The sequence below is a fragment of the Nelumbo lutea genome, chromosome 3 (assembly GCF_056320005.1).
Source record: "Nelumbo lutea isolate HS-2025 chromosome 3, American lotus-T2T, whole genome shotgun sequence".
In the NCBI taxonomy this organism is placed as follows: domain Eukaryota; kingdom Viridiplantae; phylum Streptophyta; class Magnoliopsida; order Proteales; family Nelumbonaceae; genus Nelumbo; species Nelumbo lutea.
In genome coordinates, this window is record NC_142686.1 from 19,100,049 (window position 1) to 19,172,137 (window position 72,089).

Below are 72,089 nucleotides of genomic sequence, written 5' to 3' on the forward strand. Positions count from 1 at the left end.
TTAATCAAAAGAAAATAAAAAATAATTGCTTCAATAAAAATAGATAAATAGATAAAATAGAAAATACAATTTTTGCCTCCAATAAGACATAAGAAACCACTCAAGTTGGCTCTCTTTGGTCATTTTTTTTTGTGTGTGTGTATGAAGCAAGGTTTTAAATATCGATACAGGCCGATACGCCAGGCGTATTGGTGCTTTTTTATGTTTTATTTATTTTTTCAAAACCGATTTAGAGGGGTCGGTTTAAGTCCTAGGTACCCTCTGAACCATTGCTTGACCCGATACAGCCCATGCAAAGGTGTATTGAGAAGGCCCGTAACGATACATATCGACCAATAATGATATTTTGAACCTTGGTATGAAGTAGGGATGGCAATTTTCTCCATTTCCCTGATCCTCGTGAGGATCCACCTCGAATGGTGCAGGAATGGGGATGATTTTCCCCCTACGGGGATGGGGATGGGGAAATTATCATCCCCATTAGCTGGGACGGGGAGAGCACTCCCCGCCTCGTGGGATCCCCACTAATATATATGTATATATGTATGCATACGTTATATATGTATACATGTACATATATATCTATAAATTAATATTTTTAAAAATATGGTTGAATATATTTGAATATTTGTCAGTTTTAATTATTTTATGTTAATTTTTTAAATGAAATAAAAAACTAAAACAAAATGGTTAACATTATAAGAAATCATGAGGTATAGGGATCCCCGTGGGGATGGGGATGGGGATAACCTTGTACCCATTAACAGGGGTGGGGACAGGGACGGGGATCGGGACTTTTGCAGGGACGGGGAGGGGGAAAGGCTCTCCTTCCTGCCCCGCCCCATTGCCATTCCTAATATGAAAAAGAGTTAGGAGTGTTTTTGGAATAAACAAACATGGGCCTGTGTTTAAGAGAACATTTTCCACTCAGTTTAGGTGATAATATTACTATTTTTAGATGGCAAAATAAAGTAACAAACACCACGATTAAGTAAATACTAAATAGGTTGCAGAATATAGAAAATAATGTATTTTAGTAAAATAAAAATTGTAGATTGGTTTAAATAAATTTATAAAACTATAGGGTGTTCTAGTAAATGATGTTTGATTAGTGTGACTGAAATACCTCTGGCCAATGTTTTAGAACCGATGTGGAACCAGAACCGTTAGCCGCTGATTTCTAGGTGGTTTGATCATATGGTCTGAATTGATTGACACATTGGAATATAAAATTATTAAAAAGAGTTAAAATAAAAATAGCCAAAATCTGTTTTCGAGTCAAGCGGATCCACGGATTGAATGCCTGTATCAGCAGGTCACTGACTAAATCAACGGTTTTGGCAAAAGAATGATTCAGGGATGAAAGTCATGAAACGACCGGTTGCTTGATTGATTTCTAAGTCAAACATTTCGACCATGCAGAGCAAGGATGATTCCAAAACCATCCTTCTAGCAAAGTAGCAATGCTCTCTCTCTGTCTCTACCCAAACAAAAAGTTCTACAGAATAGGAAAACACATTGATTTCTTTTGCTTTTGTATGCCAAAATCGAAAGGCTAAACTAAGTTTTATAATTAACAAGTTACAAACAGCCAACTGCTTGCTCTTGACTGTCCTTTTAAAGCACCAGTACCTAACATTGATATGGGCGTCCTGGTCAACAGTTTGTTACTTAATTAGGGCCCTTTAATTGTCCTGTAGGTAAGCTAGTGCCGTTTTTTTTTCATTTGTAAAATATTCATTTTAAGGGTATTTTGGTCATATTATAAAATACATGTCGGAGGACTTGAAACAGTACACTGTATGATGGGTAGAGCAATGATTTTGTGAATATATCGATCAAAAGCCGGAGTCCGGATCTCCAGTCCACGAGAAGTATGCCCACGTTAATCACAACCATACATGGAGAACAGGGCTGGGGAGAGATGTTCCCAATTCACCCGCGTCCTAAAGCTAGGCTCCCTGAAGGTATAAACGTTTGGGGAAGTTTCAGATATTGTGAATAAATGGAAGGTTTTAGATAATTTCCCTTATTTTACCAATCCACTTTAGTGGGTCAACTTTAATCCAATCGGAGTTGTTGAACCTCAAACCTAATCCAACCCTATAACATCAGTTGGGGCTGTGCTTCTGTTGACCTAATTTTATTTCTTTTCATTCATAAAAGTGGTACTATTACCTTTAGACTTAAAATTAACTAATCATGGTCAACAAGATTTAACATTAATATATGTATAAGGACAAAGTTCTTGTACACTAGGAGTGGTGATGGTACACTAAAAAACTTTGGAATTGTTGGTATATATATATATATATATATATATATACATGGTCCGGGTCAAGTTTGACTTTGCCTCTTTTAATAAAAAATGTGCTGGTCTGAATATTGGGCCTAGATCTTGAACTCGAACCTGCACCTTATATAAAGCACGGAGCCCGATTTATACATAAAATATTTTATTTTCAGTATATTTTTATAAACTAATATTATATTAATTTAGTAATAATTTAATAAATTAATAAACTAATTTGTATTTTTTAATAGTAAATTAATATTTATTAATAATTTAATAAACAAATATGTATTATATATAACATAAATGCTTTTTATTATATGTAATACTATCAGGCTAGTTTTATTTGAGAAAGACCAACCCGACCCAAAAAATGACTGAACCTGATATTTAAAGACCAAGCCCAAACCCACATACTTAAAGTTTTGTCCAAGCCCGAAAAATAATGAATTGGGCCAGGCCAGGCTATTGGGCTACCCGACCCATAAACAGGTCTACATGTACGTAGGTTTCTGATTGGATTTGATTGACAAAATTTCAACCTTAACCTGATCTTCAACCAAACCTAACCACCCTATGGACCAACCCAGTTAAAAATTCTTTGGGAGATTTTGAGTCCAACTTATCATCTTCATCATTATCTATTATACGGCCTTGGCTACACCAATCTTGTTTCACGATGAACCTAATCATCATCGTTGTTGGTTTAGTGAAGGAGAATTCCTTGTTGGCCTCTTTTTCTGTTGGTCCAGTAAGTAGCGCTTGATAGTCCTAGGTTAAGTGCTTGTGTCTGTTTGAGTCAATCAGTCCTAGCTAGTCTGTGTTGTTGTTGTTGTTGTTGTTGTGTTATGTTGTTTTGTTGGAATCTTGTGGTTTTTTCTCTTTGTTTTTGTGGTTCAATTTGACGGATTTTTTTTAATCTTTTAACCCTTTCCCTCCATAAAAAGAGAAAAAAAAAATATTTAAGCCTTATCAGAATTGTATATATTGGATTGGTTACATGAATTCTATTTCACCATAAATGCAGATGGTCATCATCTAAGACTTGTCTGAATTATATGTACGGGGCGGGCGGCATGAATACTGTTTCACTAAGAACATAAACATAATTCATCATTATCATCATCATCTAAGTTTTATCCCAATCGTATAGATTCAGTTACATGAACCTGTTTCACCATGATGTAGGTTCAAAATTAAAAAAAAAAAAATCTTTTGTTTTCTTAATGCATTATTTCATCTAACCCTAGTCAAAATGAACGTGCCACCAAAGATTTGAACTCTATGACTACAGGGATGACATTTATCCCTCATGTTAAAAACCCTGCTTGATGCTGAGAAAAAAAAAACTATGACAAAACCACAAAAGCTGATGGCATATGGTCATTTATCAGCCTACCTCCAGGTTAGGTGAGATGCAAACAAAATTACATAAGCTATATTAATTTCTCACAAACCTTTTAATAAATTAAAAATAACTATATAAGCTACAATTTTTTTGTTTCCCTAAATATACTTTAGGTGAAGAGTTGACCACATAAAAATTTTACTAACCATTAAATCAAAACAGGGGAGGCCCAAAACCCAACAACAAAACATATAACCTTACCCTCTCATCCCAACCTACCGACATAAGCTACATTAATTTATAATTTATTCAAATTTATAATCCCTGATTAAGCCCAATATTTAAATAATTCTGTGTGTCAACATCATCACCTTAATTAACTTTATCAGATGGTTGCTGGAAGTGGGCACGGCCTGAGTGGTCCACGGTACTCTGTAGGTTCTAAAAATGTGGGCCTAGAACAAGAATAGGACTAAGCTTCGCTTTATTTCATGGTACCTTCTTACGTCTTTGTGGCCCAACCCCACTACAGAGATATTACTTTCGTTCCGTTAAATCCTCTTTTTTTTTTTACCAAGAAAAACAAATTAACGGATCACTGTGCCAAGATTTTTATTCCACTATTTTAAACCTTGCAATGCAATTACTATGTCAACACCAACCAAGCTATAATTTGACCTATATTTTCTTTATAGAAGGGTCTAAAAACAAAAATAGAAAATATATATATATATATATATAAAGGATTATATTATCAACTCTCAATTCTCAAGGCCTGAATTCTTATCGGATTTAGCAAATTTTGGTTTCCTTTCGATGCTGAAATGTTTATATTTGAAGCTGAAACTCGGAAGTGAGAAAGGTCGCACTTCCACCCGTTGGTTAGGACTTAGGACATAGGATGGGTGGGGATAGGCTTTGGAATGGGCACAAACGCTCCAATCGCGGTTCTTAAAGCGGGGAGGGAATAGAAAATGAAACCGCCCTATAGATAAACAAGATACTAGATAAGACAGTATTGATTTGGTACGGTTTCTGGGCCTTTTTCAATTTATTTTTTAATGGTCATGGGCCTGCTTAACCATCGACCCACCATTGTCTAGCTTTTCAGGACGACGAGTAACGTGACGAAGGAAGGACTCAAGGACCTATTTTTTTATTTTCTTGTTTTGTCGGGTGGATGGTCACTGTAGTCAGACTTTAGAACGCTGGAACAACGTCATGGTACAACCATGCAACATTTATGAATAAACAAAATGAAACTTCGCTTAGATTGAAACCTGGAATGGGTCATGGGTGACCCTATGAAATTGACAATGAAAAATAAAAAGATGTCCTCTCTCTCTCTCTCTCTCTCTCTCTCCAGTGTCTGATTGCTTGGCGTGTGTAGATTGGTTCTGTACCAGAGTTACATGGGCCCATTTCGGCTTGTGGACAGCCTAAAGCTTAGCTCTAGTCTCTAGGATCGAATAGGATTAGGCCTGCCAGCTCCTGCCCAAATCTAAGAGTAGAAACTGACTTGATTCGAGCCCAACCTGAGATGTCCCTTCCTACCTGCCTTTGATATGATTATGATATAACACGTCAATATTCCAGGTCGAGCTGGGTTTTAATTCATCCTTCCTTGGAAAGAATAAAAAAGTAGAGAAATTGAGCTCGATCAGACAGATTATTCCATAGAAAATTTGTTTTATATCTTTTATCAAAGCTAAAAAGGAAAGGGGGGAGGGGATTTTTCCAGAAAAATGAGAGAAAACAGTGCTGGAGACAAAGGACATTAGTGTCACTGTTGAAGGAGGTATGGCACAGGGAAATGGATCATATACCCTGCTATTTGACATGGGCAAAGGTACAGAGCGAAGACTGTTTGATCCATTGGTTGGACCCCTCCAAATAGAAAGTTGTATGCACCTTAGGACATTGGCTAGCAGTTGAACATCAACTCACCCTAGTTTTATTCTTCCAAGACTTGTGACCTAATTCATTGTATATTATCATGCCTTCAAGTGGGTAACGTGACTACAGAATTGGTTCTATTATTACACTTTGCTATTTGATTGAGATCAAATAAATAAGAAATTCACATCTTTTGTGACCGCCCAATTAAGAACTGACAAGCAAGCTAGTGGCCCAATTGAAAAACAGATCATTTGTGTTTTCAATTTAAAAGTAAATTAGATAATTACCACTCCAAATATTCTGTTTGGCACTAATCTATATGGTAAATTCAAGTTAGATTTTTTTATTTGATTGAATAGATTAAATTATTTTTATTTATAAATATTTGTGTTTTAGTCTCAAGAGTATAAATACAAATGTGTACAATGCAAATACAAAGTTTATAATACAATACAATATTTTGCACTTTACACATTTGTGTTCATATTCTTTCCACACTCAGCCTTAATAAAATTCAATGAGAAAGGTTGGTCATTATTAATATGGGTAATGGTCTATATATCATTTGAAGTGATTAATTTCCAAGAATCGAAACTCCTGCCTTTTTTTTTTGGAATAACAGGTGTCAATGGTTCAAATTATTTTAAATTTTCATTACTTATTATAAGATATTAATTTATAACACATGTCCAAGTAAAAGGTAAAGATATAAGTTGATGTGTATAATTAAATTTAACTTTTTATTTTCTAAATCAAAATCAAGGCAATTATTCACTTTATAATAAAAATTTGGGTGAATTGCTAAAACCTTCCCTGAAGTTTGATAATTACAATCGCCTCCTCTGAACTTTCTAACATAGTTGCAAGTAGATACCCTCTATTTGAATCTTCTAATAAGAGGTATGAAAATGTCCAAAATACCCATATAAATATTTTTGACTGAAATGTTTATATTTCAAATTCTCTTTATATCAATTGCTACCCCAAAACCTTCCAATCTCTTTTCCAAAATTGATTTATTTTCCATTTTTTCTTCATCATATCAACCACTCAAAGGTAAAACTGCAATTTTAAACTCTCTTTTTTTGTTGTTCATAAAGTTTAATTGTTTTTTTTTCCAAGTAAAAACAACCTCAATAGTAAGTGTATGGGTGTTTTGGACATTTTCATACATCTTGTTAGAAGATTTTAATCAAGGGGGTCTACTTGCAACCAAGTCAGAAAGTTCAAGCCTTCAAGCAATGTGATTGCAATTACCAAACTTCAGGGGAATTTTCAGCAATTTACCCTTAAAACTTTTATTTGATAATTTGAAAGTGTAGAAAATCACTTTCTAACTTGATGTTTCATCTTAAAAAGATAAATAATCACTTGTTTAAATCAAAAGCCATACACACAGACACACACATATATACATAAGAAAGGGTTTCTTTACAAGAAGATGTTTGAATAGAAAATTTTTTGTTAGGGTTTGGCTTAACTTAGAAAACAAACCTCAATGATTGAAAAATATATTAACGTGGCAAAGTTTGAGCATGCATGGTAGGTTGCCATCTTTTCAGAAATTGACTTATGGGAGATTGAAAGCAATGCCATCATCTCACAACTACTAATCATAAGCATATTTCAGAAAACATTTCTCTACAACCATTTATCTATTACCAAACATGGTAAAATTGCTTTTTTTTTTCTAAGACAGTGGTCATTTCCCTTGCAGCTGAAGGAGTAGTCCTGCCACTCTTGTGGTTTGCATTGTTTCTCGCTTTCATTTCCACCTACAATTAGTGAAATTTAATAAATTAATTGAAAAAGGAAAAAAACCATAATATTATCCTAAAATTATCTCCATTCCAAATGGAGTCAGGATCTTATACAAAAAATTTATGAGATTTTATTGATGGAGGACCTCGCCATTTTTTATACATTTGTCAATTAATTCCCTAGTGAGTAGGCTACAGTGTTTCTTCTTTCTTGGAAAAGACAAAAAATAAATAATATTTTAGCTGGGGTACTTTTTATATCTGATATGTTCAGTTTATCAAAAATGGGATGTACCCTAATCACCTCCTATTTGTAGGTATTGCTGTTCTTGTTTTTTTTGTTTTTTTTTTTCTTATTTTGTTTTTAAGAAGACACAAAATTTATGAGATTTTATTGATGGAGGACCTGGCCTATTTCATCCGTGGACCTTGGCTTCATTAGAGAACTTAAATTTACAAAGGCATTTGGAGAAGAGGTAGAGTAGTAACACAGCATCTATCAAAAAAAAAAAAAAATAGTGACACAGTTTGATCAGCCTGATTTGGGTATCTATTATATGTTAATCTATGAAATATAATTATAGGTCAATCCAATCTGATTGGAAAAACCTATTCTAGGTTAGTCAAATATCAAAGGTGGGCCGGACATCCGGTGACTCTGATGTAGAGGAGAGATGATGACCACATGTGTACAGAACATAAAAAATTCGTCATGACTTTTCAGCATTTATCTTAAACTCATTATAATTTTTAAAACGTCCAAAAATCCCATGTGAGTGAGAGTTTTGTTTTCTAAAACGTAACTCATCGTCCTTTAGAGCACCGCTAATACTGATTGAAAGAAGTTTATATATAATTGCCCTTAAATGGCGAGTCAAGTCAACCTTGTTAAAAATATTCATCTACGCACATCTGTAAACAGTTTGTAAATTTTCTATCGAGTGACGGTAATTTCTTCTTCTTCTTATTCCCTCGGACGACTCCACCTGGTTTTTTCCGTTCTTCTGTTGCATCCAGCCCTCAAGTTTTCATCCATACATGAACTTGTGGGCTTGTAGCCCCGTAAATCAAATTGGGGAATTGATACCCAATCGGCCAATTCAAAGTGTCAAACTCAAATTTCTAGTGCCTGCTTGCCAATCGAAAGAAAATAATGAAAATGCAAACTTGCAGACTGCAGTTGGAGAGTTCCGTGAAACCCTAGACCTCTCAATGTCCCTCCTCTGCTCCATCTTCTTCTTTTTGACTCTAGCTCTGGGGTTTCCAAGTGTGACTCATCACTCGTTTTGCATGGGCGGTTGTATCCCAGAAAGAATTCTCGCTGGTGCTTTGAGTTTGAACTTTGATGTTCTCCGGAATCTTGTCCAATTAATGCTTCAGGCGACCTCCGCTTCTCGATACATCCACACAATATTGATACATATTCCAAGGAATTCATCTGGTTCAATCCATCAATCTTCAGACTTCTAGGCTCTTCCTCTATGCGTTGAATGCTTCTGTATCTTATTGGGATGCCTACCAGTCCTTAGGTAATGATTGTATTCCTAATTTGGACATCCGCCGCTCTCAGTAATCAAGCCGAGCGTTGTGGAAACGTTGAAAGAGGAAAACAGTAAAACAAGAGAAGAGTTAGAACGTTTACGGAAGGAATGTCATCAAAAAATGCGTCTAACTAGAAACTAAGAAACATAATGGACAAAAGTATGCAGTAGATGACCTTGATGGCAATCCTGATGCATGCTAATCTATCGCTTGAAGGCACCAAACCGGGAAGTCAGGAACCACCTTGTTTAAAGCGAAATGTATCTGCACATTCCATATTCCAATTCATCTACGTACGGATGGGCAGCTGGAAACGTTAAAAATGGGTAAAATTGTAATTTAATGACATCCGTTAATCTATCTAAGGCCAAATTTGGAATTACCAACATGGTGGTTTTTGTATGGTGCACGTACGAAAGACGCAAGACGCAAGATTCAGACGAGGAAATCATGTCTCATCTTTGGCCATTTTTTCTGATATAGGAAATCCATTTTATCGAGCAAGGCGTTGAGTAATTATGCCAGCTTAGCATAAGGTTATTATGGCGGAACATGAAATTGAGTTGCTGGTACTTAACCATGCGTCTTTCCCAAACACCACATCCCATGCAATGGCGAATCTATGTGGAAGCTAGCATTGGTAGGGCAATTGCTCCCACTCAGATTTGAAATTAGAGTCTGTTTGGTTTATAATCAAAATTGGAATCAGAATTGAAAGCTTTTGGAATCTGAATAGTTTGTTTTCATAGTCTAGTTGGTTCTGGCAGAATCAGGAATGTAATTTCATTCCCAAGTGAGGGGTAGGGAATGGCCATTCCCTCAAATGGAGGAATGCCATTCCAGAACGAATGAGAATGAGATTTTGATTCCAATTCCAATTCTAAACCCCTTATTCTCGCAAACTAAACAGGGCCGTAATTTTTTTTTTTTTTTTTTTTTTTTTACAGTTGCCCTAACTCAAATAAAATAGTAGGGCCTCAATTCTAAACCCCTTAAATATAAACCTCATTTGATATGTAAGAATGGGGGTTCGGAATTAGAATTAGAATGGACTATTATGATTCCAGCTGTTTGATTGGACAGAATTGAAATCCCATTCCTATTCCTGGTGGAATGGCATTTTCTGCCCCTCCCTTGCGAATAAAATCTCGTTCCTGCCGATTTCAATTCCCACTCCTATTCTTATCTGAATCAAACAGACTATAGAAATAAACCATTCTCATTTCAATTCCTAAAAATTTTTATTCTGATTTCAGTTCCAATTACAAAACAAACGGGCCCTGAGATTTTTTTTTTTCATAATTTTAAAAGGCCTAAAAAGTAGGCCTCAGATGTGCCCAATAATAAAGGTCTGGGATCCGCCACTGACCACACGCTCTTCTGTTTCCCGTTATTTACGGTTGTCATTTTTGTGCATAGCATGATTATCATGCGTTATGTTCCATTCACATGATCACCTAAGTATAGAAAGACATTCACACCACATTCTAATTCGCATTTCATTCACGCATTATGTTTTTTTGACAAAGTGGGTTTATAAGTTTGTCTCATAAATCCCAATTTTAATTGATTTTATTGTTAAATCAAAATATTGAGTTTCTAGCAAGGCGGGATATGTGTTCTGCATTATTGTTCCTTCCTTTTGATATCCTCCCTCCACCTGAGATCTTTAGAAAAACTCTATCCAAAACAGAATGTCTATACTATTCCAAGTGTAATTTATAGTGAAATTTCTATTTTAAAAGTGACACACCTTGAAAATTCCTATTCTTTCAGAAAAAAAAAAAAAACTCTTTTTAATATGGAGGGAACACTCTCGTACTGTGGATATAAAGGCCCCCACGTCGCCAATATTTGAGAGAATCTCAAACTTAATATATGGGAAAATTGAGAAGGAGCTTTTCTTCTTCTTTTTTTTTTTTTAAAAAAAAAGAGCAATAGTAGAATCTAATTCTACTATGAGATTTTTTTCTTTTAATTTCTTACAGGGTTGAGGATTTCTAGCATTCCAATTGTGAGTGGCGTAGGAGCTATCCGGCCTTAACTTAGCACGGTCCAAAAGAAAAAGAAAACAAGGATCAAGGATGTTATGGGGTTATAGGATTAAAAAAAAATCAATAGATGGAGTGCTGCAGGTCACAGTCTGTGAGCTAATTAAAAAATGACTTAAAAAACCCTCTACCAAGTCATCTTCTGTGAAAGAGAACCAACATGAAATGAATAGCCAGGCCCTTTTCTTTTATTCATTCATTCAATCAGTACAACCCTGGGCCCATAATTATTTATTATATATTTTTTGAATTTTTTGTTACGGTATAATTAAAGAAGAGCTATATATTCACACACTACATATGAAGGAAGACAACAGCTGCCATATTTAGATAAGTTTTGATTTTCTTTGTCATGCCCAATTTAGCCCATCAGAAACAATCAAGGCCTCTTTTGTACCCACACTTTTCGCTCAATTAGGTGGTTGGCCCACGACCCATGTGAAGCACAGATGGAAAATGGGTAAAGAGAGTCCCAAGTGTGAGGGGTGCTTCAGTCGTCTTGGGCCAAACTTGTCTAATCAAGGTAAAAATTAATGGCCGTATGGTGTGAATGGACGTTTGTTTGATCTTTATGTGCTCACCGAGGAGGACAAGCTGGTAGTGGGGGTGATGACTGATGATCAGTCATGTACCGGTAACCGGCAGGTGGGGGTACGATTGCATGGTTTTTTTTTTTTAATTATTTAACTGGTTTTTCAGACATTATTGATCCCATTTAAGACCTTTTGTATCCAAAATGAGGAACCAATGCTCAGATGAATTGGATTCAAACGCAATTTCCTTTTTTCTTTTATGGGCAATATGCCAGGCGGGTCCCTTGGACCATTAGCCCATGGGAGCCCCACCTATAAGTAGGGGGTATCCAATGTGGCGCGCTTATGGGATCATCACTTTTTCTTTATTTTGTTTGTTGAACTTTTTTCCCATACTCCCCAATAACATATATTTGATGATGATGCAAAATTTATGGTGCATCGTCTGCACCATAAAGCAGCAAATGTGAAACAGTGATAAATGGTACGGCACAACTAATTTCATTAAAATTAATTGTTAAAGTTTTGATGGTAAGAATATTTTGTAAAATATTAATCAATGAAAAATAAGTAAATTATATGATGTGGATAGTTGAAATTTTGATTTAACATACAATAAATATTAATAGAAGTATTGTAATTAGATTTATATCATAAAAGTAAAAATTAATATTTTGAAAGATAATTTTACCTCGAGTGTTTAAATGGTGTATATATTGTTAGAAAAAGTAAGCTTTTTTTTTTCAAGTTAATGGGTTAAAAGAGTTAAGTGCATAACAAAAAAAGGACTTAGATGAAAATAATAAGAAATACTATAAGTACCCATAATTTAATGATAAATATAGCTTTGGTTCCCTTTCTTATCAAATATTATATTATTCGTATAATTGACCTCAAAGTTAGCTCTGGTTCCTTCATTTTTCAATAGATGATTTGGTTAGGGGTGGATTGGAGTCGAGCCGAGTCGAGTCAAATAGTATAAGTCTTGACTTTGGCTCAAGACTATTCTATAAGGCTCGAGCTCAGTTTGATCCAAAACTTTGAGTTTGAGTTCAGTCGAGTAAAAAATGTATAGGCTTGAGCTCGGTTCGTCTCGAGTTCAATTTTGAGAAAACATATTTTATAAAAATAAAATTTATATATAATTTTTTTATTTTATATTTAAAAAATTAAGAATTATAATAATTAATAATTATAATATTTTTATTATATATATTATTTTGTGTAATTCTATTATATCTATATATATATTCGAGTCGGCTCGCGAGCCTCACAAGCTGAGTTCTAGTAGGCTCGAGCTTGGCTCGTTTAATAATCGAACCATTGAACTGTGTTCGAACTCGAGCTCGAGCAGCTCATAAAAAGCTTGACTCATTGCCACCCCTAGATTTGACAAATTGTACTTTTCGTTAAAAAAATTAAAATATATGTAGTTTCCTCTCCACACTGGATCAAAGGCACGCGTAACCAGTTAACAACTACATAAGAAATTAAGAATCTTATAAAAATAAAATAAAATAAACAAACTGAATAAAATAGTTACTCAAAATATTTTCTTGATTACAAAATAGGCCAGCCTATGGGACCACGTTGAGTCACAGAATTGCAACTAGATATTTAAATAAATAATATTTGTGGATAACAATAAAAATGAATTAATTAAGATAACTTTGCTCGATATTATATATTATACCATAAATAAAATGAATTAAATCTTTAGCAAATTATAATATTATTGAAAAGACACATAATAGTTTAAATCTATACATTAATTGTTCTATTTGGATAGTACAGATGGATAAATGGACTCATTCAGTTCATATTAATTGGGTCATATTCGAATTCCTATTTGAATTTGGACAAAAGAGTACTGATTTTTTTGCACCCAATCGGAATTTTGGAATTCTTTCTTTATTTTATTTTATTATTATTATTATTATTTTTGTGGTAGTTACTAATGCATGTGGATACAATTACAATGTGAGTATTCTTTTGAATAGTTGCAGATTCTCCTTCTCTTTTGAATGGCAATAACTCTTTAGTTAATGGTTGGTCGTTAGAAAGCATTTTATCCCCAGACAGGTGGTTACCCAATCTCCATCAAGAGTTGTTTTCAGGGACCAGTGATGATCAGATAGGACTACTCCCATGGGAAAAGCCATGTGAGTCACTCGAGCTCACCACTCATTCGGTTCGAAACCTGAGAAGATAAACAGTTGTCTTTTATTGTAGAATTTTCAGTCCATTCAGTGATAAACAGGAAGCACTCACATGGGTCTTCTCCATGGAATCGCTCTCTTTTGATTTAAGACTACTGTTTCTTCGTGTCCATCATTCATTGGTTCTGTAGCTCAGGCAATGATGAAATTTTTTTTTAACCAATAAGTCACAAACACGATAGCTCAAGAATTCAGATACATAGTAAATTTTCCACGCCTTTATAGTGGAGGAAGTGTTTGGATCACTATGATTATTTATTTTATTTATTTATTTTTTGAGTGTATCGTGTATCTCGTACTAGAAATTCTATTCGAAGGAAAACGACTCTCACATGGGCTTCTGCTTCTCTCCCAGGCAAGAATCTCAAGAGATAACCACATTTCTAGCAATAAAAAAACTAGACAATTTCAAGCAGCCTATGGCATAACCGATTCCTTCTCTTTCTTTGGCGATGTTTGGTTACATCAGAAACATATGGGTTTAAAAATCACCACACCAAATAGGGTCATCCAACACCACGGCACAAGGCAAATGCAAAACTGGTGATACATATGCATAAATAAATTTTAGTAAGGCTGAATTTGGATGCAGTGTAAATTTATTTGTATTAGTACAAATGTATGTAAACAATGTAGATTCTTGTTTAATTTTGTTTTCGATTTTATTTTATTCTGGTTCATCTCTTAATTTACTTCATTTGTATTGTAATTAAACAAAATAAGCTAAAATTTAAAACAAAAGTATGTTAGAATTTACACTCAAATCATTTGCACTAGCTCAATTTAAAAAGATTATAAATATAAATATGGAAAATACAAATTCATACAAGATACAATATTTTGTACTATACGTATTTATACTTGTACTCCCACAAATTTTATTTCTTTCATTTATTTATTTATTTTTTATACTAACAAGTGTGAAAATGCGGGTTCAAGCTTGAGCGACATTTTTACAAATACCAAAGGTTAAGTCCGTATCCGGTATACCTTTCATGACTCTGTATGCTTGGGAGCAGCATTGAGTAATGGTATTAGTTATTTATTAAAGTAGGGCTCTGCAAAATGTTTTTTGTTTGTTTATGTCTAACGGTCACTCTAATCGCCTGATATATTTGGATTCTGTAAATAAGATATTGTCACATATCTAATCATCTGTTCATGTATATGATAGTTGAAAATAATTTCTTTTCATCCAACCATGACATACATTTAACTTGTACACCTGTGAATGTACAATATGCTGTTTGGGACCAAGAGCTTCAGCTGGCGTGGGAGGTGAGAGAGAGAGATTTGACACTGTTCACAAATGTGAGTTATTTACCTTTTTTTTGTGATTTTTAGGGAAGTGGGTTGGGTCTATCCAAACTGAGTGAATTGATTATAACGGTTTTTGTTCTATGATTTTGTCTCAATAATAAATTGAGTCGATTTGGATTATTGCCTGTTTTGAACCGATTTGCGTATTTAGACCCAAAATCAATTATTTTATTCAATATATATATATATATATATATATAATATTTTCTTAATTTTCTTATAATTTTAATGTACTTCAAGCTTGAAATGGTAAATTTGATTGAAAAAAAGGCTAAATTTGGCATTCTTTATTATTTTAAGGACTTATCTCCTTTTTGTAGTTAAAAACTCAGTATTCATAGGGGCATTTTAGGAACAATAATAATATAAATCCTTAAAATAAGGAACGCCAAATGCAGCATTTAGGCTATATTTGGTTTGAAGGAAAAGGTAGGGAAAGGAAGGGAAAGACAGTAAAACCAATGCAATATCTGTAAAGGTCTCCCTACCTTTCCCTTCCTTACCCTACATTTTCCTTCAAACTAAACATAGCTTTTGTGATTTGATGTTACATTTTATAAAACATACTTACAATATTTAAATGAAGATTCACGTTTAGGTTGTATTTAGTACAATTGATATTCTATCTAAAAACATTTTGTGTTGATTAATACAAAATGACATAAACCATCCATTGTGTTTGGCACAAATGTGTTTCACAATCGTTCCATTTCACATATTTCCATTCAAATTTCATTGCACCCCTCCTCCTCCTCCTAGTATCAAGACTAATCACTGCAGCATTAATATTGGTTTTCCAAAATCCTACTTGCCAAAATGTGATTAAATTTAAAGAGCATTGTGAAGAGAGTGGCAATCTGAAATGGAACACTGGGTGAAGCAAGTCAGTGCCAACAACCGTCATTATTTGAAGCTGTTTATAGTTGAAACATGCATCCCTTTAAAAACATGCATGTGTGAATAGGCTTTCTTCTATGCTCCGGGGTGGGGTGAAGTCTAATCATTAATTTTAGCTAAAGTGATTCTCATGTGTGATGTGACACCACATATCTCTCACCCGTAGTGCCAAACACAACCTTAGTAAGCATCAATTCATCTTTCCTATTTTTATTTTTTACTTATAATTTGAGCCAAAGTCCAGTTGAAATGGCGTGATACGATCTATAGGAGCTTTTAAGGATAAACTTTTCAAAACTCTGCAAGAGATTTGGATTTGGAATATGCCACACCGAATAGTAGCACTAGCACCCATCAGTCTTGTGGGTAACTGAAAACCCCTTTTTTGGTTTTGAAAGGAAATTTAATATTGGTTTTCAAAACAAGACAAATTTCTTTTTTTTTTTTCTGAGTGAAATGGAAACACATTTTCAGTTTATCTTGAGAAAATACACACCCAAAAATGGGTTATCATTTTCATCTTCCTTGCTGATGGAGTTCAGCATCTGTCAGGGGCAAGTCGCACCATTCGAGTAGCCCCTTGCAACCTTGTATTGTGAATATCTCCCATGAAATAAATTACACAAAGTACATAGATATTCTCAATGCAAAGCTGTAAAGGCTGTTGGAATGGGCTTTGCCCTGACTGAAGCCGGACTCTTGTTAATGATGTTACAATTCATTTGAATAAGAAAAAGAAAGAACACCCTCTTAGTAACTATGACAGTGTTTGGAACGGATTTTTTCTTAAAAAATGGTACCACATTAGTGCCACGTTTGAAATCTGTTTTTTCAGACCACATCTGTTGTTTTGTTTCACATTTTCTGAAAAACATTTTCTCCGACCATGCCTTAGAAATCAGAAAATGTAGCCTAAAAAACACCCTTTTTAGTGTTTTCTCATTTTTTTTAATGTTGCTAGCAACAACTTGCTGATGCTGTGTTGAAAAAAAAAAAAAAACTGTGACAGAAACCAGCAATGGTGTAGAAAAAGTGTTTCTTTTTTCCTTTTTTATTTCAGAAAATGGCATACCAATATAGCATCGCTTTCTTAAAAACACCTCTTAAAAAACGGCATTGATTCCAAACATGGCCTCTAAGTGACCTCCAGTAACACACTAAACCATAATACCATCTTAAAATGGAGTATTGGCCATATATACGGGGAACTTTTTTGTGAGGGTGGAGTATGAAACCCATACAAAAGCTTCAAACCATGCCTTGATCATTATTTCTTTGGATATTAATTATTATAGAGGTTGCCATTTTATTTGTTTTTATTAAATAGTTAAATACCTTTAACACTAATAGTCTTAATATCATCAATGTCCTTTTGCCCTAGCAATCCTATGGCATCTATATCAAAGTGGATTTGTTAACTCCCTTCAACATAAGTGATATTGCTATATCCTTAACTACCAAATTCTGTAAGGATTCTACTAGGGTTTTTGGAAAGTTGGGAAAGCTCACTTCACAATAAACCTATTCAAGGATCTCACCTAACAGGTTAAGCTTTCAAGTTGGATAGTTTAGAACGTATTTGACCAAGTGGTTTAAAGTTTGATTCTGGCCATCCCTATTATAATTAATTAAATTTCAACAGAAAGTATAGATGGGCCTATCCCCTTTTGCACAAACAGTTTAATGTTATTGAGAGTGATTAGCAAAGCCACCTCCTCTCTTTCCCTGTGCCAAAGAATCTGAAACCGACCAAGCCATGCATGGTCCAAACCGGTTCATGGCTTTGGACTTTCATTCTCTCATAAAGTAGCCATAATGATGAAGTCTTTTAAGTTTTAACCATGACCCACTATTATCATCATCATTTTACCAAGGACAAGCAATTCTTACTGGTGGATGAGTACAATGCTTACACCCATGAGGTCATGGCTGATGAGTGTATGTTGTGTAGTGAGGGTAGATAGTAATAGTAGTAGGAGTAGTCGATCCTAAAAAGCAAAGCAAAAGAAGGGAAAGTTTAAAAAACGGAGAAGAGAAGCAAAATAAAAGTGGAAAACAAAAAAAGGATATTTTGGCAAAACTGAAAATCAGTGCAACTCCGGTTCCAAGCTGATCATGATTCTGCACAAGTAGAAACGCTGGCGCCTGGCGGAAACCTGCCAGAGTTTCCAGTTTCCACCACTCCCGCGGGATTTTTAATGCTGGATTTATAAAGAAAGTAAGGCGCCGTCAACGGAACAAACAAAAAAATAATGGAACCCCCCCTCCTTCCCTCCCTGCTCCCTCCCTCCTTCCAAGCTCCAGCTCTTAGCGAGCTATACCCTCTGCCCGTACAACTCGTACGGACTGTCTAAAGTCTGGTTCCCAAACGAGACAATAACGACTGTGCAGTAGTCGATCCAATCGCAACTCGACAACGCATCCATGAAATACCACCCTGGTTTTTCCATACCGCCCCATCCCACCCGCTTTCCTCCCTCCCCCCGGTTTTCCACTTCTCTATATATTCATCCTTGCACACAAACAAAGCTTTTGCCTCATCACACTTCCATACAATTAAACCAAACCTGTGCTGCCGAGGCTCTCACTCAGAGAGAGAGAGAGTGGGAAAGAGAGGGCGAGGGAAAAAATGGAAATTTTCGTATTCTGTTAAAATCTATATGTAGCTACCTAAGCTCTTCTCTCTCTCTCTCTCTCTCTCTTTCTCTCTCTCTTTCTACTTTTTTCTGCTTATCGTTTGCTTCAAATCTAAGAATTTCCGTTCTAGTTTTATCTCCTTCTTCTTTGTTACTTGAGATTCCTGGAAAAGAAGAAGGAAAAGTAGAAATGGGGAGAGGTAGGGTTCAGCTGAAGCGGATCGAGAACAAGATCAATCGCCAGGTGACTTTCTCCAAGCGGAGGAACGGATTGCTCAAGAAAGCTCACGAGATCTCAGTTCTCTGCGATGCTGAGGTCGCTGTGATCGTCTTCTCCACCAAGGGAAAGCTCTTCGAGTACGCCACTGATTCCGGGTACCGTATTTTGCTTGTCTCCTAAACTTTCTAGGTTTTCTCTTTTTTCTGCTGCGTCTCTATGGTCTGATTCTTCATTATCACGTTGTTCATGCTTCGCATTTCCCAAAAAACGATTGCCTCTTTGCTCTCTTGCCGATTCGTGAAAATCGATTCGTAAACCTAGATATACTCGAAGATACAACTTCTAAATCAGAAGAACAGGAAGAAAAAAAGATAAAGATGATGAAACTTAGCTTGTCTGAATTTATACACATCAATTCCAGTATGTTCTCAAGAATATATTTTTTCTCGAGAAACCTGCATAAAAAGAATCCAAGCCAACAATATTTATATGCATAATTTAATTTATTTCTACATTTTTTTTTTGTATTTTTAAACCATAGCGGACTTTGTATGGGTTGTGCTTTGTTGTATTGCAATATATTTCCTGTCCTTCGTACCGGAAAAAAATTCATGCAAAAAAAGCCGTTTATCTGTTTGTCTCTTTTTATTATTTTTTTCGACCGGAATCTCGGATTCCGATCAAACCGGAGACTGGTATCGATGATGCTGGTGAATGTTGAACATCGATCTCTCCACTCATTGAGCCTTGAACTCGTGCGAGTTTGCAGCTCCTTGCTAACTTCATTGATGTCTATTATCCTAACCTAGTTCTAGACTCGTAGGTGCAACTTTCTGGCTTTAAAATGTAGAGAATATAGAAAGGGAAAATTTGCTTTCCGAGTTTCCTCTCGTAGTCAGATTGCTAGAAAACGAAAAATACTAGAAAGAATCAAAGAAATTATTAACAAAATAAAAGGTAGGTAAAAACTTAAAAGAGAGAGAAGGGTGACTGGGTGAGAAGAAGGTGCGCAGGTTAAGCGAGGAAGGCATGGTGTGCACGTTAGAAGTGCATACGTGTTGATTTGCTGTGCATTCTCGTCTCGAGATGCAGTGATGATTCTCTGAGCCCGTTTTCATTTAAGTCATGAGCGCCCATCAGTCATGGGCGCAAAATTGCAGACTACTGAAAACTATTCAACTTTCTCAAATTCTGATCCAAACAAGCTGGGGGTATTCAATGAGAGCGTGCTCATTGTGTACAATCCCTTGAGGTTGCCACGTTATGGTACGGAGGGATTCTTTTAACATTGTTACATACTACTTTTTTTTTTTCTTTTTTTCTTTTTTTTTTTTTTTCTGGCAGGTAGAGTCATTTCTCGCTGAGATGGACCGATAGAAGACATATAAGCTGAGTTTGAGGGGACTAGACTGGCTCATCCATAGGAAAAATACTGAAATGGTTCATAATCTACTTTATGGCTTATTATATTCTTTATCAAATAATAAGACTAAACATATAATTTTAATCAGTCATATTTTAAATAAGACTCAGAGTGAAAGACGAGGTTATGTGCGCTTGAATCTCATATATGTATAAGATCCGTTTAGCTTTAGCATTTGAAACTTATCAAGAACTCTCGTAGTTTGGTGGGTGCTCTTTCTTCTGACCATACATTGTTGTAGGCTTGTAGCTTCTTTTGGAAGTATAGATCTTTGGCAAGCTTACGAGCTTTGTTTTTACATGTTGGTTGAACTAGTGTTTTATGTTTTCTCATTTGGTGAACTGATTGTCTCGTTTGGTGAGACGAAATTGAACGTATGTGGGTGTTGTAGGTCTGATTCTACACCATTGTCCCAGATTGGTAGTCTGTTGTTTTACATGACTGTTTGTTTTGATTTGCATGAACGACTACTTTCGAGATAAGTAAAGCTCTTGTTGTGAAGCTTAATCTTTAAGAGATTTAGGATGAAACGTATGGATAAATGTTATTCACGTTCTTATTAGTTATTATGGATAAGAAGATACAGACACTGCTTGAACAGAGAAACCTAAAAAAAGGAATACAGTAATCAGTATTAATAGATGCATGCGTAGGAATTGTAGAAACCTCACCTTGCCACCTTCGGAAGGTGATGAATTGCAATCAACTGTGGGAAAGTCGTCCAACAGTCTCGAGTTTGACTTCAGCAACTATAGTAAGTAAAGTGAACATTGTGTTCGACCAGACAATGAGTGAGGTTACATGTCTTGCTGTCTCGGTCTTACCTAATATGTCTAGAACTCTGCCCAAAATAATATACTGGGGATGGGATGAGTCAGGCACCAACCAACTGATATCCAAATTTTTAAGGTCAGCTTAAACTTCGACAAGTTACAAAAAGAATCTTCCATGCTAATCAAAAGGGAAACTAAATCTTTTTCTAATTATTAGTTCTCGTGCTGGTTCTTTCCAAGAACTTAATGACATCTGTTCTAAGTCTAATGTAGGGAATTACTTGTACCGTTTTTCTTTATTTTTAAAGTTTTGACCACTGGTCCTAAAGCTATCGCAAGCCCCTTTTTGTGACACTTCAAATTTTTATCAGTTCAGTTTAAGAAGAAAACAAGATGTTCCTTTTTGTATTTCTCTAGATTCATGTTGTTAGAAATCCAAATGGATAAATGATTAAAAATCGTAATGATAATTTAAAAGACATTTCCACGTGAAAAATTAGTTTGAGATCCAAAATGGCCTATTGATGGGCCAGATTTTGAGTTCCAAAATCCTAGCCACATCGCAAGAATAAAATCCTCTTTTATTATTCTTCTCTCGTGTTTTCTTATTCTTTTAATTTTTCTACCAAAGAATATTGGCTGTTATTTGTGGGAAGTACGTACTAATAAAAGGTGGGGATACAGGGTTATAATGAGGACTGGGAGTTGAGTAGGTGGCAAACGCAAAGGTCCCCTAATTAGTAGACAAATCAGATTGAGCATTTCAAGCCCCAACATTGCAGAAAATGGCAGACATTGTAGAGATAACCCCTAGATTCAACTAGTAATCTAAAGGTATGTTTAAAGACTAAGTTAGAAAAAAAAAGTGGCCAGTGATAAAGTTAATTTTGATAATGATGTAAGTTTGGCTTTCCTGTGGACAACATTTTCATAGTTTGTCTTGTACAGCTTTGTCGTATCCAAGTTTAAACTCAAACGATGTGACAGATCAAGAAAAAAATTAAAGAAGATGTGGAATAAGAAATAGAAGAGAGAAATATAATTTTTAGGGGATTTGAATGTTTGAAATGCAATAGGGGAGCAATCTTTACATTCAAATATCTACAATTAGTTCCTGATGTTCACTTTAATTTGATAGAATAGTATCAATAGTTCAAGATAAATTGACAATGTAATTCACTGATTAGCATAATAAAGTTAATTCCTAGTGTAGAACCAAAGTTTGAAAGAAAGGTTCAAGATAATCAGACAGTATCAATAGCTTTTTATTTTTAATTTTTTAGTTTTTTTTTTTTTTTTTTAAATCTGATTCAGAAGGGTTGGTTTAAGGCCCATTCACCCCCTGAACTGGTTGAGACCCTGAAACACCCCTGTAGGGGCGTATCAGGAAGCCCCCGATATGATATGTATCGGCTGATATGGCCTGATATGTATAAAAAATTTAAACCTTCGTTGAAAGCACTGTTTATTGAACATTGTTAATGTCTTGAAATCTGTCCAAGGGATTTATAGCTCTACCCCTAGATTTCACTCAAGTTCAAACTCAGCCCATCTCCTCAAAACTTGCACAAGTGTAAGAGATTATGTTAAAATTATTTTCAAAATCAAAATTTCATCTTGTTAACCCAATTTGTTGCCCTTTTTGAAATTTCTATCTAATACGAATTTTGTACTTGGGAGTTTATCCCAAAGTAGGTCTACAAAATTGACATCAATGTTGAGTATTAAGAAAGGTGAAGATATAGATAGGACCGCAATACATGCCATTCCACCCATGTCCACTGTATTGGCCAATATCCAGGGGTGTCAACTGGAATGGATTTGATCCAATCTGATCCAGTCCAATGCAAGTCCATTACAAATGGATCAGGTCCTATCCAATCTAACTGATATTTTGAACCATTTTGGACCGGTCCAATTCAATGTTTGGACCATCCAATCTGTTCAAATTTATTTTAATTTAGATTAGTTCTATTCCAAAACTTGGTCCATTGACATCTATATTTTTATCTTCTATAAATGGACCAGATATTGGTTCAATCCAACCCAATCCAATATAAATTCATGATGGATGGAACAGGTCCAATTTAATCCAATAAATACTTTGGACCATTAAGTCTGGACTAGTCCATTTCAATATTTCTTGTTCGTCTGTCCAAATTGATGCTGGTCTGGATGGGGTCCAATCTAAAACCAGTCCATTGAGACCCCAACCGATATTAGCACTGTATCAGCTAATGCATAACCTAGTAACTCTCTAAGGCACTCTTTTTGTTAAAGTTGCCATTCTTTTTTTTTTTTTTCTTAAGAATTTCTCTCACCCACTTTAAAGATGCATTATTTTCTAATTCTAGATAAAAGATTCATCAACTCTCTACTTTTGTATTGACTATTTAATGTTAAAAAATTATATATTACAATGCCAAAATTAGGGACTAAACCGAAGTCACCCACACCACAAGCATGAACTTAACCAATAGGACACACTGCAACAAATTGTTAAAATTACATGAGCTTCAACCTTTAGCCCAACTTATGAAATTTAAAATTAATATTTTAGGTATTAATGAAAAATATATTGCTTTTTCAAGGTATATGCACACGCATATTTTAATTCTTTTTGTATTCTCCAGCATTTAATGAATCACAAGTGTATCCCACTTGCTCACACTTGCCTTATTTATAACCATAGTGCCTCAGATTTAGTGTTATTGACTCAGTTGTGAGACTTGCACCAGTTTCCTACCATAGTCGTGCATATCTTAATCATTTGCCCACATCCATTTCCTAAGTGTGTTATGATACATATCCTAAAATTGAATGGAAGCTTATACCTAATTAGCGGGAGACTAGAGCAATGCCCATAACCCCTAGGTGTATTGAGCTAAATATAGAAACCAGCACAAAACTAGAAACTTAAACCTTGCATCATGCTCAGCGAGATGCTTGGCTATCTCTACTGTTAGATGGTAGATAATTTCCTGATCTAAAAAATTTGGTGGATCTTATTATTTGTCTCTTCAAGAAGCTCTCTAATTAAGGTTAAAATTCGGCCCCCACAAGATAGTTTCCCACAATGCCCCATAGCACATTCCTATCGTGTGTTAGGAATATCTCCTAATGATACCTCATCATTTTTTATACTATCATTCAAAGATGTTTTCAATACAAGGCCAAGACATGCAGTGGAACGTTGTGGGAAACTATCTTGTGGGGGCTGATTTGAACTACTATAATTATTAACTCCTAATTAATAATATTCCAACGAGGTTCAGTGATCCCACTGACGGTGTTGGCTTCAACAGTGAAATCATTCTATAGTAACTGCCGTTGACGTATTAAGTTGAAGTTTCTCTAGTATTCAGACCATCCAAACGAGCTCTTAATTCTTCAGTTGTGTTGGTATCTGGTCAGTAACTGTCACTCAACTCCGCTAACAGGTTACCTCTCCAGTCTCCAGTCCCCAAGTCACATTATTCAACCATTATTTTTATCACATGAAGAAAATCAGGCAAATCAATTCGTATTATATAGAAATAGGCTTGTACGTAGTTTCTAGCTTGCCTTGTGTTACCACCCAACCTACTTAACGGGCCTCTACCAGAAACGAGAACCTACTCCATTATCATCATTACACTCGTTGTTAGGCATGCTCAATAGATTTGTATCTCAAATTCTCAATATACGAATTAGAGTTTACCTGTGAAGAACTTGAGGTCCCTATGGTAATTGACTTAGTATTATAATTGGTTTTCGCTAGATATTTAGGCTTTAGCTTTTCTATCAACTTGCAACGCTTTCGAGAAACAGTAGATAAATGTTCCTAGTTATTTGAATCCTTGGAGTCCATCTTTTAGTCTAATACACCAAGGCAGCCAAATATTTTTGTTTATCATAGATATCTTCTCTAATGGAGAGCCTCCAATGTTTAATATATCATAACATCTTTGCAACTTAAATAAATGAAGTGTTAATAGGTAAATTTAAGTCTTTAATACAATGTTTGATATCATAACATTGTCAGCATTAGCTTCCTGAATACTCTTTACTGGTGTGTTGTCCTTCATGGATGGCCTATTCTCATGTTCTTCACCACGGTTTTGGCACTCATGCTCATACCATAAATTGTAGTGGAGTTAGCATCATAGGGTTTTATTTTCTGAAAATTTCAAGAACACTAAAAAATGGAAAACATCTCAAGAAGTCGAGTGATATTAATGCCCTTGGATCAGTATCGTACAATTAATTACTAGTATTTTTTTTTTTTTTACAATTTCTGCATTATGTAAAGTTCAACCAACTTTGACTTCAAACATGATAGTGAGTAAACATAAAACAAGTACCTTTCATCTCGTTCATTTACTTTTTAACAAAAAAAAAAAAAAAACTCGTTCATTAACGAAAATAGACTTGAAAAGTGGAAGAATTGATATCACCAGCAATGTACTAAATTTTCTTAGAAAGTGATAAGAACCCGATAACCCTCTTCTTACAGTTACCCCGAGGAAAATAGAAAGAAATAAACTACGTCCATGAAATAAACTAACATAAAGTAAAAGTTCTAAAACAAATATATAACGTGATAAGAACATGATATAGAACATTATCAATCATTAGAGTCTTTATATTAGTTAAATGGATGTTAAAAAGCGAAATTATTAAAAATAGCAAGATGAAGTGTTATATTAACACAAGAAAAAAAAATGCAAGCTGAAAATAGGAAAAAAAAGAAAGAAAAATTAGGCATCATTCTATGAAGGATTGCATATCCTTCTTAAGAAACATGTATAACCAAAATTTCTAAAATCAATGTCAACTTGTTGCTCCTCGGATGTTGGAGAGCAATGCAAATTGGTGATGTTGCACTCGTTTCATTATTGTGCAAAGACCCACAAATCTCAAATTAATGAAAATAGGTTTAAAGGGCGAATTCATTGCTTGTGTCCAACTATGTATAGCATATAGAATAATTTTGTAACACAAGATGTAATAAAAACTAAAATTATCCAATTCAACAGATTGAATTTGACTAGCATTAGCTTTCCCAAATATATATATATATGGTTGTTTCATGTATTACCCAGACAAACCATCGTGTGAAAGGCAACTTCAAAATCTATTTGATACAAGATTTTGATGGGGCATGTTATGCCCAGGTGCAAAAAGACCGATGCATAACCTTACATAACCAGCTGGGTCTTTTACAAGTTTTCTTCACTGAAACCTCTGGCTTGTTCCTTTATATTCATTGGAAAATAGGATGTTTTATCGTACAACCACTGGAAGCAAACCAAAAAAAGTTCTAAGCATCTTTTAAGAAAAAGGAACAGATTGACCTAGTAGAGAAGGTAAGGTGAATGCACCTCACGTGCTTCCTTCTTTGTATCCACCCCTTAATTCCTCTGTAATTTGTAACATGTGATACAAAAAGAAAAATGAACTATTCATAATTACCAACCTTTTCGAAGGTATATTTTAGTGTATGAAGACTGACCATCTCAGCTACATCACCCATCACTCTCATCCAAATAGATGAGACAAATCCTGGAGGTTTAAACAGGAGTCCAAAAAAGCACAAAAAAAAAGTACAAAACGAGAAACTGATACACCTTATATGAATCGACTCATATGAATCAAATACAGCAAACTCCTTTGCTGTGGAAAGTTTGTAAAATGAGTACCTTAAGAAAAAGTAATAATAAGAGTACTAAAAGAAGATTGATTTGTCAACATCAAAATAGGAAGTTGAGGTGACTCATTAATAGGGCATGTTTTGCATCAAATGTAAGTGGAAGGGATTGCTTGGGATCAACCTACACAAAAGAATTTCCAAGGGGTGAAAAAAGAAGTATCATTGTCTAGATGAGTAAACATCTCATCATTAACGTACAAACTATACTCAGAAAAGCAGATTGATTCCAAGAAAAATAAATATTCTGTATTTAAGGATTCTTCAAGGAAAAGGTATATTCAACAACTTTTTAACCTATTTTATAGAGATGATTTATCACATAATTATGATGTCACTAACTTCTTGAGGCAATCAAAAGAAAAAGGGGGTAGTGATGTGAAAAGACACTTAGTACTTAGTTTGTTGGGTGGTGTGGGAAGACAGAATATTCTTGGTGAAGGGCAAAACGTTAGAGGAAGTGATTGATAGCATAAAAATAGAGGTAGCTTTTTGGGTAAATACCTTAGACATCTTCAATTCCTTTTCAAGACTTAGGTTGGAATGGGAACTCCCAACTGGTAATAGAGTAAGATTAAATTTCATAGGGAGCTCCCTCCAAAACCCGAGAATAGATGGAATAAGAGGGGTTTTCAGTGATTCAAGCAAGAGTATTGTGACAATATTTTCAAGGACAATTGGTTGGGGAAACTCCTTGAAGGCTGAACTGTTGGTTCTATTGCAAGTTCACAGGCTAGCTAAACAGCTGGGATTCAAAATGATTGAGGCAGAAGGAGACTCATAGGTAGTTATGCATTGGAAAAATCCAATAAGCATATTCCTTGGGAATTGGGATCTGTTTCTCGTAGAACTTTCCGCACCCCAATCTCACAGCCACATTCCACTGTATTGAGAATATTTCTCATGAATAATAACATATAAGTTTGATATACTTTCCTGTTACATGCTGTGAGTTGTGAGGAGCACTCTATGAGGAATAGATTCAGATTCCCCGAATCTCACAGCTAACTGACTCCTAACCAAACAAGGGGTTATGAGGCAGTGGTTGCTTTGGGTATCCTTGTAACTTGGGCTTGTAAGAGGGGTGTGACACTTTGGTCTATCAAGTTGTATTAATCACTCATTTTCCAAGTTAATTTAATAAATCTTACCTTTGCTAATTAAAATTTATAACTATGGTGTCTCTAAATTAGGTTATCTTCCCTATCAAACCAAGACTTGTGAATTTTATACCTCTTGAGTGAGTTATAGTTGTTTTATTGATAGGGTGTCAACATGTGAGAATATTCAAGTCTTTGTATTTTTATCTCCATCAGAGCTTCTTTTTTTAATCTCATTACAACTTTATTAAACTTATCAGAACTAAAATAACTCAAATGCATATCCTGAAAAGAATACTCATAGAAGTTTTAAAGGTTAAAATCCATATTCAAGCGTTTCTATGAGTTGCATGTATAAATAGCCAAAAGGTGTTCTAGGAGAGTCGGGATCAAGTAGGCACAGTATTGTAAGCAGGCTCAAATCTTTTTGATACTTGCCCCGTGAAATACCCTCAATCTAACCTTGAAAACGATTAAAGATAACTTTAACAGTTGACAAAATATTATTTATAAAAAAAAAAAAACAGTTGTCAAAATATTTATAAAGTATTAACTGAATAGTCTCTTTCTCTCGTGCACATGTCCATTTGAATGTATTATTATACTCCAGATATATACTAGGAACATACAATGTTAGGCACATCACGACACATGTTTCTCATTTTTCTCTTTCTTTTCAGAGCTAAATCTTGCTTCATGATTTTGATCTTCTCCATAAAATCTCACATCAGTTTTTCACACATGCTATATTGCAAGAAATAGTCGCGCATTCTTGTATTTTAGTAATTGTGAATGAGATGGGGGGAGGGCACAAAACTCTTATGTTGCCGTCCCACTGGCTAGTAACTCCATATTTGCATTGCAGTAAAAAAAGAAAAGTCTGCTTCAAGAAAAGTTTGGTATGATTCTGAACTATAACACCTTTTGTTTAGAACCATGAATCGGACACCACCTTAGTTTTACCTGTTTCTCTTAGCTTCTTCAGTTTGCAGTTAATAGTTCGTTATTTAGGCATTAGTCTTCCATGTAAATATTACCTAGCTTTCTCTACCAAAGAACAAGGCGCAAGTCTATACTCTTAGATCAACTAGAACCCATTCCCCCAATACATATTTCACTCGGCAGAGAAGATACAACAAAATCCACATTACTGATTAATTAAATATGAATCCCATTCTATCAGTACTCTGACCCTCATGAGACATCATGGTCACCTTTCCTCTCAAGGAAAAGAAGAAAGAAAGTCATTCTAAGAGCATTTTCTTTGCATATAGTTCCCTCCACTCTCAAACAATGAGCATCTAGGATTTTATTATTTGATATTTCTATTAATTTTGAAACATCCATCGGCTAAACATCAAATAAAAGACCCAAAAGAAATGCTTTATACATTATATTGTATGGCCTTATGGGTCCGAATTCTTTTAGATAAGGTAGGGTGTTAATTTGTTATTTACAAATAGAATATCCATTAACCGATGCAGTTCAATACGATGCCCCAAAAAAGAACCAATTCATTTAAAAAAAAGACAAATGGGCTCACATTTAAACTCACTAATGGGCTTTCAATGGCCATTCAAATTCATTTAGATAGTAATGTTGTTATCGGTTCAAGATGAACCCCGAAAAAGCACCAATTGGTTTTAAAAGAAGACAAGTGGACCCAGATTTAAACTCACTAATGGGTTTTTAACTGCAAACTAATTAAAAAACCTTTATAGTACATTATTGGATTTTGAAGGTTAATTTTATTAAATGCTACACCAATTAGTTTTACATTAAATGCTCTAATGATTGTTTTTGTTTGCCATAAAAGCCGGGTAATCACTAACTAAATTGAGAATCCTAGAGATTTTTTTTTGGTTAACCAATGACCTGTTGACTGGGTCAAATGGTTTACAGTTTGACCGGTTAGGACACCAAATCAACTCAATCAACATCTTTTATTTTATTGGGAATTTTGGACTGCAATCCCCCTCAGAAATCCGATTTGAAGCCCCTTCCTAGTCTACTAGTAGCCCCGCCTAGTGGATTTGGCATCAAAGGATTCAGTCCACCCCTAGAGTGGAGCTCTAGATTTCTGGGGGTGGACTGAACTGTATTTTATTTATTTATTATTATTTTTTTTACAAAAAAAAAAAAAAAACAAATCATGCTGGGAACTCAACAGACCCAGATTCCTGGGCTGGTGACAGGTTGGCTCTTTCAAGCAGTTCAGCAATGTGACGAAAACCTTGGTTTTTAGATGTTCAATGTAGATAAAGCACAGCATGTATAGCATGATTGAATCAGGAGGATTCCCATTCCCTGGACAATGTTTACAAAGGAGATTTCAAACTGTTAGGATTGATTTGTTTCACTAGAGGGGGATTGCAAAGGAAGATTGAGCTAAGCAGATGATATGAAGATGATGATTAGCACGTTGTAGATGACAGAACCAAGTGTTTTTCTTTCATCCTTTGATAAGAATGAGAAACCCAAGGCTGGGTAACCACATAGACAATTATAAATATGCCCTATCAAATAAATGTATACATTGGGCGAAGGCCACGAAGCATCCCTAGAAGATCCCTATAGTTACTACTAGCCAAGTAAAACAGGCATGGAGAACCAAGATTGACATCCCTTTCGTTTTCCCGCTAAAAACTAATGTAGATGTTCTCAGTCTCTTGTATGTACTCTTTTCAAGTAGTCCTGGATTTCTTAGTTTGGCTATTTAGCTATCTTTACCTTCACTCCAAGCTGTAGGCATGGATGTCTGGAGTACAGCCATTGTGCCAGGCATAGCTTGCAAATAACTTACCAGTCTTCTCCAATTCCTCCCATGGATATGTATTCTTGTTGCTTCAGCATAAACAACTCCTTACGCTGTTGTCCTGGATACACCAATGGCTCCTGAGGAGACCTACAAACTTCTAACAGGGTACCAGTCAGTGGCTGTATATTTGGTCGAATTGGAACCAGGTATTTAACAAAATTTGGATTTAGATTTAGTAATTATTTTGAAGGATATTCTTGGATTTTGATCAACACTCGAGAAGGGAGAGACTAATCATGAATAGGGAAGAACACAATTCTGGGTTTTACATAGCTGATATGATCAGAAATTTTGGTGAAAAAGAAAAAGCAGATTGCAAAGTAATGGTTCCTTCACTTCCTGAGAATGCATTAAGTTCAAGAATCACTTGTGAGAAGTGTCCAGCACAATAACTACAATTATCACAAATTCATATAGCTTAGAAGTGTGGGAAGGCAGAGAAACAACAAGAAAAGATGTGGAAAATAGCATTACCTTTGAGTTGAAGAGTATCGAGAATCGATGGAATTCATCAATAGGAATCCCAAAGTATAGTCATTACACAATGCTGCAGCAGCTGAGTTGTTATATAAACAAAGCTTGTGAAAAGGGGGCAAAAATAATGAAGAATAGTTCAAAATATAGTTTTTTTTGCAATGAACAGTTACGGATCTTAGATTCAGGTTTAGATCTTATTGGTTCATGGAATTTTATATTTAATCTGAGTCCATTTCATTAATGAAGAAAAAAATTAAAATTTTACAAATATAATCATCAATCTTTTGCTTATATATATAGTTTAAATTTATATAAATAAAAAACGAATACATTTATTATTCACAAATAATTTATAATGGGGCTTGGATAGTTTAAATTTATATAGACAAAGCTTGTGAAAAGGGGGCAAAAAGAATGAAGAATAGTTCAAAATATAGTTTTTTTTGCAATGAACAGTTACGGATCTTAGATTCAGGTTTAGATCTTATTGGTTCATGGAATTTTATATTTAATCTGAGTCCATTTCATTAATGAAGAAAAAAATTAAAATTTTACAAATATAATAATCAATCTTTTGCTTATATATATAGTTTAAATTTATATAAATAAAAAACGAATACATTTATTATTCATAAATAATTTATAATGGGGCTTGGATAGCTGGTCGAATGATTCCGAAATAATCAGTTCTCGGACATTCATACTCCCATGACAGCCTTACTCATGGATCTCTTCTATAGGTAGAATGCTGCCACTTTACGGATTACCCCAGCTTTGGCCAAGCCACGTGCAGTGTGTGATAATCTGCAATTATTGCTGAAGCGAACCACAGTAAATAGTTCCTCTAAACAGCATGTTGACAGTTGACGAGAAAATACATCATTTCAAATTTTGTTTGGTATTAAAATCCCATGGAAACCCGGGGATGAATAACATTTTCAATATTTTAAATAACCAGAACCAGTCTTCATGCACGATACAGGTAAGTGATATACAAAAGATGATTTTACCAAAAAAAATGATATACAAGGATGTGAAGAATGATATCATTCCCCTTGGGCAGTAGTAAATCACCATGAAATAAAGCTAACATCATGTAGATTTTTATCTCTCTATTTACTCGCATTTTCTGAAAAAGTGAACTTTGCATGACGAAAGTATTGCTATTGCTGTTTGTGGGGAGGGAAGGTTCCTTCATATGGTTTAGTCTGTTGCAGATAAACTAACTCGGTAGATTTTCCTTATCCCCCACCCCCAAAAATTATTACAGCATGGAAAGGATCCTTGAACGTTATGAAAGATATTCTTATGCAGAGCGAGAGCTTATTGCTGCTGATTCCGATTCACAGGTATGACATTGGAACCACTACAAAATACAAATAAAAAAGAAAAAAAAAAACATTACTGTCAACTTCTAAACCAAGTTTAAAGAAACTGTTCTAATTGTGATTCAGTGCTATCATGTAGATGGCTCACCCTTTTGATTAATACTGTGCAGGGAAATTGGTCTCTAGAGTACACAAAGCTTAAGAATAAAATCGAGATTTTACAGCGGAACCAAAGGTAGAGCCTGATGTCAAAGCAACAATGATAAAAGTGGGCAGGAAATTAAGCTGACTTTGTCCCTGATGTTTCCAGGCATTATGTTGGAGAAGACCTTGAGTCCATGAGTCTGAAGGAGCTCCAGAATTTAGAGCAACAGCTTGACACTGCTCTCAAACAAATACGAACAAGAAAGGTTTGTTAACCTTGTTCCTCAAATTATTTGGCAGTTTCAACAATTGGCTAATTACTTTAATAATTCTTTCCCTTGCAGAACCAACTCATTTATGACTCTATTTCAGAACTTCAGAAAAAGGTAAGCCCATGCCTCAGGGATTATTACAATTAACAATATAAACGGAGAAGTAAATAGAACACAAAAACATATTGATTATTCTGATAACCCTCATGTGGAAACAATGTGAAATGCATTTATTTCAACTCTCAGCGTTTCTAGGAATAAGGGTTGCTAATTGTTTCTAGGTTCATAAAGAGTAGTAGATTTTCCTTGTAAAACTAAGACAAAATTTCTCATCCCTCCCAGTAAGACCTTGCAGATGGCGACACAAAATAAGTAAAAATGTTTTAGCAACCCAATATTCTAAGGTGCACCATCTCACATTATCTACACTGATTGTGCTTTCTTTCTTACAGGAGAAAGCGTTGCAGGAGCAAAACAACATGCTGACTAAAAAGGTAAGTTTTTTATTACTTGCATGGGCTCACATGACAAAATCCTACCACATTCCGACTCATTACATATGTCAACCGTATATTCCTCTTAAATAGCTCAAGGAGAAGGAGAAGGAGAAGGAAAAGGCTCTGGCCCAGCAGGCTCACTGGGACCAACAAAACCAAGGACAAAGTTCACCGTCCTTCCTGCTATCACAGCCCCTTCCCTCACTTGCTATAAGGTCATTATCTCTCTCTCTTTCTCTCAACCAACCATTGCCCACTTGCTAAGGCTAAAACTTTCTATACATATGATTCAGTGGTACTTACCAGGGAAGGGGCGCCGCATGCGTTGATGAAGAAGCTCGCTCGCATGCTCGGACCAACTCACTTATGCCGCCTTGGATGCTCCGCCATTTGAATGAATAGAAAAACCAACTACAGTCTTCTGTCTGATCAGCAGTTTTCGATCATTATGCTAGCTTGATGGAAATTTCTTTCATGGCGGGAGAGGTGTCATCTCAATCTCATTACTTTCTATACATCAATTATGTGACAATGTATAATCTCTATCATATATAGGGACTAGCATCCACCAAAGAATCGTCAGGTTTGAGTGTATTTTGGACTTTGGGTTTTTCTAAATTATACTACTCTCTAGTTCTAGAAAGTTATATATCTAGCACAAGAATGAGGATGGATGAACTTGGATTTCATTGGATTTCTGTCTCTGGTTGTGTATATAAATATCTATACTCTGTTTTATCTTTTCCCTTCATTGTCCAAACTGAAACAGTATTAGCCCATGTTGACGATGTTTAGAAAAGCAAACAATACAAAATAAATATATACCAGCTCTCTTATTATCTAGCTAGAGGAAAAATTTTGCTTTAACGACGAGGAAAACCTTGAAACCCAGCAGCAGAGTGGAAAGTACAAAGTTCCCCACAGAAGAAGATTAAACAAAACCTATTCTGGATCGATGAAATGAGGGATTCGGTAGGAAAAATTTGTGAGGGAAAAGATAAACAGAGGCCTCATGTCTCCAAGCAATCCACAACTGCCACTATTGCTGGCAGTAGCTGAGATGATCAGAAGTGGAACTAAACATGGTTGTTCTGGATAAAGACAGCTACGTTCTTTTTAGATTGAGACACAACGAGCCTGAGGGACAAACCTTTTGCACGTAGGATCCCTAAGCTTATAACGATTTCGCCTTGAAAGCTAAAGTGTGGTGGCCGTCGAGAACTGTTGAACGGTTCTAAAAAGAAAAGGTCGGAACTCGGAGACACCAGAGTTTTTTTTTTTTTTTGTCTTTTTCGTTCCAAAGCTATTTCTGGCAGCGTTTTTTTTTGTATTCTCTCATATTCTTCATCATCCCCGCCGCAGAGGTCTAATATATGTTAGCACAGACCAGCCAAATAAATAAATAACAATAAGTAAAATAGCCTTCCCTCTTGCTCGTCCAGCAAAGGATTGACTCCATGAGATGACTGTTATTTTAGCCATCTACCGTGGTTGAATGAAACAGTTTTGTATCAAACTTTAGACCAGCCTGCTTCACGTTTTATCCGCAGACCAGCAACCCAATTGTTTCCTGGAACCCCAGACCACGAAAACGAGCTTCTGAATATCTATTTTCTTCCACCAGAAAATGTATTAAAAAAATACAACCAGCTGTAAAGAATTCCAGTTCCTTTTTATTTTTGTATAAAATCCAGTTGTTATTTTAATTTGTTTCATAGGTATTGGCTATTTTCTTTCTTCCCTATGGTAGTAAGATCGTTCACCTTCAGTCCTATAGTTTTCTTAGGCTTTGATGGGTAGGGAAGCGATTTGACTGGTCAGGACAAAAAAGTGGAGGCGAAGGATCGAGCGCGGCTGATGGACAGATCCAGTCTATATAAACCTTCAGAAAACGAATCTGTCAGTCATGTAGTACCGAGTTCGGAAGTGGACATTTATGGAACGAGAATGAACTGTGGCCACTGACCACACTACCCCTCACTGTCAATTTTCTCATTCCCAGAAGTTGGCCCCAGCTGCTCCGATTTGTGGTTTTGCTTCTGCTATTTACATATAAAAGCGTAAGGAGTAAACACGTCGGTCCAGACTCCAGAACCAGAAATAAGGGTATAATGGGCTGGGTCTATAAGTCTCATCCTTCTCAAACATTTTATTTCAATAACTCATGGTCATGGTGCATGGCTAGCTACTGGTTTCTGCTCGCAGCCAATCTCTCCTCCCCTTACAAATCATAAAGCCTTCGGCTTTTATCCATGGATGAAGTTGTTAAAACTGCGTTGATTTTAATTTTGTTTCTGTTGCATGTATCTGGTCAAAGTCACTGGCCATTCCTATTTCCAAGCAAATCCTCTGCTTCCAAAATCTTGGATATCCCAATGCCCCCAATAGCTAGTACTCCTATAGAAATTCAGAAATGTAGAGATAGCTCTTGCGGTGGATGGCACCCTAGGTTCAGCTTTGAAAAAGAACATGCTGTGTTTCGATCCACGTCAAAGCCCTTGTATTTAGATAGAGCAGCCACTTCGTAGGAAACCATTTGTGTTGAAATCGGCTAAAGTCTGATATAAATACACATTAAAATGTTACTCCTAAATCTAAGAAGAGCAATAGCTGGTCCAAGACCAAGAATAATAACGGGTCCTTTGGGAGTTGGTGGGTGATTTCAGACACCAATTGCTGAACTTTTTATTGCCCTTTCTCCCAGGGCCAAAAATAATAACAGGTCCTAGGCAATGCATAATAAAGGGGACATTTTTTTTTAGATTTTGGTTCCTATTGACTAAGAATCTCATGTTCTTTTTGCAGATTAATATAGGGATCAAAGAAAGTTTTTTTCGGTATCATTTACCCAAGTGATACCATTTCCTAGGTGTGTTAATAATTTTCTCACTTGGTGGGAAAGTTTTTAATACTTGAATGAGACAAAAGTGCCCATTTTAATAATGATTTTTTATGGTTAAAAGTGTCATTTCCTATTTTACTTGGAAAATAAAAAAAAATGGATAAATATACTTACTGGGTAAATATTTTACAGGAAAAACTTGCCCAATTAATTGCATTTACTCAAATAAATAACTTACCAGCAAATAGGGCATAAAGAGTACAATAAAGCATAAAATTGATGCCCCCTTGGTCAAAAATAAATTATAAGTTATCAGTCGACCTGGTCCTCCTGGTGTACCTAGGAATAAAGACATTGATGAGTCGAAATGCTATCTGTTTTCATTGCATCCCCCAATCTTATAGAAGATAAAACTTTCAAAAAGTTTCACTTGAATCGTGTGGAAAACCTCATTTCTCATCTATATATGTTATGTAGAACTTAATTATGTCCAGCTATGGAAGATCCTTAGGATTACGTAGACCTTTCATTTTATGGAGGAAAACCTTCTGTGACGCATACAAACGTAAACTCAATCAGTTTGAACTTTGATTGCTGAATAGTGCCATAAAAACTCTCCATGAATGAAACGGCCATTACCCAATAATATTGATCCCTGTAGTTATATCCTTCATCAATAATGTCTTTAAGAAATAATTCCCTCCGTTCCTCCCAACATAACAGAGACATAGAAGTATCAGAGTATAATCACATTGTGCTGCATCCCGAGGCCAAGAATAATCAAAGTCAAAGGCATGAAAAGGGAGAATAGTTTAACGACTCATGTGTCTTCAATTTCTTGTGGCCATTCATTAATTTGACAAAAACCCAAAGTGAAAATTTCATACTGGTGTATGTGGAAGCATAGGACTTAGGCCAGTACCGGTTCCATCCATAATCAGCTTATGAGTTTGAACTAAATAGGAAGAGTTATGCATTTTAGGGGTTTTTCTCTCATGTATATGTAGTCATTGTCTTGTGAGAGAAAAGTGAGATATTGGATGTATGGAGGTTTAGAGTTTTTATCTATGAGTGAGATTGTGAGTACATAACTTTGTATCTCTACTCTATTGCTGACTACAAAGTGGGTTTTTGCTCTCCATTAGCCCGTAAACATATGCTATAAGTTAAATCACATAAATCTGTATATTCTCTTTACTTGCTTCTCTTTATTTCTATTTTTGTTTCATTTTAGATGACATTCAAATCTATTTTTCTTGGATTTTCCACAAAACCATGCATGCCTTCAATAGGCCATTCTCTGATAAAGCCACCATATAAACCACTCCACAGGATACCTCTGTACCATGGGATAATCAACAATGGAAATTAAACCAGGAAAAGGAAATTAATACAGTTCCAAGTTGAGACAATTTACAATTGTTTTAGATTATGTGAAGCAAAAAGTATAGCACTAGTTCATGTTTAGTCATTGCCCACACTCAGATTCTTAGGTAAAGTTGTGGTTCAAGATTTAATCTAGCTTTAACAGCGTCTGAATTGGACCAACTGCAAACATATTCTTTAGGTACAATTCCTAACAGCAAGAGCTCTCTAATCTCGATACACATTTGTACAATTTTTTAGGGAAGGAGGAGGTATATGTACTTGTCAGATAACTAAGGGGAGGTTTTCATATTTTATAAGTACGGCCTATGGTGTTCCATCTGATGGAACAGCTGCAGTATGCTCAACTCATGGTCATGGCCAACAGCAATACCCAGCCACTGGCCACCGGGACTTAACTCCCGCAGTAATGAACAGCTAGATGTTGTTTACCGAAAAAAAATCGTACAAAGGAGCAGCTCAAGCCTCAATGCTACATTTTCAGTAATTGTTCTAATAATACGGACTTCATGGTAATATACTAATAAAGGTTACATTAAACTTTTTCAAAATTCCTAATAACCATTTCGAAGATTGGGGGTCAAGTTATCAGTTTGATGAAGCAGGATATGCTCCTCACGAAACTCTCTTCGCACCAACCTCATAACACATCTCCCGGTGTATCGAGAAACATTTTTCTATGAATAATATTATATAAATAGGGGTGTGCTGTGAGATTGGTACGAGGAACGTGCCTTATAAATTTGTTTTGGATTTGTTCTCTGATTTGCAATCAAATCTGTATTTGTTCCTCACAGAATACAGCTAACTCTCACCAATCTCATTGTATTTTCAGATGTGCATTGAGGACATCTGCTGTATTCGAGTCCACGTTCTGTACACCTGGACGAGTCACAAATGCCCACGTTGGCGTGCTTAAAATTTACTAACTTCATTGGCGTTTATTTAAAAATCCGGATTCTTCTATTTGGCCGGTGTATACGATACAGAGCCAAACATCTCTTTTTGTTTCCTTCCTTAATTACGAGCAGATGGAGACGGAGTTTTACGCCCTCAAGACTGTTCAATCGAACGCATGAGAGTATGTCCGGTGGCCTTGCCTCGCCGTAAGCCTTACGCCGATAACTCCAGATCTGCCGGAGACAAGCTATCCAGCCTGAACCTAGAAAACGCTTCCCTCAAGCAGAGCCCTTGATTTCGAAGAAATAGACCGCAATCTCTGGTGATTCGAGACCGTCGTCCTCTTCGTCGAAGGGTTTGGTTATGGGACAGGTGACCATTTTAAAATGCCGCAAGACTCTTGAATCCAAAAGAAGGAATGAATATTCTGCTTACAAGACCATAGTTTCGAGCGGGGATGAGGATATGGGATGTGAATCTTCTACTCTGCTGTTAAGGAATGTAAGTAAACCCCGTCCACCACTTCCTCCGCTTCGTCCTTCATCTGCTGTATTATAATGAAAAGGGGGGAAGAAATTTGCAGGTTAATTGATTGTTTCTCTTCCCCTTGCAGGGTTAGAGTTGGGACTGATTGAGGCAAAGAGGGTGAGTGGCTGGTTCCAGACAACATGAAAAAAGGATCTTCAGGTCTTGGCTTTATGTAATTTGTTTGCTTTTGTATTTGAAAATTCATGTCTGGACTCTGGAGAGAGGGAGATAGAGAGATAGAGAGAGAGAGGGTTGTTACTGTTGTGGATGGAGATTAGATAAGAGAGAGAGGAGACCGACAGACAAATTGACGATGAAGCTTTGATTTGGAGTGGATCTCGATGAATCTGCGGCAGTTTGCAATTTGCAGTGCACCCGGGTTTGCAGAAAACAAGGAAACTGCCTCCGGTTGTTTGGTTTGGCTGATTCAGCGCTTCACTTCCCCACTGTGGAATTGAAACTTGAACTTGCTTATGCGTTCATGACGCCGGTGGAATTGGAGAGGCATTACCAATGAATCGCATGGGTGAGCTTTGGCTTCATGGTCCCAGCGTTATGAAAGGTAAAAGGCAAAAAGGATGAGATCTCAGACCCATCCACACCCACCGCCGGTGGCTTCTGCGTTCAGTGAGATCGCCGGTCGCAGGTCGATGCTTTTGGTATAGGGGGGGGGGGGGGTTGGCGTTTATTTTCTAAGGTTTTTTTTATTGTCTTTTTTGCGTCCGGTTCAACCGGATTCTTTAATAAACGTCCGTTAAGTTAATAAATTTTTGAACACGCCGACGTGGGTGCACAGACTGACGACTCCCTGTATTCGATGCTGTCATTTATGAGAAGATATTGTAGTCCATTCGAACAATTATTATAGCCTTGCATTAGGAATATCTCCCAATGAACTGACCTTGCACTGACCGAAGCCGGACACTCAACGTGTGACAAAGTGGATCAAATTAAGAAGATGGGCTTCAGTCAGTGCTTGGCCATTTAATGAAGAGATAGTCACAATGTAAAGCCATAAAGACTGTTGGAACGGGTCTTGCACTGATTGAAGCCAAGTTCCGAATTTCAAAATACAATAAATCATTGTAAATTGTATTGATAGGTTTGAAATTGGGTTAGGAATATGTAACTTTTGAATACATCGGGCTAGACCCAATGTTAGCCTGGGTTAGAAAAATCGGACTTGGGTTCAGGCTTAGGGCTTTAGAATGTCTAGGGTTGGGCCTGGGTTGACTATAAACCTGGCCCATGTTGCCCGACTTGCACGGTTGCACCCTGTTAAATGTTAATCTGATTCATTAATTTAGAAACAGAATATCTATTTCGGTGATTGCCGGCCTGAGAGGGAATTGTTGATAAATTACTTCAAACTCAAATCGTTACCTAATAAGGAAATACATGTTGTGTTGTAGATAAAATGCATGCGTTGACGGCTTAAATGTTGATAACGGCAGAAGTAACTGAATTGAATGACTTATTACTTAATCAATTTTAGACAAAATGATTAAATATCATAAAATATTTGAAGGATAGTAATGAAGCCAAATTCAGCTTCAAGCATTATTAAGGAACTCGCAGAGTTGTTCCATGGTTTGTAAATGGTGACTAAGGCTACCACTATTTGCACTTGCACCTCCCAATAAAACCCCGGCCATTGCATCAACAAAAGTCAAAACAAAGATCCAATATGGTAGTCTGTCATTTTATTTCATGGGTTTCTGAGCTAGCCTTATCCTCTTAATCTAGGCACAAATTAAACTTTCCTAACAGAGTAAATATTGAAAAGGGTAAGGATGACTTCTTCATATATAGAGCAGAGCAAAGAAGCTCATTAAACCCTTGGACTGATCTCTGGATTGGACTCCTCACCGGTACTAATCTATATAACTAACAACCTTATTTTAATATCAACTAATTTTGGTTCCCTTAACTTGTTCTTCTAACAACCCACTGAATAATTAACAAGACAACTTACGTACGTACCTTGTTTGGAATTGGAGGGCTTGACCACATGGAGTAGCAGTAAGTACTACACTACTACTGCTACTACCATCATCTTCCTACTCATCCCCGCATGCTTCACACCCTCACTGCCAAATGGCAATCTTCTCATTAACTACTCCTTCTGATCGGTTTTGATATTGAATACATGGCGACCCAACTCGAACACGAGTGGTGAGTGGTGACCCGACTCAAGCAGAAATTCGACAATCTTATACAAGCCCATCAAGTACAAATGGTGATCCTTAAGGCTCTTGAGCCTTGACTTTCCACATGCCTTTGGCTATAGAAATCTAGGTCGTAGGAAAGGACTCTAAATAGAACAAGCTAGATGAACCCCCTGCGATCAAACGATCTGATTTCAAGCATGCTTTAAACGTATCAATAATTCAATACCATACCATACCATACCATACACAGGTTTAAAGTATCAATACCATACCCCTAATACAACATGCGTTATATTCGTAGGGGTGTCCACGGTTCGGTTTTGTAAACAGAACCCGTGGTATTGATTTTTTTATTTTGCCCAATCGAAATTGAACTGGTACCACTGGTTAATCAATTCGTCGGTTTCAGATTTTTATATTTATAATATATATTATATAAATATATGTATAATATTATATTATAAATAATAAATTATATATAAATATATTATATATATTTTAAAAATATATAATATATTTATAAATAGATCGTTATAAATATAATATAAGTATATATATAATGAATATATATTTATATATAATACATAGAAAATATGTGGCATATATTAAAAAATATATATAAAATATACACATAAATATATATACTGGTCAATTCGATTAGTCATCGTTTTTTTTTTTTTGTAGATTAACCGAAAATCGAACCGGTCCTTTGGTTTTTCAAAAATTTCAAACCGATCGATTTGGTTAATCGCATTTTGTGGTTTGGTTCGATTTTTCGGTTTTTCATGGACACCCCTATATGATCAGATACACATCCTATAAGTCATGCATATCGGCAATGATATGCCGTTGTATTGGGTCATCTGGCACCTTAACGATATATGCCTTTGGAATTGCTTTTGAAGTTTAATAAAAATTGAAAGTTATAATTATAAAAACTAAAATAAACTTATAATTGTAAAAATTGAAATACATTTAAGATTTAATGTTGTCCAAAATTTTCATAAAAATTGAAAATTATAAAAATAATTTATACTATCTACCCTAAATGATTTATATGTTTTATTTTACGTATAAATTATATGTTAAAAATGAAAACATATTTATTATTTAAAAAAATAATGTTTTTGTTAATATAAAAAACTAAATGAATAAATTTTCTTAAAAATAATAAAAATTGAAAATTATAATTATAAAATTTGAAATAGAGTGATAATTATTGTATGATGTGTACATGTTTTAGTCTTGGGCATCATTGATCGTAATGTTTCTCTTCATATAACCTATTAAAGTGTGCATTTCTCATTTGTTTAAACCTTATTCATATATTTAGTGTTATCAATGTGATTTGTATGCATTTTCCTAGTGTCTTCAAATGTTTTCATACCTTTCATCTCTATACTTGTATTTCCAAAGCATATCCACATCCACATATGTTTTTAAGTTGATTGATACGATATTAGATACTTGATTTCAAGTTTTCTAATAAAAAGGAAACTAAACCAAATATGAATAGCCCCCATTTTATTTTCTAATTTTTTAAATGATAACACCCACAAAATTCTAAGAGGATAAGTAAGCAAGAGAGAGTAGGCTAATGTGGACAACTTTATTTAGAATATAGCAATAGATTAAAAAGAGGGTGCATTAGATTGTATGGATGCAGTTGGGATCTACTACAAACATGTACATGTAAAATGAGTTGCATTACCATTCACACGTGAACACATCAATATTACATACACATGAGACCCACATTTGATGATTTGAAGTCTTATTATCATAGAGATAAGGGTGTTAGAGCATTTATTGTTGAATGATCCATATTCAATATTTATTTCTCCTAATCAATTTTATGTTTACTAATCACTCTCAACTACAAAAAAGAAAAGAGAAGTTTTGCTTTGGATTTTATCCAAGGTTTAAAGTATTGAAAACATCAAGTGTATTGGAAAGACAATTTTAAGAGATGTATTGGGATACGCCTTGTATATGCATGTGTATCAAAGAAAAAAAATATATACATGGATGGTGGTAGAAACTAATCGAGCTTTTCATGAGCTATTCGAGTTGGGCTCGTGAAAAGTTTGATGCGGTTTGGTTTAAACCGAGCTTCGAGCCGAGCTCAAACCCAATGAAGCTTGGCTCGTGAGATTCAAAAGCCTAATCGAACCTAATACATATATACATACATTAATAATTTGTTATTATATGTAAAATAATATTTTTATTTTATGTAAAATAATAACTAATCTTTATAATTCTTTTTTTTTTGTATGCATTCTAATAAATAATTTTTATTTTTTGTAGGAAGCTTAGCTCACAATTAAGCCCAAGCCGAGTTGAGGTCGAACTTACAAGTTTTTGAGCTGAGCCGAATTCAAGCTTGAGCTCAAGCGTAATATTCTTTTGGCAAGCCAAGCTCAAATAGCCAAATATTTGGCTCGACTTAGCTCGAATCCACCCCTACACACGAATATGCATCGAAATACTATAAATACTTCAGTAAATCTTAAAAATAAATCAACAACACTAAATATAAAGTCTTAATGGGGTATATATACATTAAATTAAAATATTTTAATGGATTTTATGAAGAAATACATTATAGACAATTATAATTTTCATTAAAAAACTCTATGCTTAACTATAATATATAAATTATGGCCCTATTTGGTGGTACTTTGGAAGTACTTTTCAAAAGTAAGAAAGTATGAAAAGTACTAGAATGCGCTTGTTTGGGACATTTTTTTGCTTTTAAAAAATACAATGTAAAAGTATAAAAAACACAATAAGTACGAAACCAACTTTTGATATTTCATGCTTTTTCTGACATGTTTTATGTAAGGTGCCACGTGACACTCATCTATGTTGCCACATGGCATTTAGATGCCATTGGTGCAGTATTTAGCAGCCACGTGGCATTGTAGCATCCATATGTGCTGCCATGTGGCACATATGGATGTTACATGTCATTTGAACATAATTCATAACAATTATATGCCACGTAGCATTCATACATGCCGTCATGTGACATGTAATATCATTTACTTACTTTCAAATGTCACATGGCTCCTATATTATTGACTTGCATTTAAGTGCCATGTGGCATTCGTATATGATGTCATGTGGCATGCATACGTATAAAACATTTTTTTTTCTATCTAAACGCCATAATTTACTTTTACTTTGAAAAATTTTCATCCAAACAATTTTTGAAACAAAAAAATGAAACCAAAAGTATAGCATGTAATTTGTACTTTAGTGTTATTGAAAGTACAAAGTATAAAGTACTACTAAACAAGGCTTATAATTCTTAAGATATAAGGGCTAGAAAGAAGTCCAGCTATCCTATCCAACCATAAAATACGTGTTGGCACAACTTCTACCCAAAAATATAATTAATAATTATTTATTATTTAAATAATTTCTATCTATTTTTTAATTTCAATAATTACAAAAAATAAACATTGTACAATATATTCACAAAATAATTATTAAAGAAAAAATTTCAAGTGCTTTGTAGATATGATATATCATCCATTGATCTACAATATATCCGATCCCTATAATTAGATCATAAAAATACAATTAATTATTATTTATTTTTAATTCTAAAAATATAAAAAATTCAGAAAAATTTTCAATCTCTATATGGATATGATAGATCATCTATAAATCTAAATCATATTAAGTATTTATAGGCATATAAAAAATATATTTTTAATTTTTTGTTATATAAATTTTCCCAAATCTCTTTTTAAAGTTTCCAAAAATCTACTCATAACACAAAAAAAAAAATTGTAATTTTCAACACAAAAAAATGTAGATCAACATAGATTTAAACATTTTAAAAAATTTAAGCAAAAAAAAAAATCACAAGATATTATGAAAATTTTGAAAAAGTATCTATTTTCGCAATATTTTTCAAAACTTGAGAAATCTTTTAAAACCATGTTTTTCTTGTGTTTTTTTTTTTTTTTTTTTGCAGATCTATGACTCTAAGCATGAGGTTTGAAGTTTTATAATTGTATGAGGGTGAAAGAAGGCTTATTTCAAGGGAAAGAAAGAATCATTCTTTACCCCTTTTTTTGTTTTCTTTCTATATTTTTTTCATAGCATATCAACTAATACATTGTTGATATGCTCGATGTGCCACATATACATTACCAATACACCCTAATACATGCTCGATATGATCCAATACTTGTACAATGCGATGGGAAAAAGTTGATACCACCTATTTTTTCTATATCCCGAATCGAGTTTTCAAAGATACGACACAATACGCTCCATATCGCATGTACTGTGTTGAAATTTTAAACCTTAATTTTATCGATGAGTTAACTAAACATGTATATCATAATCATCAAACTAGACTTGCCCTCTACTTACCTATAGGAGTCATCATTTCTACCCCAATCCATCTCTTGTGATCTATCCCAGATTTGGGCTTTAACCCTTATGATAGGTGATTAGCCCAGCCTTGGCTGGCCCATAGTCACCCCTACCCATATACAACTAGGATGGCAATATTTAATCAAATACTTGACTTATTCAACTCCATCTAGTAGATGTGGACCTAGGCATAACTGGGTCTAGCTTGAGAGGAAAGGTTTAAGATCCATTGGGAATTACATGCAATAGAAAACTTAGGTGGTTTCCTACGATACGAATGTCTTTTTCCATTTGATGTTATCTTTTGAGAAGAAAGTTTGCTTTAGTTTTAAAAATCCATTAATGTTTTTGAAATAACATACTAGTTCATTGCCAAAAATAAAAATAAAAAAAAGAACTTAGGAATAGTATAAAATAAGAAACGGTAAAGTAGGGCAATTTTATCGTATGCATAAGAACTGACCTAGCAAAAGGTTGACCCAACCCACAAATCCGACCGAACCCAATTTAAAAAAATAGGGTTAGGGTCTCATATTTAGCTACCTGAATGTAAGAATGACTTGACCCGACCCAACCCAACCCGAAAAAAACTGGGTTAGGTCAACCCGTTGACCTGATTGTCAAGTCTAATTAGGACTATTTATGCATTGTTAGAAGTTTCCACTTAATGCGGCACGATCCGGGCACTCCTAGTTGGCTGCTGACTGGCTCATTGTTGGCAACGAACGGCACCTGAGAAGATAGAAAGAAGGATTCCCGGGGATTTATCCGATAGGAATACTCCAAAGCTTAAGTCAGAACGTTGGGGAAGGAGAAAAAAGGGAGTGCGAAAGCTAAGAGTGTAGGTCGCGCTTTATCACTGTGCTCAATAGATTAGCTCACAAGCAAGTAAAGACTCAGATTGAGAATATGAGAGTGTGGAAGTATTCAAAAGCCTAAGAGAGCTCTTCTCCTTTTCCTTGGGGCTTTTATAGGGGAGCTACTGCCAACTCGGGTGTAACCGCCATTGGGCCCCTACTGCAACCATTACCTGCCAGGGTTGCACAGGTGATCGTTGTAATGTACCTCTTGCTTGGATGAGTGACACATCTTAAAAGGGGCAAGCACGCCTCCGCATGCTGAGAGACATGGGTGCAGAGCGACGAAAGGACAGGGGCTGCGTCGTTAGTCAAGAAACGTGGCGCGGACTGATCGGTACGGTTTGTCAGGTTGAAGCTTCCTGAGAAACGTGTGCACTGCTTACTCGCGAGCTACTTTGTAGCGAGCTTGGGAATACTTTGGGGTTATCCTTACTAAGGTTGTTCTCTGGGGTGACTTATCCTCTCGGGGGGCTAGAGCAAGCTGGTTTCCCTAGCACGCGAGTTGAATTTGCCTAGGAGTATCCCCTTCTGGGTAGCTTAGGGGACTCGGAGCTCATGTTGCAGTGAACTCCTCCTACAACGAACTATGATATAGCGAGCTGCTTTATGGACTCGTCACTTAGCCAGAATCAGGCTATGATGTTGAGCTATTGCCCGTGCTGAGTCAGGTCCATGTGTCATCATTTCATAGGTTGGGTCAAATCATCCTCCATCGCCATTCTTTAATTTTTTTCTATTTAGTCTTACTCTTTAAATTGTTAAATGTTCAAGTAAGGTTCATTGTTTTAATTTTGGCATTTTTCATATAGTTTTTCTTTATCTTTTGGGATGATCCGAATTGACCCATTGGTCAACCCTAACCCGAACATTTAGGGTTAGGGTCTAGCATTTGATAACCCAATGCGAAATTCAAACCGACTCAAAATCAACCAGAAATGTCTTGACCCAACCCCCAACCAACCCGAACCCGAACCCGACCCACCCAACCTAATCGCCAGGTCTAAGTTAAACTAACTAGGGCCAAACAATAAAAGACATGGGCCAAAGTGGTCGACGTTAGAGGGTCTCTCCTTACTCCGAAACCCCCCCCCCCTGCTGCTCTCTCCTTAATTCTCTCTCCCTCCCCCTTCCCACCCCTCCCATCCATTTTGAATTTTGAAGTAAACTTGACAAAGTGAGCGTATGCTAATCGTGGCCTATTAACTGAGTTTTAAGAGATTATCAGCATATTCCAGTGTTACTTGAGCTTTAATTTCCACACTTTCGCATCTACAGTAATCAGTATTTAGTGTTATTACTGTAGATGCCAATCGTGGTCAGAATTTAATAAATCAGACAAAATGCAGTTGTTTAAATTAAATTTATCCTCTATTGTAGTCAATTAAATGGAATGCCAGTGCAGACGAAGTGAAGGGGGGAAGGAGTTAATCGATTGATGTTCTTTCATTTGGCTAGCAAATACATTATGAGTCATCGTTCTTGCGTTTCTCTTTCAACAAATGCAAGTTTTCTCAAGTTGCCTTCTGTGACTTATTAGCGCTTGAGTTGAATGGAATGTTTAGATAGCAACCAAAGCCATCCCATTGATCCTCAGACGTTGTTGAGTTGCATAGAATGCTTTGTTTCATCATCTTTATTTATTTTTTGATTGTGAATGCTAGCAGTTGTTCTATAATGGGTTATTTGTTGGGTAGAGAAGACAGAAGTGGCCTATCGAACCGTTATTAGTTTATAATAACTATTAAATAAAATATAAAGGAAAATAATTTAGTTATGATACTAAAATCTTAGTATTATATTGTTGTCAGGTCGGGTCGACTTAATGAATATTTTGTGTTGACGATGATTTGCAACTGGGATCCCATGATTTGGGACACCCCGCAGCGGAGGATCATTTTCAATCATCTTGGTCCGGTTGCTGAGATGGTTGGACGATTAAATAATTTTGGTAATTATTAAATTAGTTAAATTTTCTAATTTATTAAATAAATATTTTTGATATTTTCCATAATTACTGATACTATTGAATATTATTCAGTAAATATCAACACTTAAACTATAATTTTTCATAATTTTGGTAAATTGAAAATTTAATTTCAAATATTTTGGTAATTTAATTTCATAAAATTTTGAAAATTAATTATTGAAATGTATAATTACTGAAAATGAGTATATCGGGCTCAACCAATTAATTATTTTAGCTTATATATATATGGATTTGACCAATCAAAACCGTTGGTGAATTTTGATGAAAACCTACCTATTGGGTACCACCATTATGATGCTGGTTGATCGGTTATGTATCCTGTCTATTTTTGCATCATTCATAGTTAAACTCAATATATATGGTATAAATATTTTATTTATATAATATAATCAGTCCATATATATATATATATCAATCATGTTATATTTTAATTTGCATTCAATAAGTTAAATGGTATAGAAATGATGTCTGAATTTGACTATTATAATATTTGAATTATTCAAATTTGTTTTTATCGTGTCAAATCTCAAATTCAAATTTGTAAACATTATTTACACCCTTGGCCCATTGTTGATTATTTTAGGTGAAGGTGATTATACCTGTTCATGAGCCGCCGGGATCAGATTTAATTTTTAATGAAATTTGAATAAACCCAGCATAAAGCCCGAGCCCAAAGCAGTCTAAAATGTTGATGTCCCGAGCCTGAAGCCGGGCCCTTAAATGGGTGTACCGGTGAATTAAGTCAGTCAAACCCGATCCGACCCACGACCAACAAAAACACACGGATTAGAACTTTTTTTAATGGAATACGGACTCAGAGAACAAACAAAACTAGCCTCTCATCTATGACTGATTCTACGAATAATCACCAATACCAACCATCACTTACTTGTTCATTGTGGACTATTATTTATTTTATTGTCTTTTTTATTTTTGAAAGAAGCCCGTAGGCAGAATTCTATTAGCTCAATCAAGAGTCCCTTTCAACAGTATTACATAAAAAATCTGGAATAGTAGACGACGTAAAAGGTCGAGACAAAGATAATCCTCATCTGGCAATTACATGAGCAGAGCATCATTTGTCGTCCATCACTCACAATTTACCGAGCAAGAATGAAGGGTAGATAAACTGCTCTTGCAGTCAGTAATGATGTAACATGAGTTTGAAAATACTAAAAGCATCACCTTCAATAATAACAGAGGATAAATGAAGCTCTTGAACTAAAAGTAGACCATGATAAAGAGCCAAAGCTTCAGCCATAAGAGAACTGTTACAGTTAATAGGCAGAGAGAGCTCTTGCAAGAACAAAATTATTACCATTATGATCCCGAATGACCAGTCCAACAGAACCCACACCATGTTTAAAAGCAGCATCAACGTTCACTTTCAAAGAATTTGCAGCAGGTTTTGACCACACTTGCACCAATCCATGGGCCATGATTGTCGAAGTTGCACAAGGCATGGGGGATCCAAAAGACTTAAGCACCAACCAATTTCAGCATGAGCCTTGTGTATAACAACAGTAGGGTCGAATTGAACAGCATCAAATAAATGAGCATTTTGGGCATGCCAGATTTGTTTCATAGAAATAGCCATCCATCATGGAATTGAGTTGACAATCTCGCTGCCACCAACAATAGAGAATCGCCGGTATGTCTATAATTTGCAAATCATCAATTCTGAGATCCAAGCATGACCCAAGCCAAATTGGTTTAGCCGCTGAACATGACAATAAGGAGTATCAATATGGATATTGTGCTTCTGTAATATATCAGTCGTGGGTAGAATGTTGTGGGCACAACGCCATAAAAATAGTTCGACTGATGGCGGTAAGTAGTTGTGTGACCAAAGATGATTCCACTGCAAATCATGTAAAATAGTAGTGGGAGAGGAGGAGCTAGGCATGGATGCGACAATTATCTTCAAAGCAGATGAAACAGTAAATTTTCCATGGGGTGTTTTACTTATCTCCCATATGTGAGTGTGTATCAAGGGGAGGGGAACTGATTGAATTAAGGAGACAATCTATTAACATCCCATTGTTTCGAAGCCTGATTAATGAACTCTGCAACTTTTCTTCAAGTGTCAGGTGATGTGTGTGCATAATCATGAAGAAAGATATTTGGCCCACACCAAGGATCATGGAGAAAATCAACTCACCACCCATCACCAATTCTCCATAAAATCCCTTCTTTAAGAATTATCTTTTATAGAGTTCAAGCTTCGCCATGTGTGATGTGTGAGAATTGAGAAACCCCCCTATAGAAACCTTCTCTTTCCAGAAATGCTTACCATGTAAGTATTTTGCTCCCAAAATCTGGGCCCACAGAGAGAGAGAGAGAATTGATCCGATAAAAATCGCCACCCTAGCTTAGATAGTAAAGCTTTATTTCTATGCTCCCATGCCACTAAACATGCGCTCCCATTTGGATTACATGACTTCTTTTTTGACCTTCCAAATCACCCCACCAAAAATTTCTACATAACACATCAACATGATGACAAATTTCTTTAGGCATGAGCTGAGATTGCGTCTGGTATAAGGGGATAGCCTCTAAAGTAGATTTGATTAAAACAGTCGTACCCGCCTGAGATAATAAAGGGATCTTCCATCTTGCCAATCTAGCTTTCATTCGTTCTAAAACATAACACCATCCACCAATAAGCCTCCCTCCTTTTACAAGGGGAACCCCTAGGTACATCTCATTCCCATCCTTATCCATATGTCCTACATTCAAAGCATTTGAAATAAGATTTCTTACTCTGTGTTCTGCGTTCTGTATTACAACTGAAGTAGATTGTTGATTTTTGAAAATTTATGACTTGTCCCGACCGTTGGCAGAAAACATCTAATTGTTGTTTCAGACAATCAATTTCCTTCAAAGAGCACTTACCAAACAGAAGCATATCATCTGCAAAAAATAAATCATTTAATCGTATCCTTGTCCTCCCAAATTGAATTCCCCTTAAGCCTCCTTCCTGCATCTTCATAGTAAGCATACGAGATAAGACTTCAGTGCATAAAATATAAAGGTACGGAGATAATGTACAGCCTTGACGAGTCTCTCTGGATGGTTGAAAATAAGTTCCCGGAACACCATTTACCAAAACAATCAGATTCGTCGATGAACTGCATTGAAATATAATGTCACAAAACTTAGGAGGAAACCCCAAAGAAGATAGAATTTTCAATAAAAAACGGCCATTCAACACGATCATAAGCCTTGGAAATGTCCAATTTCAGCATAAAGTAACAAGTCTTTCCTCTTTGCTTCCTCATTGTGTGGACTGCTTCTTTTGCAATCACCATGTTATCAATAATTTGCCTTCCCGGAGAGAAGGCATTTTGGTAAGGGCCAAAAATTTGTTGGGCCCAACCCATTATGGGATATTGACCCATATTATAGCCCACTCTCCTTCAGCCAACTGTTTTTTTTTTTTTAAAAAGAAAAGAAAAACAAAAACTAGGGTTAGATTTTCTTTTGCGCGCGGCGTGTTGAAGAGAGAGAGGAAAAGAGAGAAATCAAAATACTGTGCAGATTTCTCAGTGCGCAGAGTTCATCAAACGGCTGGAACTTTCCGATCCATCGTCCGATCGAATAGAAATTTGGAAAATAAGTGGATAACTCATTTTTCTTCATTCTGAACGGTCGGATCGTTGGTCGGAGCTCTGAATCGCCGGTTATTTGAGGTCAAACAGAAGCAACTCATAGTTGTTCGGGAAAAGAAAACATTTCGCAGCAGTCTTCATCAATTATTCTGATCAAGGGTCATTTGTAGTTCGATTTGGCTGAAATTTGGTGGGATTGTTCGAAACTCACAGACCTACGATCGAAACGGTGGAGATCTGATTTGGAGTAGTGAAGGTCTCCATGTTGTGGCCTGAACAGTAGTCGCGTTTGTGAGTTTTTCTGACTGTTATTTTCACCGCTTTTGGTATTCTCGTTTGTATGCTTGAGAATCTGTATTTGCTCTAAGTTTGTAAGCATATTGTGGTGTTTGAGTTGCTGTAATTGTTACCTCAAGTTATTAGTGGAGATTTTTTGTTAGGTTTTCTTGGCCCCGTGGTTTTTACCCTTCACATTGGAGGGGTTTTCCACGTTAAATATCGTGTGTGTCTCTCTTTGCTTGGCTTATGATTGTTTTTGTTGATATATTGTTTGGATTTGTGATAGCTAAATATCTACAAGTTTTTATTTTTGGGAGAGGAATAGTTTGTGCGTGACTTTGTCTAGTTCTGCTCCTAGTGGTGTAGTGACCTTGGAATATGTAAAAGCTGTTGTTTTGAATGAAGAAGTCAGACGACGAACTCAGCAAGCATCCTCTTCTCAATCAGAGGTTTTGATTACTGAAAACAGGGGGAGAAGCAATGATAGAGACCAAAGACAATGTAACAGAGGTAAAAGTAAGGCTAGAAGCAAATCAATGTCTAAGTACAAAAACCTTGAATGCAACTATTGTGGTAAAAAGGGACATATCAAAAGATTTTGTTTTCAGCTGAAGAAAGACAATAATGGTAACAAAAGTAATGACAATGATAATCGTGTTGCCACCACCACTATAGGTGATCTTGTGATTGTTTGTGATGAGAATTTGATTAATATTGCTTGTGATGAGACAAGTTGGGTTGTTGACAGTGGTGCATGTTTTCATGTTACATCGAGAATGGATTTTTTCACATCTTATACTCCAAGTGATTATGGGGTTTTAAAGATGGGTAATAATGGTTTGTCAAAGGTGATTGGCATTGGCACTATTTGTCTAAAAACAAGTAATGAGACTGAATTGATTTTGAAAAATGTCAGACATGCACCAGACATTCATTTGCATATGATTTCTACCAGTGTTCTTGATGATGATGGTTATGTTAATACCTTTGGTAATGGACAATGGAAACTCTCGAAATGTTTTTTGGTTGTGGCACGTGGAAAGAAGTGTTCTGATCTGTACTGGACCAAGACTTCAGTTTCCATTGATGGTGTGAATGCAGTTGAGTGTGATAACTCATCAGTGTTATGGCACAAAAGACTAAGCCACATCAGTGAGAAGGGACTTGATTGTTTGGCGAGGAAGAATCTACTTTCAGGTTTGAAAGGAGCAAGGTTAGAAAAGTGTGCTCATTGCTTGGCTGGGAAACAAAATAGAGTCTCTTTCAAGAGCCATCATCCCTCTAGGAAATCAGAGTTGCTTGAGTTGGTGCATTCAAATCTCTGTGGTCCGATGAAGACAAAAATATTTGGTGATGCATTTTATTTTGTTACTTTTATTGATGATCATTCAAGGAAACTTTGGGTTTATGTCTTGAAAAGTAAAGACCAGGTACTTGGTGTCTTTAAGTAGTTTCAGGCTTCTATTGAGAGGAAAATAAGGAAAAAACTGAAATGTATTCGCATTGATAATGGTGGTGAATATTGTGGACCATTTGATGAGTACTGCAGGCAGCAGGGCATTAGACACCAGAAGACGCCCCTAAGACTCCTCAGCTTAATGGCCTGACAGAAATGATGAACAGGACGTTGATGGAGAGAGTTAGATGTTTGCTTTCAGAAGCAAAGTTGCCTGGATCTTTTTGGGGTGAGGCTTTATATACTACTGCACATGTTATTAATTTATCTCCTGTTGTTGCTTTGCAAGCTGATGTTCCTAACAGGGTGTGGTACGGAAAAGATGTATCCTATGACCACTTACGTGTCTTTGGCTGTAAAGCATTTGTGCATGTGCCAAAAGATGAAATGTCCAAGTTAGATGTCAAGACAAGACAATGTATCTTCATTGGCTATGGTCACGATGAATTTGGCTATAGATTGTACGATCCAGTTGAAAAAAAGCTTGTAAGAAGTCGTGATGTTATTTTTATGGAGGATCAGACCATTGAGGATATTGATAAGGCGGAGAAATCAGAGTCTTCAAGTACTGATGGATTGGTTGATCTTAATCCAGTTCCTGAGACACATGCGCCTAGTGTAGCTGAGTTTGGTAATCATGACGATGGCCAGAATCATATTCATGATGATTTGGTTGAAGATAAAGATGATGATGTTGCTGATGATATTGATGCTTCTACTAGTGGTGCTATTGGTGAACCTGTTGCCCCACTTAGAAGGTCTTCTAGACAGCATATTCCCTCTACTCGCTATTCGTCTAATGAATATGTGCTTCTCACTAATGGGGGAGAACTTGATTGCTACAAAGAGGCTATGGAGTCTGAGCACAAGAAAGAATGGGTTGCCGCTATGAATGATGAGATGAAATCTTTGGTTGACAACCATACTTTTGAGCTGGTCAAGTTGCCTAAGGACAGGAAAGCTTTGCAAAATCGGTGGGTTTACAGGTTAAAGACTGAGGAGAATACTTCTAATCCACGATACAAAGCTAGATTAGTTGTCAAAGGCTATCGTCAGAAAAAGGGAATTGACTTTGAGGAGATTTTCTCGTCTGTTGTCAAAATGTCTTCTATCCGAGTTGTTATTGGTTTGGCAGCCAGTCTTGATTTAAAGGTTGAGCAGATGGATGTAAAAACTGTTTTCCTTCATGGTGATTTCGGAGGGGGAAATTTACATGGAGCAACCAGAAGGTTTCATGGTGAAGGGTAAAGAAGACTATGTCTGCAGATTGAAGAAAAGTCTATATGGGTTGAAAAAAGCCCCGAGATAATGGTACAAGAAGTTTGAGTTTGTTATGATCCAGTAGGGATTCAAGAAGACAACCTCAGACCATTGTGTTTTTGTGCAGAAGTTTTCTGATAACGACTTCATCATTTTATTGCTCTATGTCGATGACATGTTGATTGTTGGTCATAACTGTTTTAGAATTGACAGGTTGAAAAATGAGCTTAGTAAGTCTTTTGCAATGAAAGACTTGGGACCAGCAAGACATATACTTGGCATGCAGATTACTCGTGACAGAGAGGCCAAGAAGTTCTGGTTATTTCAAGAGAAGTATATTGAGAAAATACTTCAGCGGTTTCATATGGACAAGGCTAAAGTGGTAAGTACACCTCTTGCTTTACACTTTAAGCTTAGTACTAGACAAACTCCTTTTAGTGATAAAGAAAAAGGAGAAATGCAACGTATTCCTTATGCATCTGCAGTAGAAAGTTTAATGCATGCAATGGTTTGCACAATGCCTGATATAGCTCATGCAGTTGGTGTTGTCAGTCGTTTTCTATCCAATCCAGGTAGAGAACATTGGACTGCTGTGAAGTGGATATTGAGATATCTCTGGGGTATTTCTAGTTAAAAACTCTTTTTTGGAATTGGGAAACTTATTCTTTGTAGTTTTACAGATTCAGACATGGCTGGGGATGTTGATTCTAGAAAGTCTACTTCTGGTTATTTGATTACCTTTGCAAGGGGAGCTGTGGCCTGGCAGTCTAGGTTGCAGAAGTGTGTTGCATTGTCTACGACTGAGGCTGAGTTCATCGCTATTACTGAAGCATGTAAAGAGTTGCTGTGGATGAAAAAGTTTGTGCATGAACTTGGTTTCACTCAAAAGATGTATGTTTTATATTGTGATAGTCAGAGTGCTATTCATCTTGGTAAGAATCCAACATTTCATAATAGATCGAAGCATATTGTTGTAAGATATCATTGGATTCGAGATGTTTTGAACTCCAAGTTGATTGAACTTGAAAAGATTCACACTAACAAAAATGCTGCTGACATGATGACAAAAGTGGTGCCTCGAGAGAAGCTTGAACTGTGTGCCGGAGCAGCCGGCCTTAAATTTGCATAGTTGTCTTTTTTGAAGTGTCTCCCTTCTCTCATGGGCTGGAGGGGGAGAATTGTTGGGCCCAGCCCATTATGGGATATTGACCCATATTATAGCCCACTCTCCTTCAGCCAACTGTTTTTTTTTTTTTTTTAAGAAAAGAAAAACAAAAACTAGGGTTAGATTTTCTTTTGCACGCGGCGTGTTGAAGAGAGAGAGGAAAAGAGAGAAATCGAAATACTGTGCAGATTTCTCAGTGCGTAGCATTCATCAAACAGCCGGAACTTCCCGATCCATTGTCTGATCGAGCAAAAATTTGGACAGTAAGTGGATAACTCATTTTTCTTCATTCTGAACGGTCGGATCTTTGATTGGAGATCTGAATCATCGGTTATTTGAGGTCGAACAGAAGCAACTCGTAGTTGTTCGGGAAAAGAAAACATTTCGCGGCAGTCTTCATCAATTATTCTGATCAAGGGTCATTTGTAGTTCGATTTGGCTGAAATTTGGTGGGATTGTTCGAAACTCACAGACCTACGATCGGAACGGTGGAGAGATGATTTGGAGTAGTGAAGGTCTCCATGTTGTGGCCTGAACAGTAGCCGCGTTTGTGAGTTTTTCTGATTGTTATTTTCACCGCTTTTGGTATTCTCGTTTGTATGTTTGAGAATCTGTATTTGCTCTAAGTTTATGAGCATATTGTGGTGTTTGAGTTGCTGTAATTGTTATCTCAAGTTATTAGTAGAGATTTTTGGTTGGGTTTCTTTGGCCCCGTGGTTTTTACCCTTCACATTGGAGGGGTTTTCCACGTTAAATATCGTGTGTGTCTCTCTTTGCTTGGCTTATGATTGTTTTTATTGATATATTGTTTAGAATTGTGATAGCTGAATATCTACAAGTTTTTATATTTGGGAGAGAAATAGTTTGTGGATAAACTTAGTTTATTCTACTATGCTTTTTAACTTTTACTAAAATCATATGGCGTGATATATTTTTTAAATCCTAAATGCTTAAATTTCTCAAATACTTTCTCAATATAATGTGATTGGCTTAATGCATAACCCCTATTATGCTTTTTAACTTTTATTCCCAAGATTATATTTATTTCTCCTAAATCTTTCATCTTGAAGACAGAGGATAAATAATTTTTAGTTTTATTTTTGCCAATCATATTTGTATCCATAATAAGCATATCATTAATATAAAGAAACACTATTACTTCATAATTTTTAGTAAATTTAGAGTAGATACATCTATCAGTACTATTATGTTTAAAATCAAAAGCTAGGATATAAGAATCAAATTTCTCATGCCACTGTTTAGGTGCTTGCGTCGTACACACATGCACTTCATTGTGTCGCAAAGTGCGCCTCTAAAGCGTCTTATTGTGCCACACACATGCGCACATGTGTACGCGTGCATTGCGCGGTATCAAATCCCCATACTCTTTTATACTAAATAGTATAAATTTGGGTTTTTGTAAGAGAAAAACTGATTTTTAAATTATATAAATGCAATTTCTCATATAACTACCAATCAAATCCATTGAATTTAATCTATTATGAGATTAAAATCAAAAGTGACATTCAAATACGCGAAAGGTAGTCCCAAAAGATGAACCCAAAGATCTCCATAATCGAAAGTGTGCTGATGGTTGTTTGTCCACCTCACCTTTCTGCATGAGGATTAAATCCTCCTCAAAAAACCAGGGACCATTATTATCCCATACTTTATCCCGTTCATAGCTACTGGGAAATTTGATCAGATAAGAAGTAGTTGTAAACTCAGAAATACGATTCCCATCAATCTTCCAAACTTTGGAAATCATTTCTTTAAAACCTGCAAATTTGACTGGTCTATCAGTAAAAACACGACATATCAAAGTACGAGTCCACTCAGAAGTAACCTCTACAGGATTGAACGTAGATGGGAGGAGCAATTGAAAGAGTTCGGCAAGAACAATATCATCTGCCATTGGGAAGAGGAGGTTGATGAAAAGTCAAGAAACCTTTACAGGAGAGAAACCCGAACTTATTTTTATTGCCTTATTGGTGTGTGAATAGAAAAGCAAGTTAAAAAAAAAAAAAAACAAAGAAAAGCGAGTAGAAAAGTAAGTTGGCTACTTGGCTATTTAAAACAGATCCAGGTCCAAGGGTGTATGTATACCTGCGACGTAAGACCCTCCTAAGAAACCACACGATTGAATGATGCGTTTCTTCTCCTTTCTCTGTTCAAATTTCAAAGTTCAAAATTCAACAAACCAACCAAAACATTCCAATCCGACGAACGTACGAAGCTCGTCACTTTCTAGAGATCACTTTGGCTGTTGGCTGTTGGGAAGAAACAGTCCAGCCTGGGCTGTTTTTGGGAGCCTCTGGAGTCTGGACATGGCATTTTAGCTAATTTAGGTTCTTATTTATTTATTTTAACTAAAAAATATTATTTTACCCACACTCATCATTATGAGATGTCAGGGTGCCAAAACAGCGCAGGCTTTTAAAGCAGCCAAAGTTTGTAGCACTTTCTATAAGTCCATCTGTGCAAAAGGAAAAGGGCAGTCCGAAAATTCATCATAGCTATCCTACGCCGTCCGATCAAAGACTCGTCTGAAAGAGTCGTGATTTAATGAGGGAGGTCTCCCTGTCCCATGAGATGAGGCTGAGGGTGCGTGTTAGTCCGGCCCTGTCAGGACAAGTGGCATGATCTACCGGATTATTATTTTATTCCAATCTTAAGTTTGCCAAATGTCTCTCAAGTTGACCGTTTAAATTCTCAATTAAGACGATCTCGCCAAAAGTATTAATTGATTCTAGGGGCTATTTGCATTTTGGAGTGTTTAATCAGGGAAGTTTTGTAGTGTGTAGGATCCACATGGATTCCACTTACACCCTCATCTCCCTACTCCCTATCTGCTAACAAGATACATCTTTGTTAATAGACGGCTAAGATTATCTGAATCTAAATGCGATCTGGGGAGAATCTAATGGATACCTAGTTGGGATAATGTCATTGTCAGAGGTCTAATCATGTTACGAAGCTGACGGCTCAAGTTTGTAGGTTAAATTAATATCTTCTACGTCGTTGATTTAAGTTCAAAGGTGTCAAGACGCTATTAGTTGGGTATTCGGTAAATGGATGGAGCCGAATCATATGGTGTTATTTTACAATGTTAATTTATATAATAAATTTTAAAAGAGTTTTTTTTTTTAATTTTTTCGATAAACATTTATTTTAAAAAGCAAGAACATTACTTGAGTGTCGACGTATAAAATGAATTCTATTTCTACCCAACACGACCCTTAAATTCCGCGCTTCTTTTCGGCGAAAAATCCAACGACCAAGAAAGAATCGAAGCCTTCAAACAAAATTAAGAATTTTCGGTTTCCTTTCAGAGGGTGATCGGCTGTGGCTCTCTCTGTCTCTCTCTCAATCAAGGTACCTTTCACCTTCTCCTTCTGTCTCTCTTTTTCCATGTGCTCTTGTTCTCTGCTTTTGTTTTGATTTTGATTTTGATTTTGATTTCGTTTTGTTTTCGTCTACAGAAGATTCTTACGAGTTTTAAGCTCAAAAGTCTGAAATGGGTTTCTTTTATTTCATTGATTTATGGATGTTTTTCTGTAGTTTACATGGTTTTCATTTTATTCTATTTTGTTCTTCCAATCCAATACTTCTTCATCTCCCTTAGCTAATTGTGTGAGAGTCATCAATAGATTTTGTCATGTTTATTTGTCTATATGTAAATATTTTGATTTATGGAGAAGATTCCATTCTGAAGTAAGAAGGGTAACTCCTGAGATTTCAACAAATCTAAGAAATACGGAGATTATTTTACAGTTCTGAATTCTTATTTTTATTTTTGATTATTTACATGTCTATATTGTTGTAAGCACTTAAAATATTTATTTTTGAGTTATAGAAATTGTTTATTTTATGCACATAATAACTTCCCCCCCTCCCTTTCTTTTGAAGAATGATAATTACAGATGACTGTTTTTCATAGATTTTGATATTGAAAATTTGAGTTGTTATTTTCGAATTAGTTTTCTACAAATACATTAGTTCAATGAGCTAAAGCAGCAGCATTCTTCAGTAAGACCAACCTTCTCTGTTTCTAATATCTATTCTTCTGGGATTTTCTCTCACTGACAGGTGAAGAAAAATCTTCGATTTGTTATCGGTATTTGGCTTCCAAGAGTTACTGATTTTCCAAAGGGATTCTGCTTGCTTTCTTTCTTGTTAGAGGAGAGAGGGTACTGGCTCGTGGAGAACTCATTTTCTGCGAGCTTGGCGTCCTCTCTCACACTACATTATTGTAATATTCTTGTTTCAAAGAAGTTTTTTCTTTGATGGGAGTTTTGTGAATGAGATTGAAGAGTTATCTTGGAGGCTATGAGGTGAATAAGAAATTGAAACTGCATCATGGGTGCTGTATGTTGCTGCTTGCGTGTCGATGACTTTGAAGAATATGTAAATCCGAACAGTTCAATTTATAGAAATTGTATCTGCCTCAGATGCTTTGTTCAGAACATCTTAAATGCGGTATGCTTTGCAGATTTTAGTTTTCTATTTTTCTTTTCATCTTATTGGTCAATACTCTTAGTTTTTTTTTTTTAAATTGTTTTCACGAATAACTTAATCTCTAAATGTATGCTGTTGGTGTCCACCAGCGGGTTGGTAAGGTCTCGTAAAGGAGACTTGGGATCAAATCCCACCTGCACCTGGGTTGGGGATCAACCCCCGGTTGTGTAGCCCTTCAAAAGAAAAAAAAAGAAATCTCTAAATGTATGCTAGCTTCAGAGTTGCACATTTAGATAGGATGGAGATTATCATAAGAAGCAAGAAAGAGAGAATTTCATATGTAACTCAATAATGAATGAGTGCTAAGATATTCTACTGCCTGGGAATATATAACTTTGTATCCTGAATTCTTAATTTTTGGATATTTTGGGGATTCAGAGCCTACAGATTCTGTTTTAGGTTAGTTGGAAATTAGGGGAACCCTCTAGCTGTTCTTGGCCTGATTGGAGGTATTGATAGTTTATGGGCTATTATGCCTTCTAAAATATAAATTGCATTATAACCTCTGTGATCATTTGTAATCCATGGAAGTTATAGATGGAGAGGGAGGAAATGATTGCCAAGGAGTGGATAAAGGTGTTGGAACATTACCCTAATTACAAATTTGGCATTTTTATGAAAAAGAAAAGGAAGCTTTACTGCATCTACTATGGTCTTCTCAGAATTTCTTTCAGAATTACAGATAAAGGGGGAACAGATTTTCTTGTGGAACTATTTTGTTTTTTTTTTATCATTGGTGGAACTACTATTTTGGCTTTGTTCAATTAAAAACCTGATTATGGGCGAGTCTTGGATTGATCTTGACATGGACACTTACAATATTAAAGTTTTAGACTTTCTTCATATTATACACTCAAAAAACAAGGCTTAAAATGTATCCTTCTTTCATGCTTTTATTTCTCCTGAAATATACTTCAGTGTCATGTATGGATTCCATGATTTCTTTTTCTAAATTTTATTTTTATCATCGTTTATGCTTGTCTTCATGAAGTGAGTGAAAGAAGTTGTTTTGTGTTTAGATTTGAAGTGGAAGTAAGAATAAGACATAAGGCATAAGGAATAAGAAATAAGAAAGAATAGATATATGAAATAACTTTTATAAGGAAAAAGAATCACCTAGGTACACGTGCTGCCTCCTTTTCTTACTTATAAAATCCCATTGTCCCAAAATGAGGAAATGCCAAAATATCTTACACAATTTTCATAAGAATCATTTGAACTAGTGGTTGAAATACGCCAAAAGTGCTGGAAATCCTATTGTTTTTGAGTTTGAATGTGTTAAGACCCAAGTAGCAGCAGACCCAGAAGGAAGGATCCAGGCCCACTACACTCGAAGCCCAACTTAGGCCTCTCCAGAGTTCACGCGCACCACGCCTCCTCTGCGGTTCGTGTATTCACGTCATCCACGTCAGGAGGAATGAGTGGGTTGTTAGTTATTCAGAGGACGTGCTCCATGATAAATATCTGTATGAGCTCTTGAGAGCAACAGAACATAATAGAATAAACGTCTTTTCTTAATCTCTCTCCTCTCCTCCTTCTCTCTCTTCTCCTATCTTCTCAATTCAGGAGGGTGAGCTCCCTCGAAACAGCTCCAGTTCTCTCTGTTCCGTTTTGGTTCTATCAGAGTGCTTTGACATTAAATTTCATTTCAGAACAGAAGAATTCTAATTCATCTTTTAAGGACCCAGAGTTATTGTTCCTAGAATGTAGGGAACCTGGAAGAAACCAACCTTTTACATGACATTCAATGGTTTAGAATTGTCTTGCAGTTCTGGATAAATTATGTAGAACATATGAGGTTGGATGATCAAGTTAGCTTAGCCAAGGTTTTCCGAGGAAAAAAAATGCTAATCCTAGTTTGTAGGGTCAAGCCTCTATAATCCTAATGAAACTTGTTTTCATGTAATAATTCTACCATGAAATTAATATTTGCCAATCCAGTTATAAGGAATGCTAGAATGCTTAGATATCCACTCAAATTCAACTTCTTTATCTTGCCATCTCTATGCAGTACACAGCATTATTCCGAAGAGGGGAAGTGCATGCGCTGCCTTCATCAATTCAAGAGGCTGCATCTCTGACATCTCCAGCATCCCTTGACAGTTCTCTATCTGATATATACCGTTCCCCTCCAAGGCCCTTGCCTTATGATGCGGATCCGAGATGCTTCCGTTCACAGCGAGATGGATTGGTCTCCAGACATGAGAAGGGATCGAGTCATTTGCACGAGGAATCTGAACAACTTAGAAGAACTGATGTTCATGCAGGTCTAGAAACACCAGCAATTGCAGACAAATGGAATGTCTCTGGTTATGGGAGGGTATCAAAGGAATGTAGTTCAGAGTCCTCAGTGAAGCACCCATTGGTAAAATTGACAAGTGGAACTGGATATGTTTATTCGTCATCAGAAGACGAGGATGTCTGCCCAACGTGTCTTGAGGGTACAACTGCTAAGATCTCCTGTTCTTTCTTTCCTTTTTTTTTTTTTTTCTCCCGCTTTCCTTTTATAAGGATGGGGTGACTCAGATATAATTCATTTGCTAATTTTACATCATATCCATGTTTGCCCATGGAAGACAACATTAGTGTTCTTTAGGTTAAATTTTTGTTCCCCTTGGTTATTTACTTGTGTTTTGATTTGCAGAATACACTCCAGAAAACCCCAAGATAATTACCCAATGCTCTCACCATTTTCACCTTGGTTGTATATATGAGTGGATGGAGAGAAGCGAAAATTGTCCAGTCTGTGGCAAGGTAACATGTTTACTTCTTATGAACTTCTTTTATCATTTCTGCACAATGACTCTTATCACCTGAAGTTTTATGTGGCTTTCTTTGTATTTATATTTGCCAAAATAATGCTATGTTTTTTTTTTTGACAAATTAAAATAATGCTATGTTCAAACTAAAAATTTTGGCCTGGTCACTTTGTGAGCAATAGCAAAGCTTTCTAGTATTAGAAGTGACTGCTATAAGCTTATGTTCAAGTCCAGTTTTGTTTTAGCTGGTTTCTTAGCTTGGGAAATTTTGGCAAGTCATTTTACCATGAGTCTGCAGGGAGGCATAATGTAATTGTTGTATGTTATGTTGCATGAATTTAACTCTGGTGCTGTGTAGGGGTGCAATTAAGGTTGGCCCGAGTTTGCATTTTACACTGCTTTTGGCTCAGCCTTTGGGCCAGGCCCATTCAAATTTTGACAAAAGTCCAACCCAAACCATTCAAGTTGCACCCCTAGTACTGTGATTCTAAATGTTGCTACATCGTGTCCAAAACGTTGAGCCTAGATATGTGATGTATAAAGGATAATACTAACTGGATGATCTTTAAAAGACCTCTATCCTTTTGGAAGAGTTAGTAGTTGCACTTGCATTTGTTGGTGTTAGTGGTACAAATTGACTAGTGTAAGGAGTTATTTTCTTAATCATTTCAGGAAAATAGAAATTCTAAATGCGGTTATTTTGATCACTCACATTTTAACAGATAAATAAATTATATGGCAGAGGATTGCAACTAGCTACTAGGGAGATGTAGCACTAAGTAATATAGAGAATGAATGGAAAGTCAGAAACTGGAGTATAAAAGGTGCACATGGGTGATAGATCATGCAAACATGGATTCCACTAAACAGATTAAATAATAAATATACTTCTTTTATGTTACTGAGGTGTTGATATGGGCTATTTGAGAATACTGAATTATTGATTCACTCAAAAAGTCAGCGTCCAGGAGAAGATTGAGGTAGCTGCTTATATTCAAGCTCGGACAATATTTAATGTGTTTAAAAGGTCCAAACAAGTCATTCATGTAAAATTTAAACTACATTAACTTTTGGACATAAGAATTTCACTATTTCAGGAACAACAATTATTTGGAAACAAACTCTTTTGGAGACAACTACTCTCTCAGATTTGATATAGAATGAATATAACGCCCTTGAAATGTGTATCCAACAAATATTAGAGATGGATAGTGCATCTCTTATGGGTTAGCTGTAGGTATCATAGTCTGTAAGCTCCACATTCTCACACCCTTGTATGGTTTGGCTTGTAGCACTCTGTTCTAACCTTCTTCTTAGAAGAGATTTTGCATATAAAACAAAAAGTACATACAGAGTTCTTTTTTTTTTTTTGTGGTGTTGCTGGCAGAGCCATGCATGAGAAGTTTACCTCATGACTCTTTCTCTCATGCCCAAACATACAAAACCCTACAGCTTTTCATTAGTCTCCTATCAATAGTTTCATTTCTTCTACAATAGGTTAGCATAGATTCTCTGTTCTGGGTATCTGGGTATATGGAAGAATATGCTAGAAAGGAAAAAACAAAATCTGAAATGGCCCTTTTCAAGAAGATAAGGCCTTTGCCCGGATTTTGTTCTAGTGAGTGCTTTTGCAGCTTTTGAAAAGAGAAACACTTCCCCTTCATTAAACAGTGGCAATTTGATTTTAGAAGCAAGATCAATAATATGATGCTAATTTTAAGTTCACTTTGATTCTTGACTATTAGACCCCCAGCTTGTCTATGTAATGACAGTACAGCCCCCTTCTATTTTATTGGGCCTGTTTGCTCTACAAGGAAACAGATGTTTTCACTCTCCTAGCCATCTTATCCACAAGAAAGCAGATATGCATCACAGCATCACTTTTCCATAAGGAAACATTTCTTAAAAGAACTTGGGATGGTAGTTGTTAATAAATGGTTTGGCAAAAGTTTTAATGCTGGCTGTTAACCAGAGATAACCGTCCTTCCTTATTAGGACCTGTGACTGTTATTGTAAAAAAGCTTAACATTGCCAGGAAGATCAACATGGAAATTGTGTTTTTATGAGACACATAATGAAACTTTGGGCAAGAGAAGTTGAACACGGGTTATGACATGAACTAATTATGTCAAATAACCGATTTGGTTTTATGCCAAAGAGATCAACTATGAAAGCTATCATTTTATCGAGTGACTAATAGAAAAGTTTTGGACTAGGAAAAGCGATATTCAAATGGAAGAGTACCAAATAGTTATCTTGACCTAATTAAGGACACGAATGTGGTGCAATAACTGGTATTTAAACACAAGATGGAGAGACATTGCAGTTTCTGGTTAAAATGGCACTTCACCAAGACTAGCACTTGGCCCTTATTCGTTACCACTAGTCATGGATAAATTGACTAACGCTAAGTTTGGGAGTGCTTATTTGAAAAGTAAATTTAATAAGTGCTTAAAAACAAGTGCTTATTCTAATAAGCATTTATGAGTATTTGGTGAAAAAGCACTTATTTTAAATAGGGGTAATATGGGTATTTTTAAATGATGTGGCGGGCCAAGATAGGCCATAAAGGAAATAAGAACTTATTGAATAAGCACTTAAAAATAAGCCTAAAATTCAGGCTTCTAAAATGCAAATAAGTTCTTATTGGTGTGGTCTCAGCCAAATAAGCACTTATTTTTAAGCACTCCCAAACTTAGCCTAAGCATATTAAGGAGGAGGTCCCATGGTGTATCCTGCTTGCTAATAAAATGGTACTAATTGATGAAGTTAGAGAGGGATTAAATGTTAAGTTAGACCTATAGAGAGGTGCTCTAGAAAAAGGAACTTCAAGAAAGTAGGGCCGAAATAAAATATATTGTTGTAAATTTATTAACTATAGGATTGTGAATTGGGGTATGATTAGGATTGCAGACCAAGAGGTGCCTAAGTGTGACCTCTTTCACTTGCTTTGTTTAATAATTCCTATGAAAGAGATTGAGGAAGATGCCACCCATAGAATTAGAGTGGGATGAATGAAATGGATAGAGATGCATATAGACTCTTGTATGAATTATGATAGGAGAATACCACTTGGGGTAAAAGGAAAATTTTTTAAAGTGGTTATAGACCAGCAATATTTCATGGAGCAGAGTGTTGGGTAGTTAGGAAACAAATCCAAAAAAAAGAAGAGTATACTAAAGATGTGAATGTTGAAGTGGATGAATAGAGAGACAAGAAAGAATAGGATAAGAAAATGATCATGTTCCTATAAATCTTGGAGTAGCCTTGATAAGTGAAAAAGGAGGTAACCTAAGATGGTTTGGTCATGTGCAGAGAAGACCATCTACAACACTGGTAAGAAAATGAGGCCTGTTGCAAGTTGAAGGATCTAGAAGAGCTAGGGGCAAGCCAAGAAGAACATAACTAGAAGTAATGAGAAATGGTCCGAGGGCCTATATTTAACAGTGGATATGGAATCCGAATGTAGTAGAGTGGCAGAAAAGATTCATGCAACCTATCTCATATAGTTGGATAAGACTTTGCTGAGTTGAGTATGGAACAGTAGTCCTTGAAGCATCATCGGAAGGTTCATCCAGGTCAGTTGTCTGTGTTCCTATATGCGGGTGCATGTTTTCTCTCTTGGTCATTTTTTAGTTCTAAAAGACATTGGTTTGAAAGAGTGACTTGAGTAATTACTATGTCTAGCCAAACATTTTCTCAAAATTGATCGATTTCAGTTAAAATAGAGGATAAAAAAGCAAGATTGCCTAATACACTCTACTCTGAACTAATTTGTCAGATTCCTCCAAGAACACATGTCTGTAAGGGCCCATTTCATTAAGAAATCATGAGACTCTCTCTCTTGACCATCCCAATTTTGTGAAAATAAAATTTATGCATTCAATGAATCAATGTCACAGCTTTAAAAGCCAGTTAGCTTGAGGTTAATCACCAACATTACAAGAATAACAATCTGGCTGGTGTAGTGGTATGTATATTTATTATTTTTCTTTCATGTTAAAGATTTATTAATCAAATAGTCAACAAAAACCTGATATTTGGTCTGTATAGCATTTCTGGGTCGCTTGCCACCTAATTCGGCCCCTATAATGTCTGCATACACATTATGTAACAGCGACCAAAGTGGTCTTTTAAAAGTTAAAACTGGTAAGCAAGTCATATACTGGTAGAAGATGGGATGCTCACCATGATGGTGACCATTAGAAATGTTATAAAATGAATTGGAGAATGGAGTTCCAAGTGGTCTGAAAGTGTTTTTTTCAGGACTTGCAAAACCATTTTTATGTGGGAAAGGCCAAAGATGGGAATAGTACTGACAACAGGATATGGAGTAGTTTCTATGGTAGAAAGCAGAAATGGGAGATCATAGGATTGGGGTTGGTTAGGACTGGGCAAGAAACAAATGAAAATTTTTGTTTCTCTTTGTAGGCTGTAGGTGGTATAAGCACCCCCTTTCTTGATGTACGGCATTATATTGTTTAGGTGGGAGGTAGCAGGGAAGGCAATGATCACGAATAGATTGTTCAACTCTGGTATTTGTATTGTCATTATGAAATCCTTTTACCTCACTGGGTATGAAGAATCCAAGGTGTTAAATACTGTACAGCTTCAGTGGCACCTTTTTTGAATTTCGTTATTTTATGTAGTGCTAGTTCCAGTAGGGAGCTGAAATATAGTAGTGTAGTCCTCATCAGTTGCTGGAATCTGTCCAAATTGGCAACTTGTCTGATGCAGGGGATTCTTTGATTCAAGAGATTTTAGTAGTCATGAGCAACATGTGCTTTGATACTAGGCATTTAACAAACCAATGCAACTCAATCCATTCACCTACATATTGCCTCAACTAAGATGATTACATAGAAATGAGCCTCTACTAATGCCTACTTCCATAGATAGTTGGTTCTTGTTTTTAAATGCTTCAAATAGCAGTTACTGGTGTTACACTGTTACTTATAGGTTCTACACAAATCCTAACAAGTTCCTTTCCTTTTTTGTTCCATTAATATTGGATTCAGATTGCGTGTTTGTATGCCTATTTCTTTTCTGTTTTTTTTCGAGGTCTACATTTATAAAAGATATTTATAACTCTGCAAATGAACAAAGAGCTAAAACTCCTGCTAGTTTTCAAAATTACTCCAGCTAGAAATCTACCAGGTACTAAATTGGTTTTCATGCTTAATAAACTGTTTGCAGTTCCCAAGTTCATGGCCAATTAGGTTCTAAAAATTGGGAAGGAATAAATTTGATGATGATGATGAACAAATAGTAGTGACAAAGCTTAAAACTTATTTTCCTGTTCTCATCATGCTTTCAATTTGAATTTTTACCATTATTTTATTATTCATTTGACTTTTCTTTTATCTGCTCCCTTTTCTAGGTAATGGAATTTGATGAAACGACTTGATCTTACCCTAAAGTTCGTATTGTGAACAATGACCGAAGGCAAACTGAAGTAAGGGGAAAATACAAAAGAAACTGTAAATTCTCTGTGAATAGCCCTGGTAAAAAAATGGTTGTATTTGCATAATGCTAATACAAGTAAATGCTTTTCCACAACTCTCTCACACACACGGGTTGCCAACTGAAATGTTGACTGAATTCATGGTCACGTGGTAGATGATCAAAAGTCAAAACCGAACATTTGAAGCTAGTTCTCTAAGGGTCTGTGTGATTTGTGGTGGGAATCGGAATTGTCTATTCCCCTTCTTGTTTGAGGATTGGTAGGTAAAAGTGACAAGGTTTGGGCTTTCGGGGTTTTTTAAGTTACTAGTCTTTTCTATTTTTGGCTGGCTGGAATGAGATTTCCATTCATAGGGTGGAAGCGAGAATGACCATCCCTTCAAATGGGATGCCATACCACTAGGAATGGGAATTGGAATCCCATTCCGGTTCTATACCTTTATTCCTAGGAACCAAATGGATCTTAAGGCTCTCTTCGCATTTTGGGAAATAACTGACCTGGGTAAGTTCATTTACCCATGCTTTTTAATTTCCTAGTTAAATAAGAAATTGATCAATTTAGACATAAAAGCCATTATTAAAAGGGACAATTTTGTTCTATTTAAGTGTTGGTAACTTTTCCCTAAGTGGGAATATTATCCACCTGGGAGATGGGTTTTACTTATCCAATTAAATGATATCCAGGGAAAATAAATTTTCTAGACCCCATGTAAATCTGAAAAAAGAGCATAATTATCTTGGTCAATGAAAAACAAAATCTTATTGATCAACTTTCTTCCCTCTCAAAAAAAAAAAAAAGAAAAAAGAAAAAAGAATGGGCCCTAATATGGCTTTTGTTTACCTGTAAAATTTGGATTCAACTTAGAGGTTGGTATATCAACCAAAACCTTCTAAGCCTTTTTTTTTTATTTGGCAAAATTGACAATTATTGTTCGACACATGGTGAGGTAGTGAATTCTTCTCAAATCGTTTTTCCAAATTTAACTTTCATAGTTTCAGTATTTTTAAATTTCCCGTTGTATCTTTGGATAAAATCTTGGCCATCAAACGAGTCTAACATGATTGTATTTGGGGTTGGGTCTTATGTGAAGAAGAGAATAGAGCAATTGCAAAGAAAATAGAGAAAAACACAGATTTATGTGGTTCTTTGTATTGGGTAGATGCCCAGGGATGAACCCTCTCTGCGAAGTTTCATTACTTCAAATCAATTGTTACAACAATCTTGGATACCCTAATTCGATTCCAACTGATCAAAATACCCTATATGGCTTTGTGTGGACATTGCGCATATTGTCTGATCTGGGCGATTCACTCCCGGAGGCCGGAACCCATGAAGCTGGGAGCTCGGGCTTGCTCACCTCTCTGCTTCGATAGAATGCCCCTTCTCCCGGTGTAGTCGACTACTCGAATCCATGGATATAAATTTTTGCCTGTCACGCAATCCAAGAGAATGATAGTCATGGATACAAATTCTTCCAAGGTAATCGTTACGTTTCGTGTCATACGTATCAATGTTTGTTTTGTTAAATCACCGACTTGATTTTTTTCGTTCCTATTTTTTTGGGAGACCAACTGGCCACAAGGAGAGGGTTCCAACTTGAAACTTAATCGAAGGTGCCCCATGACCAACACAATTTGGGAGGTGGGAACAGGAGTCTGTTTACCCTGAATCTGTTGAGGATTGATACAAGAAAGTGGGCTTCATTCATTCCATTCCTTGGATTTTAGGCTTATTAAATGATATTAAGTCTACAAGTTTGGCAATTGGTAGTGGGATCGATCCCATCATAACGAATCAGTCAAAATATCCTGGTTTGACTATGATATGAGAAAGATAGATATCCAAAAAATGTTTGACCAATCAACTGGAATCATAAATGTGGTAGTCAATCAAGTGTTATTTGTCAAAATTCATAGATGGATTTGATTGGTCAAAACTAGTTCTATACCATGTCTTTTCCACATCATAGATTTTTCCTATACCATTACTAGATAGATTCTTGATGTGTTTATTGTTTATTGGGTTTCATACCCCATATACATGCCTTGTTGCTTACAGCAAACTTGATGGGGTTAAGCCCAGCAGCAATGTTATTATTATTTTTTTGATGGAACCGGAAGGGACTACATAGAACGGGGGGTAGCACGTCCCCAAAAGTTAACATAGCAAATAGCAATTAAACCCCTAGGAGTGGAACTATTGTAAACTTCATTAGAATGTGCATGATTAGCAAGCCAATCTAAAAGCCATGTTCCCCTCTCTGAAGACTTGATGGTAATCCACCATTCCACCAAGCCTCTCAAACAGTGCCCTGCAGCTTTCAATAATCGGCTTCACTCTCCACGGGGGGTTGGTAGCACTCTTCAGAATCGATCACCAGCTTAGAATCACCCTCAATGATAATGAACCTATTAAGAAAATTAAGAGCAAATTGTGGGCTTCCCATGCAGCTCATGCCTTTGCCACATTGACAGTAAAAAGGCCTAGTTTATAAGCCTTGAAGTCCAATATTCGGCCCGTATGGTCTCTAGCTATTCAAGCTATCACACAGCTACCATTAATACAAGAAGCATCAAAATTGACTTTAATGACCTCTAATACAGGACTTTACCATCTAATAGGAATAATTTCTCTTTTCGTTTGATCAATCACATCCCTTTCCTCACTAACTTGGATCTTAGCCTAGGAATTTCACGCTCAATAATAATGGGAGGAGCCACGTTTCTTTTATCAAAATCCCTATCATTACGGTTTTTCCAAAGTTGCTAGAGAAGCAACATAAATTTTTCCTTTCTATAAGGACAACTAATTGATCCCCACCTTCATTACTAGAAACGAGGCTCCACCAATCACGGACAGAACCATTTATGTCGGTAGGAACCTTAACTGAGTCTCTATTACCCAACCATTGAGGTTTGTGTCTTCTTCATCCCCACAAATCTCACAGGATCTATCAATATCCATCCCTTTTGTGATTGCAATTTCTTAGTGGGAAGTTTGTTTTTGAGAAGTAGGTAAATGAAATATTTGTATTTTGGAGGGGTTTTCATGCCCCATATTTTATTTGTTCCATCAATAGATCTCAAGTCATGGCCATGCATTAAACATGCCTCATTATATGCAGTTTTAATGTAGTATTCCCCATTTGGATTGGGCCTCCAGATTCATTTATCTTCTACATCATCCAAGGGGATAAAGATGAGCTTAATCTTGTTCCATACTGAAGAGGGAACAAGGTTTCTAATTTTTGATGCATCCCAAGTGAG

The 72,089-nt window shown here is 35.9% G+C and overlaps 2 protein-coding genes and 1 long non-coding RNA gene across 4 annotated transcripts; all 3 read left to right on the forward strand.

Moving 5' to 3' along the window:
• Positions 1–18,383: 18,383 nt before the first annotated feature.
• On the forward strand, positions 18,384–33,985 carry LOC148863370 (agamous-like MADS-box protein AP1). The gene is made up of 8 exons (XM_088974770.1): positions 18,384–18,873; positions 32,269–32,347; positions 32,497–32,561; positions 32,637–32,736; positions 32,815–32,856; positions 33,195–33,236; positions 33,330–33,454; positions 33,533–33,985. Exons 1-8 carry the CDS (start codon positions 18,689–18,691, stop codon positions 33,639–33,641), a joined length of 747 nt encoding a protein of 248 aa, XP_088830896.1. The 5' UTR covers positions 18,384–18,688; the 3' UTR covers positions 33,642–33,985.
• A 4,203-nt stretch (positions 33,986–38,188) lies between these two features.
• On the forward strand, positions 38,189–39,662 carry LOC148863371 (uncharacterized). Its single transcript, XR_016109092.1, has 2 exons — positions 38,189–38,868; positions 38,981–39,662. It is a non-coding gene; the product is annotated as an uncharacterized LOC148863371 (long non-coding RNA).
• A 19,448-nt stretch (positions 39,663–59,110) lies between these two features.
• LOC148863372 (E3 ubiquitin-protein ligase At3g02290-like) lies at positions 59,111–68,918 on the forward strand. 2 transcript variants are annotated; one of them, XM_088974771.1, is made up of 5 exons: positions 59,111–59,457; positions 60,172–60,561; positions 62,612–63,041; positions 63,245–63,354; positions 68,740–68,918. In XM_088974771.1, the coding sequence occupies exons 2-5, from the start codon at positions 60,442–60,444 to the stop codon at positions 68,764–68,766; spliced, it is 687 nt and encodes a 228-aa protein (XP_088830897.1). In that variant the 5' UTR covers positions 59,111–59,457; positions 60,172–60,441; the 3' UTR covers positions 68,767–68,918. The 2 variants fall into 2 exon arrangements, with proteins under 2 accessions (XP_088830897.1, XP_088830898.1); XM_088974772.1 differs by lacking the exon at positions 59,111–59,457 and adding an exon at positions 59,576–59,805.
• Positions 68,919–72,089: the final 3,171 nt, after the last annotated feature.

Coding starts and splice junctions, on each gene's coding strand:
- LOC148863370 (XM_088974770.1), top strand. CDS start 18,689: ATGGGGAGAGGTAGGGTTCAGCTGAAGCGGATCGAGAACAAGATCAAT. Junction 33,237..33,329: donor ACAACATGCTGACTAAAAAG/GTAAGTTTTTTA, acceptor CCTCTTAAATAG/CTCAAGGAGAAGGAGAAGGA. Junction 33,455..33,532: donor CTTCCCTCACTTGCTATAAG/GTCATTATCTCT, acceptor CATATGATTCAG/TGGTACTTACCAGGGAAGGG.
- LOC148863372 (XM_088974771.1), top strand. CDS start 60,442: ATGGGTGCTGTATGTTGCTGCTTGCGTGTCGATGACTTTGAAGAATAT. Junction 60,562..62,611: donor TTCAGAACATCTTAAATGCG/GTATGCTTTGCA, acceptor ATCTCTATGCAG/TACACAGCATTATTCCGAAG. Junction 63,042..63,244: donor CTGCCCAACGTGTCTTGAGG/GTACAACTGCTA, acceptor TTTGATTTGCAG/AATACACTCCAGAAAACCCC.